The following is a 62761-nucleotide window of genomic DNA, read 5'->3' on the forward strand; positions in this document are numbered from 1 at the left end:
CCTCAGGTTTGCCTTCAAAATCCGCGTTGCACACACACATCCCAGATAGACGTCTGAATGGTGAAAACGGCTGACGCGAAGCAAAGACCTTTCGCGATGAGCAAAGCGCACGAGTCAAAATGGCCGACGGCTCATACTCGAGATGTAATGACACGACGATGATTCCTCGGACTCCAACGCCAAACCTGACATGCAGATTGATCAGTCACAGCGATAACAACTCTTTCGCAGGAATTCCTTTCCCAGGAAACCCGAAAGTTCACTAGCGACTGTCGTTCGACAACATTCGCTCAGGACGAAGAAGCGACTCACTTCTTGTCCGACTTCACTCACTCCGCCCTTTTTTCCTTTCTCTTCTTCTTCGTCTCCCGGTTCCTGATCCCGTTTCCTGTTTCTTTTAACATTAACTTTTTTACCTTTTGAAAACAGTTCATGAACAATAAACCTTTTGAAAACAATAATAGTACATGGAATCAGAAATATTTACAGTGGATGCAAACCACCACAACGGAAGTGATGAATCCGTAACACTTCCCCCCCTCAAGAAAGAAAGTTTGAACATAGTGAAAACTTTCTTTGCAGGCCAAAAACATTTTTTAAAATGAAGGTTAAGGGGTTGTGATCAAAAATCCAAAACAAAGCAAATCTATAGCACTTCTTGAAGGAGGCCGAGCTGAGAGCCAGGTTTCATGGTGTTTGGGTGGTGAGGCCTGGAAGTATTCACTACATGGACGCCTTTAGGAATGTGGAGTTCACGGTTAATCCGTGTAGGAATCTTGGCTCGGCTGCTCCGCAGCATTCAGTGCTTCAAACTCTTCCTAACTTTCATAATAATCACGTTTGGAGCGCTTGTCGCTGTAGTCACGTGAATAGCGGTCTCCTTCTTGGCCACTACCCTGATAATCATCCCTTCGGGAGCTGCCGTAACTCTGGGAGCCTCCATAGTCACCTCGACTGTGGCCACCACCAAAATTACTACTCCCACCCCGGGAGCCATAGCCACCCCTGAAACTACCTCCACGTTTTCCTCTTCTGTAGCCCCCTCGATGCCCATGGCCTGCCTTCTCTACTGTTATGGTCCGACCATCCAAATCCTTGCCATTCAAATTCTTTTCTGCATCTTTGGCGTCCTTTGTGTTTTCAATGGTGACAAAGCCAAACCCTCTTGACTTTTGCATCTTCCTGTCTTTGATCAGCAGCACTTCCAAGAGCGGTCAATATATGCCGAAGACAGAGTCCAGAACATCTTCCCTTGTGTTGAAGTTCAGTCCACCTACAAAGAGCTTGCCAATATTGCCTCCAATCATGACTCGTGTGTGCTGACATTTAGTTTCAGGGTACTTGACAAGACGTGTCTGTGCCAAGCGTGACGTCAGTACCTTCTCCTTCTCTTCAGAGCGCTTCCTACCCATAACACGAGTAGCGGTACAGGATGGAAAGATACGCGGAATCTCCTGCTCCAACTGTGCAGTGTTATTTGTCATACTAGGCTTTTCAACAAACATCGGGTTACCAGAAACTTGACCACCGGCCAAATCATTCCCGATAACAAAAGATACTCCCTCTACATGAAGAGTGGCTTGTAAACCTACGGTGACCGGTCCTGACACCAAATCAGACTCTAAATGGATGACATGGAGTGGAGCTTTAACATAGCCACCAACCCCCTGTAAACGAACACTAACACCATTTGCCATCTTTTCTGACAATGGCAAAATGCCTTCAAGCATCAAATATTGATGTGCTCCTGTGTCCCTCAATACCCTAACAGGTCTCTGGTTAGTCAAGTCTCCATCCAGTGACACCAACCCCTCTGAAATAAAAGGTTTGTAACCCTCTTGAACAAGGTCGTTCTGTGATGCCGTAACTTTGGCATGGGAACCTTCACAAGGCACTGTCCTCCAAGGACGATTTCTCACATTTGCCAATGCATTCGGAGTTGTACTAGTATGACTCCGCTCCTGATTTTTCCTTTCCAGGGCATAACATTGGGACATCAAATGTCCAGGCTTCTTGCAAAAAGCGCAAGTAGGCCCGGAGGAAAAACTCGTGGTCTGCCTCGAGCCCCCCGGAAGATAAGTCTGTCTTGGAACTGTAGACTTCTGATCCCTAAGAGTCGCGGTATCAGATCTGTCCTCATAGTCATCTCTAGGCCGCCCCCCATGAATCTTCGTTCTCCGCACCGGATGTACCATAACTCCCCTGGCGAACTCTAGGCGGGAAGTTAGGTTTGTGGAACCCCATCCTGCGTGTCAAGGCATAGTCATCTGCCACGGTTGCTGCCTCATAGAACTCTGGTACCTTCTTTTCCTCCAGATGTACTTTAATGTCCTCGTGGACCCACTGTTTGAATTCCTCCACCAAGATCAATTGCCGCAACAGGTTGAAGTCTTTCCCAACCCCTTTCGAATCACACCACCGATCAAACATGGTTTCCTTCATTCTGGCAAACTCCACATGGGTCTCACTCTCCCTCTTCCTGGCATTCCGGATTTTTTGCCAGTAAGCTTCAGGGAACAATTCATAGGCTTTGAGAATGGCTTTCTTCACTTCCTCATAATCTGTACATTTGTCAATCGGTAAAGCCGAAAATATATCTTGAGCTTTACCCACCAGAACACTTTGCACTAACATAGTCCAGGACCCCACAGGCCATTTTAGCATTTGAGCCACTTTCTCAAAATGTAAAAAAAACTTGGCTACCTCCTTTTCATTGAAGGGTGGAACCAGCCTCACATGCCTACTAACATCCCAGGTGTTCTGACTAGTTGTCGAACCAGCCAGCATGGATGCTACCTCTCCCCGTTCTCTCATTAATTCCAGCTCCTTGAGTTTAATTTCCCTCTGACACTCCATGTCACGTTCCTTTAACTCCCTTTCGGCTCTCCTTTCCTCTGCTCTTTCCTCCTCAGCTTCTCGTTCCTGTTCTACTCTTTTTTCCTCGAGTTCTCGTTCCTGTTCTACCCTTCTTTCCAAGAGTTCTCTTTCAGCTCTCCTTTCCTCTGCTCTTCTCTCCTCGGCTTTCCATTCCAACTCTTTTAACCTTTTCTGGCTCTGCAGTTGCATCTCCATTTTCCGGAGCTCCACATCTTCTTTTTCCTTGGGTAACCAATCCAAGGCTACCTCTGTCCATGTTCTTTGTCCCACCAGAGATTCTACCACCAATGTCTGCATCTCTGCTTTCTTCATATGAGCTCGGACCTCCAAGTTAAAATGTTTGGCCAATCTCAAGAGTTCCGATCTTTTTAACGCTAGGAACTGTGCCTCATTATGGGACGCCACAAACTGTTCTGCATCAAACACCATGGTGACTATCAGTTAACACATGTTGACCTTCACACAAAAATTTTCCAATTTTTTTGAAAAATTTGGGAATGTTCAGAAAAAATCCCAAATTTGGGAATTTTGGGAATGCTAGGGAATTCTTAGGGAATTTAATTAGGGAATTTATTAGGGAATAACGGAATAACGGATTGAAATATTAGGGAATATTAGGGAATTAGGGAATAACGTATGTTATTAGGGAATTTAATCCCGGACGAGCCCCCAATTTCTGTTATGTGCTCCTCCCCGACCCCCTGGTCACGGTGTACCTCCGAGCCCCGAGAGGAGCCACGGCAGAAAAATGTGTTATTCTGTGTCAAAAATCAAAAGTGAAACCACACCAATTGTTATCAACAAACCAATATTGTATTAAAAATCACACAAGAATAACCGTACAACAATAATAGTAATCAACAGTACAATCAATATATCTTATGATGGTACCATCAGCTAGTACAAGGTAACTCACTGTGCTGCAAGCGAGTGAAAAAAGAACATTCACCAATGTCTCTATATTCCCATCTTCAAGCTCAAAGTTGATCTCCTCCAGCGATCATCAGAGCGATGTCGAATCGAAACCAGAATCCCGTTCAGATAATGGGCACAGTCACGCCGCCAAAACTGCACAAAGGCGCACGCGGCCAAAGCGGCAAAAAGGGTCACGCGGCCAAAAGCTGCGAAAAGGCACACACACTCAAGGCGACTGGGAAATCACACCCTCTGGCATGGATGTTTTACAGCTCCAAATCGGCGAACCTCAGGTTTGCCTTCAAAATCCACGTTGCACACACACATCCCAGATAGACGTCAGAATGGTGAAAATGGCTGACGCAAAGCAAAGACCTTTCGCGATGAGCAAAGCATGCGAGTCAAAATGGCCGACGGCTCGTACTTGAGACGTAATGACACAACGATGATTCCTCGGAATCCAACGCCAAACCTGACACGCAGGTTGATCAGTCACAGCGATAACAACTCTTTCGCAGGAATTCCTTTCCCAGGAAACCCGAAAGTTCACTAGCGACTGTCGTTCGACAAAGTTCGCTCAGGACGAAGAAGCGACTCGCTTCTTGTCCAACTTCACTCACTCCGCCCTTTTTTCCTCTCTCTTCTTCTTCGTCTTCCGGTTCCCGATCCGGTTTCCTGTTTCTTTTAACATTAACTTTTTTTTACCTTTTGAAAACAGCTCATGAACAATAAACCTTTTGAAAACAATAATAGTACATGAAATCAGAAATATTTACAGTAGATGCAAACCACCACAACGGAAGTGACGAATCTGTAACAGTGAGGTGATTGACTTTCTCGATGAAGAATGATGTCGCATCCATTGTGCAGAATTCCAAACGCTGGTGGACTCTATGCCACGACACATACACGCCGCACGTGGTGGTCTAACGCCCTATTAAGTTACTTTATATTAATGTTTTCATTTTTGTCCACTACCTGCACATATACTCATATGTAGTTGTGTTTTTGAGGAGTCTAAAAGAGATCCTCACATAGATATAGAAGTTATTTCATAGTTATACTGTCGAGTTTGACTGTCTAAACTCTGTGTTGCGGATTGTTTAGTTAGAAATCCCAAATATCATTTGTTGTAAAATCATTGTGGAGTCTCACAACTGCTTTCTCGATCCGAGATTAATCTGAATCAATCTCAAACAACATCTAAGGAAGAATACATAACGGCCATCATTCAGATGCACTAACAGGCATCACGAATACATATAATATAGAGTACAATCAAGCAAGCCTCATGCGAATATGATTTCCATACCGTCCTAAGTAGGCACGTAATTGTCACAGGTCTGCCCCTCACATTCAGCGGACGTATACTTATAACGAGTTATAAGAGCACTTCAGTGGGCAAGAGATGTTACCACACCTGGGTTATAACTTGGTCTGAGATCATGGTCCGGGTTCATCAATCAACAATATCCCGTTCCCTTCACAAAGCTGGCCTCGATGGGCATGTGGCAAGAAAGAAGCTATTATTGAAAAAGACGCATCTAAAAGCTCTTATGGAGTTTGTGAAAAAGCATCTTAATGATATTGCAGACATGTGCAGAAATGTTTTGTGGTCAGACGAGACAAAAATTGAGCTTTTTGGCCCAAATTCAAAGCGTTACATCTGGTGCATACCTAACACTGCACATCACCCAGACAATACCATCCCTACTGTCGAAGATGGTAGTGGCAGCATCATTTTATGGGCCTGATTTTCATCAGCAGAGACGAACAAGCTTCTCGGGATGGAAGGGACAATGAACGACGCAAAGTACAGAAGAATCTTTGATGAACACCTGTTTGAGTCAGCCATGAATCTGAAACTGGGTATAAGATTCACATCTCAGAAGGACAATGATCCGAAGCACAAAGTTAAGGCCAGACTGGAATGGCTGAAGAAGAAGAAAATATATATTCGTGAGAGGCCCAGTAAGAGTCCTGACTTGAACACAATTAAACATTTATGGTGAGACTTGAAGATTGATGCCCATCGACGATCCTATATCAAACTTGGCAGAACTGGAGAAATTTTAATGTGAAGAATGGGCAAATATTTCACCATCTCACGGTACAAAGCTGGTAGAGAAGTTGCTGCAAAAAGTGCTTCCACTAAGTACTGACCTAAGGCATTTTGTTTTTTGCAGGTATTCCTGAAGTGAAAAATTGTTGGAGTTTTACTCTGAGGGGATTGATGGTGGAGCGTGTGTGCCCTGCAGATACCTGGGGGGGGGGGGGGGGGACAACAACAGAGCCTCCGTTAGGCGCACGCGGAGCCCGCAACCACTGGGGGGCAACAGAGCCTCCGTTAGGCGCACGCGGAGCCCGCAACCACTGGGGGCCACCCACAAATAGGGGCCCCCCACATCAGCTAAAGCATCTTTCTTCAAAGTCCAGTTGTGCAACATCGACGTTTCCAATAACACTATCTTGCATGCCTACCGGCTCCCAATCGCTTCGGTGATGGGTTTAATCAGACATCATGTTGCACTTCACAACCATATCATATCAATATGGCGTATCTATCTGAAAATCTCAATGAGGATGAAAAATATAGTGAAACACGCGAAAACCGGACCTTTCGTGGCAGGGTTGTTGTTGTTGTTGTTTATGTGCTTTTTTCGTGTCTGTCACGTTTTATTCTAAAATCTCAAATGGTTCCTGCTGTCGCACATTAAACATCTTCTTCATACAATTCAGAAAGATAGACGGACTTTAAAAATCGAAACCTGTATCTTTATGTTTTAAACAGACATTGATTTCTTTCCCACGTATAATCCATCATTTCTTCTTGTTTCCATACTTTTTCCAATAACATCCCTACATCCTGTTTCATTAAAAAAAAGTTTTTATTACTTGTTAAATAACTTTCCAACGACCTCAAAGTAAATGGAATGAAATTTACTATGAATTATTTACTCGATTTTACGAAATTTCCTCCATCTTGCAGAAGTACCTTTAGGACGTGAGTTAGCGTTATATTCTTTCTTAACACTAGGGCATGCCCGTACTATATATATGCCCGTACTATATATATATCTAAAATTATATCCCCCCCCTCTATTTACATGAAATGGTTTGGTTCATTCGCAACGCCAAAGCGAACGGCGAACGGCTTGCGAGTACGGTGACAATCCCCCCCCTCTATTTACATGAAATGGTTTGGTCCATTCGCAACGACCACAGAACCCCCCCCCCCCCCCCCTCTATTTACATGAAATGGTTTGGTCCATTCGCAACTCCAAAGCGAACGGCGAACGGCTAAATCGCCATAGCTCGGTAACTACTTGTCCGATTAATTTCAAACCTTGAAAAGGCACATCCTCGGGTCCCCAGCAATATACCTGGCAAGTTTCAAGTATATCGGACCGGTAGTTGTCGAGAAACAGCGGTCACAGACAAACATACATACATACATACATACATACAAACATACAAACATACAAACATACACACAGAGATTACTGGAATTATAGATAGATACTCGGCATTAGGCTCACATAAGCTATGCTGCTCCACTGAGTTTGGCTGACACTGCAAAAAGGAAAGGATGCTAAATGTTACAGCGAGGCAATGGACCTAGTGAAGGAAGTGAGGACTTTCAGATTTCTCATATGTCTGGTCATCTGGTACGATATACCTGGCCAGATCAACTGAAGTCAGCAAGGTATTGCAGTCAAAGGACATGCAGTTGGATGTTGCATCAGACCTAATCCAGGTATGGCATGCTCACTTTTCTTACGAGTCTGCAGATGAACCAGTTTCAGACCCACAGACAAAGTTCAAAATTGAATTTTTCGACACGGTTATTGATATTTGTCTGAGCACTGGACAGAAGATTTGAGCAGGTGCGCTGCATCCTACAGCCATTCAACTTTCTATTTAACATCACAGCCACGAAAACTTAAAGTGACAATGATCTCAGAAAAAGCTGTAACAACCGACATATCCTGCTAACGGATTCAAATTCAAGCGATTTGGAACCCATCGAGCTACTGGAAGAACTCAAGCTTCTCCACAACTCAGTGCCAGGAAGATGTTCTCCACTTGAAACACAGCTATATAACTAAAAACTCCTACTGGAAGAACTCAAGCTTCTCCACAACTCAGTGCCAGAAAGATGTTCTCCACTTGAAACACTGAGCTATACAACTAAAAACTCCTACAGGAAGAACTCAAGCTTCTCCACAACTCAGTGCCAGAAAGATGTTCTCCACTTGAAACACTGAGCTATACAACTAAAAACTCCTACTGGAAGAACTCAAGCTTCTCCACAACTCAGTGCCAGAAAGATGTTCTCCACTTGAAACACTGAGCTAAACAACTAAAACTTATCATTGACACTTTTGATCTGAGGGTGTGTCAACATTGATAAGTGTCAACATTGACACTTATCCAAATGTACACGTGGATCTGAGGGTTTTAATGACGATGCCGGTAACTGTTGCATCTGCAAAACGCTCTTTCTCAAAGCTGAAGCTCATAAAGAATGACTTGCGCTCTACAATGTCACAGGACGGACTGTCACACCTGGACATCATCTCAATCGAGAAGGACTTAGGAAGAAGACTGAAGTATGACGATTATTTATTGACGATTTTGCATCCAGTAAAAGTGCAAGGGTGAAGTTGTAAAGTATCATTGATTGTTCTGTGTGTGTGTGACATTATATTTTGACTCCATGACTCATACATGTTTGATGCTCTTCTCCGCATCCCCTCAGTGAATATCTGAAGAATTTTAATCCATAATAGACAAATTCTACCACGTAATAACTTCAAAATAACTATCTTTTTGAGCACTTTTCGGAATGATGTGACATTCACTTTTTTCTCGAGTTGTTGCCTTTGACCTTTATTTTCAGGAATTCGTCATTTTTGTCTGTTCAGTCTGTACTATATCTGTGCCCAGTTTGTTGGTGATCGGCAGATCGGTTCATTATTGACAGAGCTATGTGCGTATAGATATATTCAGAAATCATAAGATCTGCATTTAATTTGCTCTTTCCATCGTGAAATTCCAATAAACGACGTCATTTTTCCTGTCCGAATTTCTTCTCTCATCGATTGATTGGGGTTTTTAAAAGGGTTCCACAAACTAATTTTGAAGGATTTCTGCAGCTCAGTTTCTGAGATATAAAGATTTTTTTTTAAATGTTTGTATTTTTGGTCATTGTGATTTTTAAGGTCAAATATTTATTTTCGTATTCCAATGGAACCTGACCGTCAATTCCTAAGTCACATTTGATTTGATGTCCCTTAATTCATAGTTTTGACGTGCTTTAATTAAAAAACCCACTTCTTTCTCGGATGATTAATTTCAGAGTTATTGTTAGAAATGTGATTTTCACCCTTTGATGACCTTGACATTTGACTTGGTTCATTGTTGGCCACATATCACGCTCTGGTTGACCCACACTATTATCCTATCAAGTTTGGTTGCAATTGGTACAGGCATAGCCGAGATATGACAATACATCCTTGTTAAAGTGGACATCTCTCTGACCATTCTCAGAAAGCCTCCTCAGCATCGACGAGTCTGGCATTTCACTCAGGCCAACTGGCACGGTCTTCAAGCAGTTTTCAATCATCTGGACTGGTCTCCCATCTCTACCGCCTTTGACATCAACTCATCCTGGGAATTCTTCCAAAGTAAATTGCTCTCTCTCATGCACAGATTTATCCCAACTCGTCTTCAGTTGTCATACCCTTCCTCCCGTCCATGGTACACAGAATCTTGTGGTGAGGCTATTGCCCAGAAACAACTTGCTTTCGTCTCCTGGAAAGCAAATCCAACGGAAGGAAATCTCATTTCCTTTCACAAGGCCCGAAACAAGTGTGTGTCCACCCTCAGGAGAGCCAGGAAACAATATCTCTCCGTTCTCAGGACCGAACTCTCTTATCTGTCTCCCTCTTCCAAATCCTGGTGGCGTCCGGTCAAATCTGTTTCTGGTGTTTGTTCCCCCTCCATCCCCTCCCTCACCTCAAACGGCCACACGGCTGACTCCGCACGTGAAAAAGCTGAATGCCTCAACTCTGTGTTTGCCTCTAAATCTTGTGTCCCAAACCCATCCCTCTCTGTACCCACCGTACCCAGTCGTACCCAGCTGCTCCTGGAATCTGTGTCCTTTCCTCTTGACAAGGTCGAAAAGTTTCTGTCAACCCTCGACTCTGATTCTGCAACTGGACCTGACGGCATCAGCCCACGGGTCCTAAAATCCTGTTCTTCCGCTCTTTCACTCCCTCTCTCTGTTCTCTTCACCCTCTCTTTTGCTCAAGGTCATCTGCCATCTGCTTGGAAATCTGCCAACATCACCGCTTTGCACAAAAAAGGTGCAAAAACAGATCCCAGCAACAACAGACCAATCAGCCTTCTCCCAATTATCAGCAAAGTCATGGAATCCATCATTGCTTCAGATATGAAATCATTCCTCTTCTCCAATGGCTTGATCTCTGATCATCAATTTGGTTTCAGACCTGGTCACTCTACTCTGGACATGCTGCTTCTGCTTTCTCAACAATGGATGGAGGTCCTCAATGCCAAACAGGAAATTAGAGCTGTCTCCCTTGACATATCACGTGCCTTGGATACGGTCTGGCACCCCGCTCGGCTCACCAAACTCTCCTCTTTTGGTATCCATGGAAATCTCCACGCATGGCTGGCGGACTTCCTCTCTAGTCGTAGTCAACGTGTGGCCCTCAATGGGTTTCTCTCATCTCCTCTTCCTGTTCAGGCTGGAGTTCCCCAAGCAGTGTTCTGGGCCCTGTGCTTTTTCTGGTCTTCATCAATGATCTCTCTGACTCTCTTGAAAATCCTCTCTATCTCTTTGCTGATGACTCTACTCTCTGTCGCTCCATTCTTCATCCCTCAGATTGGCAGTCTGCAGCCTCCTCACTCTCTGCAGACCTGGACAAAATCACAGACTGCGCAAACAAGTGGAACATGTCTTTCAATCCTGACAAATCTCACACTCTTACGATGTCTCTCCGAAAAGACCGACTGGACAACCCTCTCATCCACTTTCTGAATAATCCTCTCCAAGAAGTTCTGTCACTCAAGCTTTTGGGTCTCACTATCTGCCATGATCTTTCCTGGGAAAACCACATTTCAAATCTGGCCTCCAAAGCCAGTCTCCGACTGGGCATACTCTGTCGTGCGAAGTCCTTCCTTGGCACACCTGAGCTCCTCACCACATTCAAGGCTTTCATCCGCAGCTCAATGGAATACTGCTCTCCCCTCTGGGCTGGTGCTCCTGCCTCACACCTAGCCCGTCTTCACGCTGTTGAAACCAAAGCGTTCAGAATCATTGGAATCTCCCGCGATGAAGCTAACTCCAAGGGCCTCTCACTCACTCACCGCAGGCAGGTTGGTGGTCTTTCCGTCTTCTACCGACTCCTCTCTGGCCTTGCCCCCCCAGCTCTCTCTGGGCTCTGTCCCGCAAATATTCCTACAGGTTGCACAAGATCTGCCTGCAACCCTCTTATGGTTAAACTGCCAAAATCAAGACTCTCTGCTCACCTTCACTCCTTCATTCCTCTTTTCTCCCGCCTCTGGAACAAACTCCCTCACTCCCTTCAATCCCACTCCACCCTCCAGGTCTTTAAAACAGCTGTTCACCACCATCTCTTATCTTCCCCCATCCAAACCCTTGATCTTTTCTACCCCCGCTAATTTCACCCCAATTCCACTTTTTTGAAATACCAACTTCTGTCCTGGAAGTCCTTGGTGTCCTTGTGTTTTATACTTCTCCCTCCCCCCCCCCCCCCCACTTCCCACGCCTCCTCCCCCCAAGCCCTCTCCCTTCCACACATCTCCCTGCTCTCAAATGTTGTGTTTGTGTGCTTCCCCTTCTCTCCCCATCTTGTCCTCCGCTCCCTCTTTTTATATATTTTGTTTGTCTGGTTGATTTGTTTGTGAAGTAAATGTTAGCTCTTTCACGAGCCTCGATTCAGTATCCAAAAAAAATAAAAAAAATAAAATACATTACCCATGATGGTGTGGAAAGACAGATACACGCAGAGACAGACAGGTCATTCTAATACTTCGCTAACCCCCTGCGGAACCGAGGTATGAATCGATTCTTCGCCTTAAGATCTGTCACAATATTATTAGCCCCCCAATAGAAAGGGCCCCCACGTGAGGTTTGCAGGGGGCACCCACATACTCAGCGGAGGCTCTGGGGGACAAAGTGTGGAGAAGGCAAAGGGTGCAAGAGCAGCAAGGAGGTGTTAGAAGGCAGAGAGACCACCGACCTGTCGGTGATGATGACGTGATCGGCACATCGACTCAGCTTCATCATTGGAGATTGCAGTTTTATAGTAAAGAAGAGAGTCAGGATGCGTAGTACGGCAGGTGTCTTACTTCACTCAATGGGTGGTGAATACATGCGATTGTCTACCTGCAAGGTTATACTGAGAGTAGACCAGAGTCAGTGGACAGTGTTCCACCTGAGTTAGATTGGTATCTATATTAAGTAGTGGGATCTCCTGCGTTGAAGGTGTTCGTATTCGTTTCGTAGTAAAAATACGAAGACTTTCAATAATTACAGGTGAAGTAATAACACCTGTAGAGATGATCATTACAGGTGAAGGAAGAACACCTGTAGAGAAGATCATTACAGGTGAAGGAAGAACACCTGTCGAGATGATCCTGACAAGCGAAGTAAGAACACCTGTAGAGATGATCCTGACAAGCGAAGGAAGAATACATGTGGAGATGATAATGACAGGTGAAGTAAGAATACCAGTAGAGATGTTCATGACAGGTGAAGTAAGAATACCAGTAGACATGATCATGACAGGTGAAGGAAGAACACCTGAAGAGATGATCATGACAGGTGAAGTAAGAATACCAGTAGATATGATCATTACAGGTGAAGTCAGTACACCAGTTGAGATGATCATGACAGGTGAAGTAACAAGACCTGTAGAGATGATCATGACATGTGAAGTAAGAATACCTGTGGAGATGATCCTGACAGGTAAGAACATCTGTGGAACCATTGAAGGTCTTCGTATTCGTTGTACTATGAAATAAAATAAGGCAATTCTCTGATTTTATGTACGTCTGATAATTAGAGAATCAAAAATGGCCAATCTCCACCAAAATGACCAATCTCCACCTAAATGACCAATCTCCACCAAAATGACCAATCTCCACCAAAATGGCCAATCTCCACCAAAATGACCAATCTCCACCAAAATGGCCAATCTCCACCAAAATGACCAATATCCACCAAAATGACCAATATCCACCAAAATGGCCAATCTCCACCAAAATGACCAATGTTGTACCGTCCACCAAACAGTGATGACTCCATCTACATCTCGCTGTCTGATGATATGGACCAACTTCTATCTACTCATCCCAACTCTCTCTTCCTCATATGTGGTGATTTCAACTGTCATCATGCCAGTTGGCTGGGTGTGGGTACCTCTCTCACCAGCCATGGCTCCTCAGCAAAGGACTTCTGTGACTCACTGGGACTGACACAATCTGTCAATTTCCCGACCCGGATCTCAGTCAACGGAACATCTTCTCTTCTGGACTTGGTTATGACTAACTTCCCTGAAAATGTCTGCTGCTCTTCTTCTGCTCCGATCGGATCATCTGATCATGTCCTTGTTAAAGTGGACATCTCTCTGACCATCCTCAGGGAGCCTGCTCAGCGTCGACGAGTCTGGCATTTCACTCAGGCCAACTGGCACGGTCTTCAAGCAGCCATCAATCATCTGGACTGGTCTCCCATCTCTACCACCTCTGACATCAACTCATCCTGGGAATTCTTCCAAAGTAAATTGCTCTCTCTCATGCACAGATTTATCCCATCTCGTCTTCAGTTGTCATACCCTTCCTCCCGTCCATGGTACACGGAATCTTGTGGTGAGGCTGTTGCCCAGAAACAACTTGCCTTCGTCTCCTGGAAAGCAAATCCAACGGAAGGAAATCTCATTTCCTTTCACAAAGCCCGAAACAAGTGTGTGTCCACCCTCAGGAGAGCCAGGAAACAATATCTCTCCGTTCTCAAGACCGAACTCTCTTATCTGTCTCCCTCTTCCAAATCCTGGTGGCGCCTGGTCAAATCCGTTTCTGGTGTTTGTTCCCCCTCCATCCCCTCCCTTACCTCAAACGGCTACACAGCTGACTCCGCACGTGAAAAAGCTGAATGCCTCAACTCTGTGTTTGCCTCTAAATCTTGTGTCCCAAACCCATCCCTCTCTGTACCCACCATACCCAGTCGTACCCTGCTGCTCCTGGACTCCGTGTCCTTTCCTCCTGACAAGGTGGAAAAGTTTCTGTCAACCCTCGACTCTGATTCTGCAACTGGACCCGACGGCATCAGCCCACGGGTCCTAAAATCCTGCTCTGCTGCTCTATCTCACCCTCTCTCTGTTCTCTTCACCCTCTCTTTTGCTCAAGGTCAACTGCCATCTGCTTGGAAATCAGCCAACATCACCGCTTTGCACAAAAAAGGTGCAAAAACAGATCCTAGCAACTACAGACCAATCAGCCTTCTCCCAATTATCAGCAAAGTCATGGAATCCATCATTGCTTCGGATATGAAATCTTTCCTCTTCTCCAATGGCTTGATCTCTGATCATCAATTTGGTTTCAGACCAGGTCACTCTACTCTGGACATGCTGCTTCTGCTGTCTCAACAATGGATGGAGGTCCTCAATGCCAAACAGGAAATTAGAGCTGTCTCCCTCGACATATCACGTGCCTTCGACACGGTCTGGCACCCCGCTCTGCTCACCAAACTCTCCTCCTTTGGTATCCATGGAAATCTCCACGCATGGCTGGCGGACTTCCTCTCTAGTCGTCGTCAACGTGTGGCCCTGAATGGGTTTCTCTCATCTCCTCTTCCTGTTCAGGCTGGAGTTCCCCAAGGCAGTGTTCTGGGCCCCGTGCTTTTTCTGGTCTTCATCAATGATCTCTCTGACTCTCTCGAAAATCCTCTCTATCTCTTTGCTGATGACTCCACTCTCTGCCGCTCCATTCCTCTTCCCTCAGATCGGCAGTCTGCTGCCTCCTCACTCTCTGAAGACCTGGACAAAATCACAGACTGGTCAAACAAGTGGAACATGTCTTTCAATCCTGACAAATCTCACACTCTTACTATGTCTCTCCGAAAAGATCGACTGGACAACCCTCCCATCTACTTTCTCAACAATCCTCTCCAAGAAGTTCTGTCGCTCAAGATTTTGGGTCTCACTATCTGCCATGATCTTTCTTGGGAAAACCACATTTCCAAGCTGGCCTCCAAAGCCAGTCGCCGACTGGGCATCCTCCGTCGTGCGAAGTCCTTCCTCGGCACACCTGAGCTCCTCACCACATACAAGGCTTTCATCCGCAGCTCAATGGAATACTGTTCTCCCCTATGGGCCGGTGCTCCTGCCTCACACCTAGCTCGGCTTCACGCTGTTGAAACCAAAGCTTTCAGAATTATTGGAATCTCCCGCGATGAAGCTATCTCTGAGGGCCTTTCACTCACTCACCGCAGGCAGGTAGGTGGTCTTTCTGTCTTCTACCGACTCCTCTCCGGCCTTGCACCCCCAGCTCTCTCTGTGCTCTGTCCCCCAAATATTCCTACAGGTCGCACAAGATCTGCCAGCAACCCTCTGATGGTTAAACTGCCGAAATCTCGGCTCTCTGCTCACCTTCACTCTTTCATTCCTCTTTTCTCCCGCCTCTGGAACAAACTCCCTCACTCCCTTCAATCCCACTCCTCCCTCCAGGTCTTTAAAACAGCTGTTCACCACCATCTCTTATCTTCCCCCATCCAAAACCTTGATCTTTTCTACCCCCGCTAATTCACCCCAGATCCAACTTGTTTGAAATTCCAACTTCTTTCCTGGAAGTCCTGGCAGTGTCCATATGTTTTATACCTCTCCCACCGCCCCCTTCCCACGCCCCCCCCCCCCCCCCAAAGCCCTCACCCTCTCTCAGATCTCTCGATGTCTCCATGTCTCTCGGTCCCTGCTCTCAAATGTTGTGTTTGTGTCCTTCCCCCTCTCTCCCCATCTTGTCTACCGCTCCCTATGTTATATGTTTTATGTGTCGGTTTGTCTTTCTGTGTGATTCATGTTCGCTCTTTCACGAGCCTCGACCTTGTATACAAAAAAAAAAAAAAAAAAAAAAAAAAAAAAATCTGCACCAAAATGACCAATCTCCACCAAAATTACCAATATCCACCAAAATGACCAATCTCCACCTAAATGACCAATCTCCACCAAAATGACCAATCTCCACCAAAATGACTAATCTCCACCAAAATGACCAATCTCCACCAAAATGACCAATATCCACCAAAATGGCCAATCTCCACCAAAATGACCAATCTGCACCAAAATGGCCAATCTCCACCAAAATGACCAATATCCACCAAAATGACCAATCTGCACCAAAATGGCCAATCTCCACCAAAATGACCAATCTCCACCAAAATGACCAATGTTCACCAAAATGACCAATGTCCCCCAAAATGGCCAAACTCCACCAAAATGACCAATCTCCACCAAAATGGCTAATCTCCACCAAAATGACCAATCTCCACCAAAATGACCAATCTCCACCAAAATGACAAATCTCCACCAAAATGGCTAATCTCCACCAAAATGACCAATCTCCACCAAAATGACCAATCTGCACCAAAATGGCCAATCTCCACCAAAATGACCAATCTCCACCAAAATGACCAATCTCCACCAAAATAGCCAATCTCCACCAAAATGGCTAATCTCCACCAAAATGGCCAATCTCCACCAAAATGACCAATCTCCATCAAAATGACCAATCTCAACCAAAATGACCAATCTCCACCAAAATGGCTAATCTCCACCAAAATGACCAATCTCCACCAAAATGACAAATCTCCACCAAAATGGCTAATCTCCACCAAAATGACCAATGTCCACCAAAATGACCAATCTGCACCAAAATGGCCAATCTCCACCAAAATGACCAATCTCCACCAAAATGACCAATCTCCACCAAAATAGCCAATCTCCACCAAAATGGCCAATCTCCACCAAAATGGCCAATCTCCACCAAAATGACCAATCTCCAACAAAATGGCCAATCTCCACCAAAATGGCCAATCTCCACCAAAATGGCCAATCTCCACCAAAATGACCAATCTGCACCAAAATGGCCAATCTCCACCAAAATGACCAATCTCCAGCAAAATGGCCAATCTCCACCAAAATGGCCAATCTCCACCAAAATAGCCAATCTTCACCAAAATGGCCAATCTTCACCAAAACGGCCATTCTTCACCAAAATGACAAATCTCCACCAAAATGGCTAATCTCCACCAAAATGACCAATCTCCACCAAAATGGCTAATCTCCACCAAAATGACCAATCTCCACCAAAATGACCAATCTCCACCAAAATGACCAATCTCCACCAAAATGACAAATCTCCACCAAAATGGCTAATCTCCACCAAAATGACCAATCTCCACCAAAATGACCAATCTGCACCAAAATGGCCAATCTCCACCAAAATGACCAATCTCCACCAAAATAGCCAATCTCCACCAAAATGGCTAATCTCCACCAAAATGACCAATCTCCACCAAAATGGCCAATCTCCACCAAAATGACCAATCTTCACCAAAATGGCCAATCTTCACCAAAACGGCCATTCTTCACCAAAATGACCAATGCCCACCAAAATGACCAATCTCCACCAAAATGACAAATCTCCACCAAAATGGCTAATCTCCACCAAAATGACCAATGTCCACCAAAATGACCAATCTCCACCAAAATAGCCAATCTCCACCAAAATGGCCAATCTCCACCAAAATGGCCAATCTCCACCAAAATGGCCAATCTCCACCAAAATGACCAATCTCCACCAAAATGGCCAATCTCCACCAAAATTGCCAATCTCCACCAAAATGGCCAATCTCCACCAAAATGACCAATCTTCACCAAAATGGCCAATCTCCACCAAAATGGCCAATCTCCACCAAAATGACCAATCTTCACCAAAATGACCAATCTGCACCAAAATGGCCAATCTCCACCAAAATGACCAATCTCCACCAAAACGGCCAATCTCCACCAAAATGACCAATCTCCACCAAAATGGCCAATCTCCACCAAAATGGCCAATCTCCACCAAAATGACCAATTCACCAAAATGGCCAATCTCCACCAAAATGACCAATCTTCACCAAAATTGCCAATCTCCACCAAAATGACCAATGTTCACCAAAATGACCAATCTGCACCAAAATGGCCAATCTCCACCAAAATGACCAATCTCCAGCAAAATGGCCAATCTCCACCAAAATGGCCAATCTCCACCAAAATAGCCAATCTCCACCAAAATGGCCAATCTTCACCAAAATGGCCAATCTCCACCAAAATGGCCAATCTCCACCAAAATAGCCAATCTTCACCAAAACGGACCTTCTTCACCAAAATGGCCAATCTCTGCCAAAATGGCCAATCTTCACCAAAATGGCCAATCTTCACCAAAATGGCCAATCTCCACCAAAATGGCCAATATCCACCAAATTTTGCATCAGTACTCGGGGTATACCCAAGCCAGGGTCAGGTCATGGGCACAAAATAATGAGGTTATAGGCACAAAATAATGAGGTCATGGGGAAGTGCTTTACTGACCCCTGTTGGGGAGATAGGGTATTACTAGTCACGGCACGAAACACACCCCTCCCACTGCCCCCCCCCCTCCCCTCTCGGACGCTCCCATTTCTATTGAGTAAAATTCTTCAGCTCCCCTCATCCAGTTTGACGTTGCCATGTCGGTATAGATTGTAGCAGCTATCTGCGACTATTCAGAGTGATATTTTCATATTAAAAGTTTTAAAACTCTACATGTATATTATCGCTTATTGTTTTACGTTACAGGCTTCATCTAAGTAAAACTACATTTCAGAGTGACTTACAAACCGATAAGAAATAAGGAAGTAGTCGCCGTGCTAGCGCAAGTTATTGAAATTATATTACTTTTAAAATTACATTATTCGTGTTTTTATGGGTAATCGCTTGTTAAATTGTTCAGCCATAAGCTTAATAAACTTTGAATGAATAATATATATATTTATTCAGTCCTAATTCATTCGGGGGGCGTGGTTAATTGTGTGGTACATACAGTACAGTGCAGAAGTTCCCTTTCACGTGGGAGTTTTGGCGTCATCGTACGTGGCAAATATTTTTATTCCGTTGTTTTTATATTTGACTTTCATTCAGTAGTTTGATTTCGTCTCAATAATCTACTTTCCCAAACGAACCATTTACCATTCCTTTAATATCGGTGATCTTTATTTTATTTTTCAGTATTGGCGCCGCCGTGTGCTCCCATTCGAGCACTTCCACAGCCCGTGGGACTCGTCATCGGCCGTGAGCAGCACTTGTAATGAGCAATTAAAATACGAATTCTGTTCCGAGAAAGAGCTGATATTTAAATTATGCAGATTTGATGGACAATTATATGGTGGACCGTGGGGTGGGGTTGGGGGCGGGCAAATGGAAGTGACCATTGATCAGAATTACAGTTTTGCCATCAGCTGAACATTTGCCTTCATCTCGACTCTGTGAATCACTTATTGGATACCAATTATATATAAATTATTATATACCAATTATTACATACCAATTATAACATACCAATTATTATATACAAATTAATGTTTACCAATTATATGCCAATTATATACCAATTATTACATACCAATTATTATATACAAATTAATGTATGCCAATTATATACCAAGTATTATATACCAATTATTATATACCAATTATTATATACCAATTATTAGATACAAATTATTATATACCAATTGTATACCAATTATTGTATATCAATTATTTACCAATTATTATATGTCAATAATTATTTACCAATTATTAAATACCAATTATTATTTACCAATTATAAACCAATTATTACACTTATTATATACAAATTATTATATACCAGTTATTATATATCAATTATTATATACCAATTATTACATACTTATTATATACCAATTATATACCAATTATTATATACTTATTATATACAAATTATATACCAATTATTATGGACCAATTTTTATAATTATACCAATTATTATATACTTATTATATACCAATTATTGTATACCAATTTTATACCAATAGCCTGGTGTTGGCTTAGCGGTTAGGGTGCCGGCTTGGGATCCGAGGATCCTGGGTTCGAATGCCGGGCGATCGCTGAATGAACACCAGGGGGGTTGACTCAGCCTGTCATCCTTCCGAGGTCGGAAAATTGAGTACCAGCTCACTGGTAATTCCCTGTGTATTGCAAGAGGTGACTAACAGGGTTGGTGGCAGGAAGGGCATCCGGCCATAAAACATTGCTTCAAAAAGGGGACCAAGGTGCCCGAAAAAGGCCAACCCCGCTCTGCAGGGGAAAATGGCCTCCAAAGGTGGTTTAAAAAAAAAAAAGTATTATATACCAATTATATACCCGGAAGAATTTCCCACGGTCAAAAATCTGTTCTGGAGTTTTGAAAACAGACAGCGCCGATTTCAAACAGAATGATGGAGACTCTGGATTATCTTCCACTTCTTGGTTCATGAATGGATAGGAGAAAAGAAACATCCCCGATGACATATCAATGATTCCCATAATTCATTAATCATCAAGTATCCACCGTCAGAACAAACTGAATGGTACAAATCAGTTCCACGTTGAATGCTGCGGTCAACATCAGCTGCGGTCAGAGGAATATCGGGTGATCCCACATTCCGAGACCACATCTTCGGGTATATACATGCTAACACGCATGAAAACTAGAACAGCACTCGGTAGAGACATACCTCCACCAGGCTAAACGGTTTACGTTTTGTATCCACTGGTAGGTTGGATTGTCACTTAACTTCCTCTTGTCACCCAACTTCCTCTTGTCACCCAACTTATCCACCAAGTTTCGTCTGAATCCGTCCACAACTTTTTGAAATATTTTGTGATGTATCGTTTTTTTGGCCCTTACACTCAAAGGTGAAGAATCACTTGAAATGTTTTTTTAAATTCTCATATCTGGATCCGGATTCGGATCTTCACTCGTATCTTATCTCTCAACGGTGAAGAATCAATGAAAATATGCTCAGATCCATATCTTCACCAAAACCTAATTTTGTCCATGTCACATACCCAACCTCACATCCCACCAAATTTCGTCTGAATCGGTCCACAACTTTTTGAGACACCCTGTTCACAAACACAGGGGTGAAAAGCATAACCTCCATCCACCTTCGGTGGCGCAGGTCAAGACGATCGCTTTTGAAGGGAGGGAAGGGGCTTAGGGCACGCTGGGTGCCCTCAAAGTAGTGCACTGAAATTTGAAATCTATTTGATTTCGTATTGATTTGTGATTGATTTGAATTCGATTGATTGAATTGAAATTAAATTTTGAAAAGGATTGATTTGAATTTGAAAACTTGCTCGTTCAGAAAATTATGATTGTGTTTCAAATACAAAAGGGGACCCTCAAAGAGACCCTGTAAATAAATAAATTAAGGTTGTCAGATGAAGCGGATAACCAGCAACTTAGATACATCAACATGATGTCAATCTTGATATATCTTAGTGTATTGATGCAATTGGTTAATATAGCACACTAATTACATCTACTGATTACCTCCGCCACCAAATGTGGATGGAGGTTATGTTTTCACCCCTGTCTGTTTGTCCGTTTGTTTGTGAATAAAATATCTCAAAAGGTTGTGGACGGATTTGGACGAAATTTGGCAGAGATGTAGCATACAGTCACGTGAAAAAGTAAGTACACCCCATGTAAAGTTTTGACTTTTTCAACATATTTCAACATACAGCTATTTGATCTTCATTTCAACAATATTGATAGATAGAGGTGATATAATATACCAAATATCATGAAACATTTACATTTTGTAGTCCATTGCATAATTTAAAAAAGCATAAATGCAAATTTCGCATGTGGAAAAAGTAAGTACACCCTTGGCTCGAATAGGTGGTATTGCCCCCTTTGGCAGAAACAACCTCAAGTAGGCGTTTCTTATAACTGTCTACCAGTCTCTGACATCGACTGGGAGAAATGTTTGCCCACTCCTCCATGCAGAATTATTTCAGCTGTGCGATGTTTGAGGGGTTTCTTGCATGCACAGCTCGTTTCAAATCCCCCCACAACATCTTGATGGGATTTAGATCCGGGCTTTGATTTGGCCATTCCAGAACCCTCCATTTCTTTCTTTTCAGCCATTCCTTGGTGGATTTACTGGTATGTTTAGGGTCATTGTCATGTTGCAAGGTACCCCTTCGGTTGAGCTTCAACTTTCCGACAGATGGCCTCACATTATCCTCAAGCACCCTCTGGTACAATGAAGAATTCATAGTGGATTCTATGATGGTGAGCTGCCCAGGCCCTGATGCAGCAAAGCTTCCCCAAACCATAATATTTCCACCACCATGCTTTACAGTTGGTATCAGGTTCTTGTGGTCAAATGCTGTCTTTGGTTTTCGCCAAACATGTCTTCTGGTACTGTGGCCAAATAGCTCTACCTTTGACTCATCTGTCCAGAGCACATTGTTCCAGAAGTGCGGGTCTTTGCCTCGGTGATCATTGGCAAACTTTAGTCTTGCCCTGATGTTCTTTCTGGACAGCAAAGGTTTCCTCCTGGCACACCTCCCATGTAGATCAATTTTGTGCAGCCTCTTTCTAATGGTAGACTCATGCACTTTGACATCAACAGTGGCAAGAGCAACCTGTAGGTCCTGTGATGACATTCTGGGGTTCTTTGAGACTTCTTTCAGCATCTTGCGGTCTGCTCTCGGGCTGAACTTGCTGGGGCGGCCTGGCCTGAACAAGTTGGCAGTTGTTTGGAATCTTCTCCACTTGTAGATGATCTTCCGGACAGTCGAATGATTGATTTCAAATTGTTTGGAGATCTTTTAAATCCCTTCCCAGACTCGTAGGCATCTATAACCTTCTTTCTGAAGGCCACAGAGAGCTCTTTTGATCTATCTAGGCATGGTGATGCCGCACACTTCAACAACAAAGAGCAAACCAAACTAAATGTCTGAGGTTTAAATAAGACAGGTTCCTCCAAGATCCTCTCTAACGATGTTCTAATCATTTGCACCTGAGCTGGTGCACCTGATTCTAATTTTAGGTATTTGAAGTATTGATAAATGTAGGAGTGTACTTACTTTTTCCACATGTGAAATTTGCATTTATGTTTATTTAAATTATACAATGGACTACAAAATGTAAATGTTTCATGATATTAGTTATGTTATATCACCTTTATCTATCAATATTGTTGAAATGAAGATTAAATAGCTGTATGTTGAAATATGTTGAAAAAGTCAAAACTTTACATGGGGTGCACTTACTTTTTCACGTGACTGTATGTCACACGGATGAAATGATTCGATTTTGGTGAAGATCTAAATATGGATTCGAATATGACAATTATTTAATTTTAAAAGTGATTCTTCATTATTGAGCAATATGGCCAACCAGGTGGAGGTATGCTCTCTACTGAGTGCCGTTCTAGTTGTTATTGTTTTCGTGTTTCCAGGACACAACAAAAGCTGGCTTCATGTCCAGGTTGGATCTCCAACAAACCCGTTGGATCTCCAACACCACATTCACTAATGTACAATCTCAACAGGACCTCCACCAAACATGCAACCCACACGTCACCATGTCCAATAGTACATTGAATCAAAGAAGTTTGCCAATGCCAGAATTTCACTAATAGGTCCAAAATATCGACAGAAACATTATTTTGAGAGCGGCATTGAAAGTGCCGAGAATAATGAGAATGATATAATTAACTTACGAGAATGGCAATCAGTAGAGAGCATACCACCACCTGGTGAACAGTTTACGTTTTGTATCCTAGAGTAAACCACAAAATCACATTACAGAATCACATCTAATCAAAATCATCCGTCCATACCTTTTTGACATATCCTGCTATGTATCGTTTTTGGCCCGATCTCCGAATGGTGAAGAAACACTTAAAAATTTCTACTAGCCGGATCCGAATCCGGATCTTCATCAAAATCTAATCATTTCATCCTTGTCACATACACTACCTCTCTGCCAAATTTCATCCGAATCTGTCCACAACGTTTTGAGATATCTTGTTCACAAACAAACAAACAGACAGGGGTGAAAACAACCTCCATCCACCTTCGGTGGTGGAGGTAAACATATATTTACTCATGCGCATACATTGATACATACAATACCAGATCACGAGTAAATAAAAAGAGCAGAGCAGACCATCGATGATGTAATTGGCATTTACATGCCAATTGAACTGGTGACTGTAGGACGTATATATGGTGATAAGGATGATGTCATTGGTGAGATGGTATTCCAGCCATAATGATGTAATTGGCATTTACATCATCTCGACCAATCAGATTTTCTGCTCACACACTCCGCCCATGTCCTATTTTCTCCAGACTGCATGGGTGTATAGTGTTCTACGAACTCTCTAATTGTCGATTTATTTGTATTTAATATGTTTAATTTTTGTACTTCTTGTTTATAGACTTCTGAAGATTTTGTTTTTCATCCTGAAAGACAAGAGTCCATCAAATGGCGCAAAAGCACCTGGATGTGATCGCCGCAGTTTTGCCAAACATGGGCATTGGCTGGAATGGGAATCTCCCATGGCATTCAAAATCTCTTGTGTGAGTTGTTTTCTCGGTTGCACTATCCCCATGCCAAGTAATGCTCTAGAAAAGTCCATATAAAGGGGTGCCCTACATATTTAGGTTAAAACCCGTCAGTGCGTAGTGTTTTTTCAACTGTATAAATCAAATTGAGGCCACTTTATATTAACTTTTCTAGAGCATTACTTGGTTCCTCCTCAGAACATAAAGGTCGTACAGCATGTGCACGAGATTTTTAGAATGGCCCTTATTTTCTATCTTGCATTTTCCACAATCTGTGGAATGTCCCTTCTTTTCTATTGTCCGGCATTTTCTACAATCTGTGGAATGTTCCTTCTTTTCTATAGTTTGCTACATGGCACATCCCATATAAAGGGGCCTTTTCTTTGCCCTTGGCATTTTTCGTGTGTGTGTGTGTGTGTGTGTGTGTGTTGTTTTTTGTGTGTGTGCTTGCATGTGTCTTTGTGTGCTTGCTTGTGTGTGCAGCCGCATCTATATATTTTCCATTTTAAAATGTTTTTCTCTGCAACTGCTCGGGTATGCGAAGCTTTAAACATAGGAAGGACTCCCCATGGAGAATATTTTATTAATAACTCTGACATCATCGGATAAGTCATATGGCATGGCAGCCATGTTGGATAAAAGGAAATAATTTGGACATCATTTTCTCCGAAACCACTCAACGGAAAAAATTTAAACTTGGCAGATGTCATCAACTCCAAATGGGGTATATATGGTGATAAGGATGATGTCATTGGTGAGATGGTATTCCAGCCATAATTGGTTGAATTAAAATCCTTGTCTGAAAAATCTAAAACTTCATATACTTGATGTGAGTGAAGAAGTGAACTTATGATGTCATAACTATGCCAAGACACTATGTGACATAATAGGGCACATGGGCCGTAATAGTAGCTTCGGTTAACGGTGGTATATTTGTTGAGAATGAACACGCAAGGTGAGACTATGGCATTCTTGTTAGGTTATCTCGATTCTCGAAGAGGTGAAATGATAAAATTGGTCTGAATGTCTGTCCGCTCGGTCGTCCTTCCGCCTGTCCTGCCATCCGTCCGTTACGTTTTTGCTTTTTTTGCTACTCTTCCTTTATCACACTGCTGATTGTTCTGAAACTTGACACATTAACACAAGACGGTATCCCACATAATCGCTCAGGCTTCGATTTTTCGATTTTGAGTCATGGGGGCTGCCATGAGGGTGTGGTAGGGGGAGGGATTGGGGGGGGGGGGGGGGGGGAGGGAAACAGACCTGAAAGGGTCTTTTACTTTTTATGGGGGGGGGGGTCTTTTACTCTGCACTTATCATAACGTTTGGAGAGGTTTTGCTTTCAACCTGGACCATTTGTATTATTATTAACTGTGCCAGTTTCAAATACCCTCTTCAAAGTCTTGAAACCAGATCCTCCTGAAATGCACAATATTTTCACAATTTATTTGAGTGTCCTTCACCAGCCAAAAATTTTGATATCCAGACTTTTTCATGTTGTATTGCAGTCCTTGCAGTCATTAATGGAATTATTGTAGTCCTGACAGGCATCCCACTCCTGGGCAGACTATAATTGCAATACCCTTGATGCTTTAATATATATTTGGCACTTGCTGAGTTGTTAGATGACAACAGAGTTAGACCCTCCCAGCAAGACTCAGCGCAAACATTGGCCAGAGCCACATTGCATTCTCTGAGCCCGAATGGAAAGTGGAAAGAATATGGAAAGTGGAAGTGGAAAGAATATGCCTCGGTGGTCATGCCCTGTAACATGCGGGTCACATGGCGGTGTGTGAGGAAATGAGGGATGGGAGGAGTCAATATCAGCATCTCCTAAGTGACATTCTTATTCTCTCTCTTGCCTGGAACGCTTCCGATGCCAGGCCGCTCTTCTTTTTGCTGTGATCTCTGGTTGCTACGGACCTACTCTGCACATCTACATGTTGTTCCTTCGAGGTGACCTTGAATTCATTGAGAAGCCTCACCTGGTTTTGTGTGCATGTTCGTATTGTGAGTGTGAAACCCGAGTGAGATGAGTTTACTTATTAGTCCCCTACCGGTGTGCACCGGAGGGGACTATAGGTTTGCACGCCGTCCCTCCGTCCGTCAGTCCGTCAGTCCGTCAGTCCGTCACGCAAAGAGCAGTTTTCCGGACTTTTTTTTCTAAACGCTTAATGCTAATGATTTCAAACTTGGCACATGGTTTCCTCATGATAGGTTACAGGTCAAGTTCGAACTTCACGACGTTTCGATCATTTTTGACAAAGTTATGGCACTTTGAACTTTGGGAATTCTGATAATTCTGATGATCCTTAACTCAGTGCCATTTTAAGTTTTAATTTTCTTTAAAAAAAGATTTTCTCTGCAATAATAGGACCGATTGAGATCAAATTTTAAACGTAGCGGGGACTCGGTCTGTAGAATATTTTAATGGTAATTATGACGTCACAGGTCACGTGGTTCGGCCGCCATATTGTTTTTCATGAAAACACGAAAACCCCTTTTTCTCTGCAACGGCTGAACAGATCGAGGCCAAACTTTGCAGGCAGAATCACATACCCATGACGAACAAAAAAGTCAACGAGCATGACGTCATGCGTCACATGGTTTCAGAGTTATGATGTTTTTAAGCATGAACCTTTAAAACCGAGCTCCTCCCTCATTTTTGATCCAATCAATGGGAAACTTTACAGATCTGTTCAGCATGTCAATCTACTAAAATGTCCTTTTGGAATTTGCAATAGGGCACGTGGTTTGGCAGATATCGTTAATTAAACGAAAAAAGAAAAAAAAAAAGAAAAGGATATCGCTTGTTTATTCCAGAGTTCTCCTCAAGCCGCACCGCGCGCCCTCAGCCTCGTCTCGCGAACATCAACAGCGCGACACAGCGCGCGCTTTCCGGAGGGGCGGAGCCAAGCCGAGCAACATATATATACACATCGATCATTGATCGTGAACCGGAAAATATAATAAATTACTGATATTTAGCGACTCGAAAGGTTCTTTATCAACAACTTATTTTCTCGTGCTTCTGCTGACCTGTCTGCAAGGTGTGTAAATCGAAGTCCCGAGTGCGAATCACAGGTGAGCCCGTCCTGAGGTAATTAGCGATTGGGAACGATTCAGAACCTGTGGGTAAATAACCCTTGGTAATTTCCCCAACAGTTTTCCGGACGACAGACTGCCGGTAGGGGACATGTATTGCAGCGCAATACTCAGAATGCTTGTTTTATAAGCGTTTATTCATTATGATTGTCATTTATCGTCTGTCTGTGTATTTGTGTCCCACCTGATCTGTCTATTGTGTCTCATGCCTGTGTCCTTTACATTTAATAAACCCGTATTTTGTAAGACTGTGTGAGCCTTACCTGCAATCCGCCTCCCACGTGACATTCATTTTGGAGCGTATTTACATCCATGGGGGAATCATTAAATGAATTGTGGGTAAATCAAGAATATCCCTCGTTTGGATAAGTGTGGTGTACAGTACTAGGCATCACGACATTACAGAGATGTGGTCCCCATGCCCGTGGCTGCGGGTTCTCCAAATTTAAAATCCCTGAATTGGCTTCAAGGCAGCCATTTGCAGGAGTAGTACCTCCTGGCCTAGACACGCATCGCTCACATGACGATTATATTACCAGGAGTACAAGTATATTGGCAGACAATTGTCAATCAATTAATTATATATCGGACTTCAACCTGGGATCCCAGTATCATGAGGAAAGTGTTACAACGTGGTGGTGGGAGGGTATGTGGGGTTCAGAGAACTGAGCAGACCAATCCAAATAGGATTTTTTTAAATATTGGAATTCTTTCATTCTTCATTGTCATCTTTGCTCTTTCTTTTTTCAGGAAAGAGATGAAATTCTTCACTCGTCTTACATCAGCAGCAGCAGAGGGTAATGTTGCTTTTTCTCTTTAGCCAAGTTCTTCATCAGCTGAAATCTTCTTTTTTGTATACAAAATCTCGGCTTAACAAACTATTTGCTGCAATAGATTGAAGGCTAACAAAGAAACAGTGGGCAAACAGAAAAACAAAACAACCAAGGGAATGAAGAACAGAATAAAAAGCCCCATGTGGGCTTTTTTGTGGGCTTCCTAACTGGGCTTCATCTTCATCTTCAAGTGGGTTTCATCTCTTGAGGTTGTAGTTCAGACCTGATCCCCTGGGAGGCTTCCTGATCCAAAATCGAAAAATCTAAGACGGAGCAATCCTGTGGACCATCGAGTCGAAGGGCTGTATTGGGTTTCAGCGCAATCAATTACTAAGTAAGGGACAAGTAGGGAACCTCAAGTAGAACAATTTGGCTAAAGATGGTCGAAGAAGAAATGCGGGCAAGGGGGTTAACAAGGGGAGATGCAGAAAATAGGGCAAAATGGAGAAGATTGTCATGGGGACCGCAAGGCTAACCCCCGCTCTTGCAGGGAAAATGGCCTTAAAATGCCTGTTGGTTGTTGTTATTGGACAAGTAGGGAACTTAAGTTTCAGGGGGTAACCCCTCCGAGAGCCCCATGATCCACATTCGAAAAATACGAAAACTAAAAACGCAAAGGGTGACCGACGGACGGACGCCCCATTTTATATGTTCATCTCTTTGAGAATCGAGATGAGATGACTTAAATAGGAGCGAGTGGAGGGAAAGAGACAGTGACTTGTAAGTATGGGGAGTGATTTCTGGGAGGATTAATTGAGAGGGGAATGACTGACTGCGAGTAGAGATGGCAGATGACAGGAGATGGTGGTGTACTGCCGACTTGAATCCCTGGAGGGAAGAGGGGGTTGAACAGACTAAGGAAGCAGTTCCACAAGTGCAGTTCCACAAGTTCCTAAGGAAGCAGTTCCACAAGAAGCAGTTCCACAGTTCCACAAGGGGGTTCAACAGACTAAGGAAGCAGTTCCACAAGTGCAAGAAGAGAGGATTTAAGAAATGGACGTGAGCACTGAGCTGGGATGTTGGAAGTTTCGCAAGGAAGGGTTGATGGAAAAACTCTTGCGACCCGGAGAGACTGAGTAGGGATGCGTGGATGAAAGAGTAGAGGGAGAAAGACCCCGAGGAGATGCAGGAGAAAACAGATGCCACCAACCTTTCTGCAATGAGAGCAACATGTGGTTTCTGCTTGTTATGAGATGCGAAATGGTTTTTGAGAGCTTTGGGTTATATAGATGTGAAGCAGAGGCTTTTCCCCATCAGACAAAACTTTTTATAAAGCCGCATTTACCTATGAACAGATCACATTTCCCACAAAAGGATTTGGCACGATAGATAATACACAGTGTGCTGCTTGCTATGGAAGCCAGCCATGGTTGCCATGTCATGGTTGATCCTGATGCTCAGAATGTCAAGGAATTGAACTTCTTCTTTGGGTTTGTCAAGGAAATTGATCTATGGGTTCATTAATCGTTACTATTAGGGAATAATAGAGAAAGGGTGAGATTGGGAGATTTTTTCTTGGATTGGATTGCATGGCCCATGTTTCAGACCAGCATATAACCCTTTGCAGAATTGCAGAGAGCATAATGTACAATCATCTGCAAAGAGGAAAATAGGGTTTTCAAGGCCATCATAGTCATCATTTATGTAAATGAGGAACAAAACTGAGCCTTGAAGCTGTCCAGCCTTTACTAAGATGAAAATATACTGTTGGGTGTAGTAAATGCCTACTGCATGAGTGGAGGAAGTCAGCAAATCAGGAATGAAGGTGACCATAGATACCACAGACAGAGAGCCTAGCAAGAAGAGCAGAGCGCCAGACATTGTCAAGTAACCGTGATGTGTCCAGAAGAAGCAGCCAATCCACTGATTGACTGAGGTCTGTCCTTTTCATAAGAGGAAAGTCAATGTTGGTTGTGATACATTATATCACTTTACTTATTCCTGAAAATCAGCACACTGGCCTGCAGTTGACTGGATCTGTCGTTGCACCCTGATCTATGGCAGTTAACCGATGTGGCTGACTTCCAGGCAGAGGGAACACGTCCTCAGGCGAAGGCCAAGTTGAAGAGAGTACACGTCCTCAGGCGAAGGCCAAGTTGAAGAGAGTACGCATAGAAGCAGACCATGATTTGATAACACGAGCACTTATGGCAGCCATTTTGGCTCCATCGCCGATGTATATCCGAGGCTGGTCAGACCTTTCTCCACATTCTTGAGTGAAAAAGTGACGGAGTCCAATTTGCAGATTCCTCCACTTGCGCTTTCAGATATTTGTGTTTTTTTAATTTATCGTTGCTTTCCAAGGAAGTGTGGACAATGTAATGTAAATATTCTCTCCATCACATGTATGTCACCTAATGGTCAGGTTCTTGAATTTATCAACGACTGTATGACATCTGAATAAGACTTTCTGAATTATTTTTTTTGAGTTCTTCAGTGAAGTGTAAAGATTGATTTTGCTAACCTGCTTCTTGATTTTGCATAGATGAATTTTACCTTCTGTTGGAAGTGAAAAACTGAATTTTTCTTTAATTTTTTTTCAAGGCAAGCAGAATGCAGTGATAATGGGGAGGAAGACCTGGGAATCCATTCCAGATAAATATAAACCTCTACGGAACAGAATCAATGTTGTACTAAGCCGTACACTAAGGTTGGTATCTAATACATAGAATTCGTTGGATGTCTGTTTGTCTGTCTGTCTGTCTGTTAATGAGCTGACAACCACCAAATTTGGCACACAGACTAAGTCTGACCCGGGGATTGTCCTTGGGGTATTTTCATCCACCACCTCAGCCTTTAAAGAACCCGAAGACCCCTAATACGCCACCTGACATGCTTTTTACATGTTTGAGGGATTAGATTACATCCTTGAGAGAAGACGTTTTACATGCTTGAGAGATTAGACCCCTTATGACCCCAAAGACCCCAAACACCCTTAAGACCCCAAAGACCCTTTAGACCCCAAAGATGCCTAAGATCCTTAAGTCTCCTAAGACCCTTTAAAACGTTCAAAATCCCGAAGACCCCAAAGACACTGTAAGATCTCGAAGACCCTAAAGACCCATAAGACCTCAAAGACACTGAAGACCCCAAACACTTCTAAGACCTTTGAAGATCCTTAAGATCCACCGGCATCACCTCAACTCTCCATTTTATATAAACCCAAACTGAGCCATGAAGAGGCAGATGTTATCATGCCGCAGCAAATGGTTGTCATGGCCACTCAGGGAATCCAATGTTTCGAAGTAATATCAGATGACACTGATGTGTTCATATTACTTGTGTATCATTACTTTATGAAGCAATTAACATGTACTCTGTTGATGAAAGGAACAAGTCTGCATATAACTGTCATAAACATAGGCTTAACATCCAACAAGTATGCAAGGATTGTACCAAACCTGTTGGCTGCACATACTCTGGATACGACACTGTGGCCTACATGTGGAAAATTGGTAAAGCCACGATAGTCAAGGTACTCTTGAAAAGGTCACGTGCTTTTAAAACTTGGTGAGCAAGATACAAAAATAGATGAAATCATCGCAGAGGCCACTGCATTTGTTGCTGCTTTTGCTATGGAAGTCAGATGTTCGATATGAAATTTGGATGGCCAAAACAGCCAACAGAAAAGTTACAACAACTCTAAAATTAAAATCCCTGCCTCCAACAGCAACTTTTGCTGCAAACGTGAAGCATGTCCATCTGCAAACGTGTATTTGGAAAGCACCATTGAGGCCGGACCCTCCTGAGCGAGACCCTGCTGACTATGGATGGAGAAAAGATAAAAAAATCCGAGGCTCTATCTCGTCACTCTACCACGTGATGTACAGCCGGCGTCTCCGGAAATCCTGGAGATGATTCGGTGTGTATGTTCCACAAACAAACCATGGTCATCAAGAAGATGCAAATACTCTACTGCCCAACAAGCACGCACAGTTTTCTGCAGCTGCCATACCGCTGAAAACTGTCACAGTCGGTGGACCAAAGAGGCCGATGAGAACAAGGAGTAAGAAGAAATTGTGCAGTTATTAATTAATGGTAGTGCACTAATCTGAATTCTTCATTTGAAATGGTCGCCATCTTTAAAATGGTCGCCATTTTGAATTTTTAAGTGTCAAATTAAAATTATTTATCCCTTAAGAATCCATATTATTGCTATTGTACTACTTTATACATCAATGTTTTAGCAAATATTCTAAATTCCTAGATTTTCAGTGGACGTTTTGAAGAAAAACGGCGGGGAATTTTGAAAACGATCGTCATTTTGAATTTGGAATCTTTGACTCAGAAAACCTTTCCTCGATAGCAAAATCATCGTCCCAGCTGCCGTTTTTTTTTTTTGTTTTTTTTTTGTATACAAGATCGAGGCTCATGAAAGAGCAAACATTAATCACACAAAAAGACAAACCGACACACAAAACACAAAAAACAAGGGGAGCGGCAGACAAGATGGGGAGAGAGGGGGGAGGACACAAAAGAGAGGGGGAAGAAGGGGAAGGACACAAACACAACATTTGAGAGCAGGGACATCGGGAGGACTTGGGGGGAGGTGGGAGAGGATTAAAACATATGAACACTGCAAGGACTCTGGGGTGAATTACCGGGGGTAGAAAAGATCAAGGTTTTCGATGGGGGAAGATAAGAGATGGTGGTGAACAGCTGTTTTAAAGACCTGGAGGGAGGAGTGGGAGTGGGGGAGTTTGTTCCAGAGGCGGGAGAAAAGGGGAATGAAAGAGTGAAGGTGAGCAGAGAGCCTAGACTTTGGCAGTTTAACCATAAGAGGGTTGCAGGCAGATCTTGTGCGACCTGAAGGAATATTGGGGGGACAGAGCACAGAGAGAGCTGGGGGAGCAAGGCGGGAGAGGAGTCGGTAGAAGACAGAAAGACCACCAACCTGCCTGCGGTGAGTGAGTGAAAGGCCCTCGGCGTTGACTACATCGCAGGAGATTCCAATGATTCTGAAAGCTTTGGCCTCAACAGCGTGAAGCCGAGCAAGGTGTGAGGCAGGAGCACCAGCCCAGAGGGGGGAACAGTATTCCATTGAGCTGCGGATGAAAGCCTTGTATGTGGTGAGGAGCTCAGGTGTGCCAAGGAAGGACTTCGCACGACGGAGGATGCCCAGTCGGCGACTGGCTTTGGAGGCCAGCTTGGAAATGTGGTTTTCCCAAGAAAGATCATGGCAGATAGTGAGACCCAAAAGCTTGAGCGACAGAACTTCTTGGAGAGGATTGTTGAGAAAGTAGATGGGAGGGTTGTCCAGTCGGTCCTTTCGGAGAGACATTGTAAGAGTGTGAGATTTGTCAGGATTGAAAGACATGTTCCACTTGTTTGACCAGTCTGTGATTTTGTCCAGGTCTGCAGAGAGTGAGGAGGCTGCAGACTGCCGATCTGAGGGATGAGGAATGGAGCGACAGAGAGTAGAGTCGTCAGCAAAGAGATAGAGAGGATTTTCAAGAGAGTCAGAGAGATCATTGATGAAGACCAGAAAAAGCACAGGGCCCAGAACACTACCTTGGGGAACTCCAGCCTGAACAGGAAGAGGAGATGAGAGAAACCCATTCAGGGCCACACGTTGACTACGACCAGAGAGGAAGTCCGCCAGCCATGCGTGGAGATTTCCATGGATACCAAAGGAGGAGAGTTTGGAGAGCAGAGCAGGGTGCCAGACCGTATCGAAGGCACGTGAAATGTCAAGGGAGACAGGTCTAATTTCCTGTTTGGTGTTGAGGACCTCCATCTCAGTTTAAGCTGAGATATGCCCATTTATATACGTATTCTCCTTGTAATCCTGACGGCCATCTTGGATATTTCAGTTTCCTCAAGGGTGCCATGTTGGCATCATCCAGATTCTTCAGAAGTAGGCCCCTGAGACATTTAAAAAAAAAACGCATCATCAGGTGGACCCTACTTTTAGGTTTTCAGGTCTGTTCCCCGACTGAGGTAATTTCCATCTGCTTGAAAATCAGCCAACACCACTACATGACATAAAAAGGAGCAAAAACGGATCCCCTTAACAACAGACCAATCAGCTTACTTCCAATCATCAGCAAGTTCATAGAATCCATCATCACAGTTGACATAAAATCATGCAATTTGTCCAACAGCCTCATCTCAGATCGTCAATTCGGATTCAGACCGGGTTACCCTACCTTGGGCACGCTGCTTCTACTCTCCCAACAATGGATGGAGGCCCTCATTGTCAGACATGAGATCAGGGCCATCACTCTGGACATGTCTCAAGCTTTCGATACAGTCTGACATCCAGCCCAGCTCTCCAAACTCTCTGCCTATGGAATCCAAGGCCAACTCCACACATGGCTTATTGACATCGTGTACTCTCAACGGAATCTTTTCTTCTCCTCTCCCTGTCAAGGCTGGAGTACTCCAAGGAAGTGTTCTCGGCCCGATCCTAGTCCTTGTATTAATCCATGATCTCATTGACTCTCTGAAAAATCCTCTTTATCTCTTTGCTGATAACTCCACTCTTTGCCATGACATCCTTCATTCTTCTGACAGACAGGCAGCAGCCTCTTCCCTCTCTTCGGACCTTGACAAGATCACAAACTGGTCAAACACTTGGAACATGTCTTTAAATCCTGAGAAATCCCACACACTCGATCTCTCTCTCTCTCTCTCCGAAAGGACCGTTCCGCAAGCCCTCCCATCTACTTTCTCAACAACCGTCTCGAAGAGGTTCAGTCACTCAAACGCTTGGGTCTCACTCACAGCCATGATCTCTCTTGAGCAAGCCACATTTCAAAGTTGGCCTCCAACGCCAGACACTGACTGGGCATCCCTCATCGTTACCTGCATCCTTTGTTTGTCTGTCTCCGTCTACCTTCTCCCTCCACCCTGCTCTTTGCGTTTCCCCTTTCTACTGCTCTTCCCTTTGTTATAATGTTTCCTGATCTGTTCTGTATCCTAGCTCTTCCACGAGCATAGACCATGTATCAAAATAGAATCTATAAATCATCCTAGCAGGTACAGGAGCTATCCAGCCATTGGTTGACGCCGCATGCACAGCAGATCGTCCTTGCAGGTAGTTATCCTGCAGCCCTTGGCTGACTCCACTTGCGAATTTGAAATCACAGAGTCAAGGAAACACCAAGCACTACATGTGATTCTTGTTATGTATCATAGTTAAAATGTCGATACATTACGAGTTTCTAAATAATAATTGATGTATAAATTCATACCATTATCACTGCTAGCTGTTTATTTTATTTATTGCAAACTTTTCTTTATACGATTCATTAACAATGCTGATACTACCTCATCCTCTCAATCTTTGCTACCTGCTATGATGTACTTCAAATTACTTGAAATGACCATTTGCATTACTTGAAATGACCATTTGCATTACTTGAAATGACCATTTGCATTACTTGAAATGACCATTTGCATTACTTGAAATGACCATTTGCATTACTTGAAATGACCATTTGCATTACTTGAAATGACCATTTGCATTACTTGAAATGACCATTTGCATTACTTGAAATGACAATTTGCATTACTTGAAATGACAATTTGCATTACTTGAAATGACCATTTGCATTACTTGAAATGACCATTTGCATTACTTGAAATGACCATTTGCATTACTTGAAATGACCATTTGCATTGCTTGAAATGACCATTTGCATTACTTGAAATGACCATTTGCATTACTTGAAATGACCATTTGCATTACTTGAAATGACCTGAATATTCATACCATAGCAGTATGAGTATCAAAGCAGTATGTTAGTACCACGTGCAACAGCTTCTACCCTCCTATCAACTGCCTCGTCCTGTCCCCTTTCCATTTGGTCTCCTGCACACACAACACTTCCAACCTCCTCTGCATCATCTCCACCACCTCGACTCCTCTGCCCTCCGTTGATCCCACATTCTAACCACCTATGCGGACCTCGGCTGCAGAACCACTGCCCGCCTGGCAAAGCTAGTACCAACTCGATTAGTTTTGGACATTTAGGTCATCAATCCTCAGTGCGGCCCGGGCTGACACAACGAAAATAAATGTAGCTTTTCTCATTAAATTCCATTAGAGAAGGTATACAAGTAGTGGCAATGGGAGGATCACTACAGGACAGTATCATGGGTCACTAGCCAAACGTCCTCTTTTTTTTTTCTTTTTTTTTGTTGTTGTTGTACTGTATACAAGATCGAGGCTCGTGTAAGACCTAACATCGATCACAAAAAAACAAACGGACACACAAAACATACAATAAAGGGAGTGGGAGACAAGATGGGGAGAGAGAGGGAAGCACACAAGTACAACAGCAGAGAATAGGGACATCGGGAGATCTGTGGGAGGGAGAGGGCTTGGGAGGAGGAGGCGTGGGGGGGGGGGGGGAAGTATAAAACACATGGACACTGCTATAAATTCCAGGAAAGAAGTCGGTATTTCAAAAAAAGTGGATCTGGGGGTGAATTAACGGGGGTAGAAGAGATCAAGGTTTTGGATGGGGGAAGATAAAAGATGGTGGTGAACAGCTGTTTTAAAGACCTGGAGGGATATTATGAACCACCTTTAGAGGTCATTTTTCCCCGCAGGGCAGGGGTTGGCCTTTTTTTGGGCACCCTGGTCCCCTTTTTGAAGCAATGTTTTATGGCCGGATGCCTTTCCTGCCACCAACCCTGTTAGTCGCCCCTTACGACACACATGGGAATTATTACCAGTGAACTGGTACTCAATTTGCCGACCTTGGAAGGATGACAGGCTGAGTCAACTCCCCTCGCGTTAATTCAGCGATCGACCGGGATTCGAACCCTGGATCCTAGGATCCCAAGCCGGCACCCTAACCGCTAAGCCAACACCAGGCTTGGAGGGATATGTATATCTATGTTTAATGATATTTATGTATGTCGTTTATGATATGTATATGTGTATGTTTAAAGATATGTATATGTATGATATGTATATGTTTAAAGATATTTATGTATATCTTTCGACACTTGTGAAGAAATCTCCATCCAACCTATCACAAACTGGTAGCATGTGTTCAACCAGTGAGTGGGGTGCAGCCGGCCCTATCAGATGTTAAATAGCCTCACAGCAGGCCATATTACGTACAAGCAATGTCAATTTATTTGTGCTTATCAAGACCAGAGTTTTAACTGGATGGTATACATGGTACATGATCCTCTTAGCTCCACTCATCCACCTCCATTTCTCCCTCCTGTTGAAATGGGCGTACGCCACTTTGGAGTTTAGGAACATAATTATATTTGCGCTTTCCTTAAGCTTACTGGAGTAAACGAATAATATGTTCCGGTTTTGTTTATTCGTGCTTCCGTCCCGGAGATAGATGTTGAGGAAGAACCGCATTGGATGTAAAGGAATTGTTGGCACACAACCCTGCCATCTTACAATCGCGTGCAGATACACAAGTCTGCATTTTTCTCCTCTTTCATGTCGGCATTGAATATCCACCCATTCATGACCAATTAACTCGAAATTTGAGGGGCATGGTACCCACTGCTTCCCTTTCTTGGAATCACGGAATGCTAGTGAGGTGCCAACGGAGAATGTGAACAACGATGAGTAAGGAGTGTGTGATTGGCAATTAATATGTTGCATATTATTATCGGTCATTAACGTTTATGTGCACCACTTTCCCTCTCCCTCACTTCTTTCTGTATTTTTATTCATTTGTATTTTCTCCAATACTGACTGATCCAGCCACCCTCCACCTGGGGCCCACTACCAGGCCACTGGCCTTTCAAATGCACTCGAACAACTCTCTGAACCTGACATTTGCTGCCGAATCGATCTCGTATGGATTATTGGTGGGAGCTCCATCTACAAGGCATGTTTGAATTAAGTCCTGATATCCTGATCCTGATACCTGATTGTGTTACCTTACCCCTCTCTGAATTCTCAATTTTGCATTTCTTACTCAATGTATGCCTGCTTCGAGATAAATGAAGTATAGTCTTGAAAAAAGCAGGCCTACCTTAAACAATTCCTTCCTAGGTTTTGTTGTCCCCCGTCGCACCGCGGAGCGAAAGGGGGACTATGGTTTTCCCCTCCGTCCGTATGTCCGTGCGTGCGGACGTGTGGGCGTGCATGCGTGCGTGCGTAAGCGAAGGACCGAATTCTAATTTGGTGTGTGGGTGTAAGCCACGTCAAAATCCAAGATGGCCGCCGCCATGTATGTCTGAACCTTGTGAGCGGAATATCTTGAAAAATAAGCGAAGGTACCAACTTCTAATCTGTTGTGTGGGTGTATCTAGGCATAAGGAAGAACGCTATTGAAAATTGGGTCGCCACGTCAAAATCCAAGATGGCCGCTACCATATATATGTCTGAACCTTGTGAGCACAATATACAACAACAACAACAACAACATGCATTTTCAGGCCATTTTGCCTGCTAGAGCGGGGGTTAGCCTTGCGGTCCCCATGACAATCTTCTCCATTTCACCCTATTTTCTGCATCTCTCCTTGTTAACCCCCTTGCCCGCATTTCTTCTTCCACCATCTATAGCTAAGTCTTTCTCGGTCTTCCCCGTCCTCTACTTCCTTCTACATTCATTTCCATCACTCTTCTCAACCAGTCACTTTCATCCTTCCTCAACACATGACCAAACCATCTCAACCTGTTCCTCTTCACAACATCAATCACAGGCTCTATTCCCATCATCTTTCGCAATTCATCATTTGTCTTCCTCTCTCTCAACAATACTCCGCACATCTACCGAACCATTCGCATTTCCACCCTTTCCAGCCCTCGTTGCTGCTCTACGTTCATTACCCATGTCTCGCTCCCATAAATCATAACACTTCTCACACATGCAGCATACACCTTTCCCTTCAGCTTCAACGACACTCCCCTCCTCATCAGCACGCCACTCAGTTCCCGAAACTTCTTCCATACACATTTCACTCTGGCAACCGTTGCCGAGTCTGATCCACCTTCTCCATTCAGCATGTCTCCGAGGTAGCAAAATGTTTTCACACCTTCCAGCTTCACGCCGTCTCCAAGATCCAACTCAACATTTCCTCCATGTGCAGCTCCCTCTGTGCACACCTTACATTTGAATGTAGCTGCCACACTGGTTAATGACCCTCTCAGACCACTGCATTTTTGATGAACCCACTCAGTGCACATTGTACATTGAATGGAGTTCACTCCGACACCCTTCCTGCACACAGCACACGGCCACTTCCCAGTTCTTTCCACCTCACCACATGCTTTACCACTTGCCATCACCTTCGTCTTTCCGATATTCACCTTCAGACCTTTTGTCTCCATACATTCCTTCCAATTGCTCATCTTTTCCTTCAGTCCATCCATACTTTCCGCAATCAACACCAGATCATCTGCATACAACAACTCCCACGGTAAACCCTCCTTTACGTTCTGAGCCAGCACCTCCATCACAGCTACAAATAGTAGTGGACTTAGTACCGACCCCTGATGCACTCCCACCTTCACCTCAAACTCACCACTGTTCCCGCCCTTCGTCCTTACAGCTGTGCGCGCTCTTTTGTACATTGCCATCACTACTCTGATCAACCATTCCTCCACTCCTAACTTCCTCAATGCCCATGTCAATACTTCGCGTGGAATACTTCGAGCACAATATCTTGAAAAATAAACGAACTACTAACTTCTAATCTGGTGTGTGGGTGTATCTATGCATAAGGAAGAACGCTATTGAAAATTGGGTCACCACGTCAAAATCCAAGATGGCCGCCTTGCGTCTTCCACTTTGTCAACTCACTTCACCGACGGGGGACCTAGGCGTAACGCTTGTTGAACATGCTTTTGCGAGGATGCACTTCTACGTAGGTCATAACTGACATTTTATTTTCTTTCCATCAACCAAACTTGGTGTGCTCTTCCCTGTTACTTCTTCTGCTGTGTTATATAGCCAAGGTCCTTTTGAAATGGTAGCAGTGTTAGAATAGCAATTTTATTTTGTTCTGCTATTTGGTTGCTGTAAAAACAACCATGTGACCAGGCCTGGTAAGCCACCTCTTTCATCCCTCCTCACCCCCTCACGCTCTCCCTGCCCTTTCATTTCTTCTCACTGTTACCTTTTGCAGTACAACCTTAGCTGTCATCACTGTAATATTGTGTGAAACAAACAAAAAACATTCCTTAGCCTAAAACCAGACAATTCTCAAATGCAACGTTGACCATCTTTCTAAAGAAGAATGAATGCGTGACCACCTTTTTTCACGACAAGCTCCAAGCTGCTATTAACCAGCACATTACGAGGTGGCATTTTCTCATGTGTAGACGCACAAGGTCATGTAACAGAAAACCAAACCAAGGTTGACTCCCTTTTGAAAAAATATTTCGGGAAAATATATTCATTGCATTGACAAAATCTTGGGAAGCATGCTTCATCCTGGCTTGTGGATAGTTAAGAAGTGACACCGTCATCCACACATGTTTGTAAAGAAGACACGATGAAATGCGAACTTAATTAAAGGTCAAAGGTTTTCACCGAAATATAGCAGACTAAATATCGATACACCTGCGTTATTGTGTTTGCTCACCTCATAGAAATTCACGGCTTCACTCAAATTGTCGTTTTGACCAGATTTGACGCTAATTAAGGAATTATAAACGGGTTGGCCTGTTTGGCTTGTCATTCTAAGCTCATACCTCAGCGTTGATTGTACATTGCTTCCCAATGTACTTTACGTAAAAGTACATGTCTCTGAATGTTGTTATCCCGTGCACGTGAAGTGAAAAGCGGGGTTAAGCAATTGGTTCACTTCTGTATGTCTGTTTGTCTGTCTACAAACGTCAATTTATGATCGAGGAACAACTTATAAACAACAACTATAATTGAATATTATATTTTGAACACAAATCGGACCATTAATCGGAAAGCACTATCTCTCTTCTCTCAAGGCTGAACTCTCATACCTGTCTCCCTCCTCCAAATCCTGGTGGCGTCTGGTCAAATCCGTTTCTGGTGTTTGTTCCCCCTCCATCCCCTCCCTTACCTCAAACGGCCACACAGCTGACTCCTCACGTGAAAAAGCTGAATGCCTCAACTCTGCGTTTGCCTCAAAATCTAGTGTCCCAAACCCATCTCTCTGTGTACCTACCGTACCCAGTCGAACCCAGCTGCTCCTGGACTCTGTGTCCTTCTCTCCTGACAAGGTGGAGGAGTTTCTGTCAAACCTCGACTCTGATTCTGCAACTGGACCAGACGGCATCAGCCCACGGGTCCTAAAATCCAGCTCTGCCGCTCTATCTCACCGTCTCTCTGTTCTCTTTACCCTCTCTTTTGCTCAAGATCATCTGCCAGCATCTTGGAAATCAGCAAACATTACCGCTTCATACAAAAAAGGTGCAAAAACAGATCCTTGCAACTACATACCAATCAGCCTGCTCCCAATAATCAGCAAGGTCATGGAATCAATCATCACTTCTGACATCAAATCCTTCCTCTTCTCCAATGGCTTGATCTCTGATCATCAATTTGGATTCAGACCAGGCCATTCTACTCTGGACATGCTGCTTCTGCTTTCTCAACCATGGATGGAGGTCATTAATGCCAAACAGGAAATCAGGGCTGACTCCCTTGACATATCACGTGCCTTCGATACGGTCTGGCACCCAGCTGTGCTCACCAAACTCTCCTCCTATGGTATCCCTGGAAACCTCCAGGCATGGCTTGCGAACTTCCCCTCTGGTTGCAGTCAACGTGTGGTCCTGAATCGAATTCTCTCATCTCCCCTTCCTGTTCAGGATGGAGTTCCCCAAGGCAATGGATGGAGGTCCATTCTTCTCCAATGGATGGAAAAGAGGAATGCAGTGTTCTGGGCCCTGTGCTTTTTCTGGTCTTCATTAATGATCTCTCCGACTCTGAAAAATCCTCTCTATTTCTTTGCTGATTACTCCACTCTCTGCCGTTCCATATCTCAACCGTCAGATCGGCAGTCTGCATCCTCCTCACTCTCTGCAGACCTGGACAAAATCACAAACTGGTCAAACAAGTGGAACATGTCTTTCAAACCTGACAAATCTCACACTCTCACTTTGTCCCTCCGAAAAACGATCTTGACAACCCTCCCATCTACTTTCTGAACAATCCTCTTGAAGAAGTTCTGTCACTCAAGCTTTTGGGTCTTACTATCTGCCATGATCTTTCCTGGGAAAACCATATTTCCAAGCTGGCCTCCAAAGCCATTTGCCATCTGGGAATCCTCCGGCATGCAAAGTCCTTTCTGGGCACTCCTGAGCTCCTCACCACATACAAAGCTTTCATCCACAGCTCAATGGAGTACTGCTCTCCCCTCTGGGCCGGTGCTCCTGGCTCACACCTAGCTCGACTTCACGCGGTTGAAACCAAAGCATTCAGAATCATTTGTATCTCCCATGACGAAGCTGGTTCTGAGGGCCTTTCTCTCTCCATCCGCAGGCAGGTTGGTGGTCTTTCTATCTTGTACCGACTCCTTTCTGGCCTTGCTCCCCCTGCTCTGTCTGTGCTCTGCCCCCCAAATATTTCTGCGGGATGCACAAGATCTGCCAGCAACCCTCCTCTTGTGAAACTGCCAAAATCTAGACTCTCTGCTCACCTTCACTCTTGCATTCCTCTTTTCTCCCACCTCTGGAACAAACTCCCACACTCTCTTCAATCCCACTCCCCCTTCCAGGTCTTTAAAACAGCTGTTCACCACCATCTCTTATCTTCCCCCATCCAAAACCTTGATCTTTTCTACCCCCGTTAAAACACCCCAAATCCGCCTCTTTCGATCCCCAACTTCTTTCCTGAAATTCCTCGTCGTGTCCACTTGTTTTATACCGTGTACCCCTCCCTCCTCCCCCAGCCCTCTCCCTTCCACAGATCTACCGACGTCCCTCTTCTCTGCTGTTGTTGTGCTTGTGTGCTTCCCTCTCTCTCCCCCTCTTGTCTCCCGCTCCCTTTATTGTATGTTTTATTGTCTGCTCATGTTTTCGTGTTTAATGTGTTCGCTCTTACACGAGCCTTGAATTTGTATACGAAAAACAATAAAAAATACTTGTGGAATGTTTTTTTCTACCACTTTTAAAATCTTTATTTTATTTCAGTTGAATTATATCGTTGTACAATGTAGAACAAAAATCACCTTCTTGTCACTTTCGAAAACCCTGTTTAGCAGTACTCGGACAAAATATGACGGCATTTTACATCATCTCGACCAATCAAAGTTGCCGCTCGCAGACCCCGTCCATGTTCCTTTTTTGCAACCCTGTGCGAGGGTAAGGTGTTCTATGAACTATCCAGTTGATATTTAGGCCTGTTCCCCTTAAACTTACACACTGGAGAGTGCAACTGTTGCATTCCCTAATATCGAGGCTGTGAGATACTGACAGTTATACGTTTAGTTGGCAACGGGCACAAATGTTGGTGGCCTGGAAACCGATTTGCATCCATATCGTTTGGAACTTCTTTAAGACACCATTGTGAGGTCAGTTTTTTTTACGTGTACCATATTTAAAACAATGAATTATAAACAAAGCAAATGGTCATTTAAAATCCCTCAACTGGATATTGAAAGTAATAAAATAATGTTTTTTTCACTCCTAATGACCCACTTCGTTTTCATCACGTCTTTCTTCCCATTTCCACTTTCCACCGACAGCAACACGCAAGAGTTCCTTGGCAGCTGTGCGCTCTAGGAACACAACTTTCCCATTTTTCCCTTTCTTTTCATTCCCTCCAGGCTCACTGCTGCAGTATTTTTGGACTTTCGCTATTGTCTGGGATGAATACATCCCAGACCTGCTGTTGTCTGGAAATTATGTTTCCTTTGCGTCACATTGCAATTAACTACCTATTTAGATAATAATGAAGCGCGATGCTGCGCGCGCTAATGCTTACGCAAAGAGCAAGCGGACAACGCGGTTCATAAAAGAGTCTTTATTGAAAGTACTCAAACTGCAGCACTAAGCTGCTCAGGGCTGCGCGCCCCGTGTATATCGTGAGGCCACGCCTCTCTCCCTGGCATGGCCCATCCCCACTTGGTGTGCGGGGTGATGTCACCACGTCAGTGCTTTCGTGTCCGCCACACGCGCCCCCCCAGAATCCCCGCGCACCTGAAGGGTCAGTTTGCGGGGCAAACGGATGACCCGGCCGAAGCGCCCCCTGGCGACTGGCGGCGTCTGGGATGCAGGGATGCCATCTGGGATGCCTCTGGCTGCAGGACCGGGGGGCGGCGGGGCTGGGCGGTGCCGGGGGTCCGCCCGCAGGGGGGCGGCCCCGACGCGGGGGTCGGGCCACTGGCGGTGGATGGTCCACGTCGAGGTGGGCCGGCTTGAGGCGGTCTACAGAAACGCGGTCAGGAGTACCGCCGATGTCCAGGGTGAAGTGCTTCGCCCCGGTCTCCAGCACGCGGAAAGGCCCGTCGTACGGGGGCCGCAGTGGTGTCCGGTGGGCATCGTGGCGGACGAAGACGTACTCCGCCGTGCGAAGCTCCGGGGCGACGTGCGTCGGTGGGTGCCCGTGGCATGCCGTTGGCACCGGGGCGAACCTCTGGGCGGTCTCTTGCAGAGCGGAGCGCTGCTGTGCCGCGGACCATGGTGCCGTGGAGTCGGGGAGGAACTCGCCCGGCACCCGCAGCGGTTGCCCGAAGACCAACTCCGCCGCGGATGCGCGCAGGTCCTCCTTGGGCGCCGTCCGGAGGCCCAGCAGGACCCAGGGGAGCCTGTCGACCCAGCCGCCGTCGCGGAGGGTGGCCCGGAGCGCGGCCTTCAATGAGCGGTGAAATCGCTCACACAGGCCGTTAGCCTGGGGGTGGTAGGCCGTGGTTCGGTGCAGCCGGACCCCGAGCCCCTGCGCGACCGCCCCCCAGAGCTCCGAGGTGAACTGGGGGCCGTGGTCGGACGAGATGTCTGAGGGGGCGCCGAACCGGGCGACCCAGGTGGCGATGAAAGCCTGCGCGACATCGGCCGCCGTCGTCGACGCCAAGGGCACGGCCTCCGGCCACCGGGTGGTGCGGTCCAGCATGGTGAGGACGTGGGTGAAACCCCGCGAGGGGGGCAGAGGTCCCACCAGGTCCACGTGGACGTGGTCAAACCGGCGTTCCGGCACCGTGAACGGGGCCAACGGGGCCTGGGTGTGCCGGTGCACCTTGGCGCGCTGGCACGCGAGGCACGTCCTGGCCCAGCCACGGACGGCCTTCCGGAGGCCATGCCAGACGAACTTGTCGGCGATCAACCTTTGGGAGGCCCTCGCGCCCGGGTGGGACAGGCCGTGGATGGCGTCAAACACCTGGCGCTGCCAGCCCGCGGGCACGATGGGGCGAGGACGCCCGAGGGAGACGTCGCACAAGAGGGCCGCGCCCGCGCCGTCGAACGGCACCTCGGTGACGCGGAGGCCCGTGACGGCGGTCCGCAAGGCCTGGACGTCGGGGTCAGCGGCCTGGTCCGCTGCCATCCGGGCGTAGTCGATGCCGAGGTGGACTGTGTGGGCGACGGCCCGGGAAAGGCAATCCGCCACCGGGTTGTCCTTCCCCGCGACGTGCCGGATGTCCGTCGTGTACTCGGACACGGCCGAGAGGTGACGCTGCTGCCGGGCCGACCACGGCTCGGTGACCTTGCCCATCGCGAAAATCAGCGGCTTGTGGTCGACGAAGGCCGTGAACGCACGGCCCTCAAGCAGATGGCGGAAGTGCCTGACCGCCAAGTGAAGCCCGAGCAACTCGCGGTCGAAGGTACTGTAACGGCGTTCGGGCGGGCGAAGCTGCCGGCTAAAGAACGCCAGCAGTTGCCAAGCTCCACGCACCCATTGCTCGTGCACCGCGCCCACCGCGTAGTCCGAGGCGTCGGTGGTGAGGGCGATCGGTGCATCGGGCGCCGGGTGCGCGAGCATGGTGGCGTTAGCCAAGGCGAGCTTCGCGCCCGTGAACGCCGTGTCCATCTGCTCGGTCCAGGTAACGTCGCCTTTGCCCGGCTTACCTCGGAGAGCTTCGTGCAGGGGGCGCAGGAGCTGGGCGATACGGGGCAGGAACCGATGGTAAAAGTTCACCATGCCCAGGAACTCCTGCAGCCCTCTGATCGTGCGGGGGCGCGGAAACCCCTTCACCGCCTCCACCTTGGCCGGCAGGGGGACGGCTCCGTGCCTGGTGACACGGTGCCCCAGAAAATCGATTATGGCAGCGCCGAACCGGCACTTTGCGGGGTTCACAATCAGGCCATGCTGGCCCAGGTGTTCGAAGAGCGTGCGGAGGTGGCGTAGGTGCTCTTCGCGGGACGCGCTGGCGACGAGGATATCGTCCAGGTAGACGTAGACAAAATCCAAGTCGTGCAGGACGCTGTCCATCAGTCGCTGGAACGCCTGAGCCGCATTCTTCAGACCGAAGGGCATCCGCAGGAACTCGAAGAGTCCGAATGGCGTGATGACCGCCGTCTTCGGGACGTCCTCCGGCCTGACGGGGACCTGATGGTAGCCGCGTATGAGGTCCACCTTCGAAAAGAAGGACATGCCCGCCAAACGGGCGGAAAAGTCCTGAATGTGGGGGACGGGGTAGCGGTCGGGAGTGGTGGCGTCATTGAGACGGCGATAGTCCCCGCACGGTCACCATCCCCCGCCGGGCTTCGGCACGATGTGCAGCGGCGACGCCCAAGCGCTCTCTGAGCGCCGAACGATGCCGAGTCGCTCCAGGGTAGCGAACGCCGCTATTGCCACCGCCAGCTTCGTCGGCTCGAGGCGGCGTGCCCGGGCGTAGACCGGTGGCCCGACGGTGGGGATGTGATGGGCCACCCCGTGCTTGACGGCCCCCGCCGAGAAGGTGGGCCGCGTGAGGGCCGGGAAGCCGGCGAGGAGGCGGGTGAATGCGTCCGCTGCCGGAAGCGTACAGACCAACGTGGCCGGAACCGAATCGTTCGGCAAGCCGCTTGGCAAGCCGCTCGTTGAGCTGCGCAACGCACATGCGAGCGAGCTGAACGTCTCGGCCTGGACAAGCCGTCTGCGCTTTACGTCGACCAGGAGCCCATTAGCGCACAGGAAGTCCGCGCCAAGCAGTGCCATGGGCACGTCGGCGGTGACGAACGTCCATCGGAAAACCTGCCCTCCGAACCGCAGAGAGAGGCAGCGTTTTCCGTACGTACGGATGGGCGTCCCGTTCGCGGCAAGCAGCGCGGGGCCCCCGCCCGCGGCGTGCTTGTCTGACGTACCGGCGGGAACGATACTCACCTGCGCTCCCGTGTCGCACAGGTAACGGCGCCCGGATAAGGTGTCCGTTATGAACAGCAGGCTGCTCGAACGGCCGGCGCTCATCGCCACTATTGAGCGCCGGCCCGGGCGTTTCCCGACCTGTTGAAGGAGCATGGCAGATGACATTGCCGAGCCTCGTGGCCAAACTTGGCGTGGAACCAGCACCAGGTGGTGGAGCTGGAGGAGTGTGGCTGGCTCCGCCAGGCCGGTGGAGTTGGCGTTTTTTGCCGCGGCGGTGGGCGGGGCGTGGCGGCGGTCACGAGGGGCGTATCAGCATGCTGCGTATGCTATGTAAGCTGATGCTGTGGATCAGCATCATCAGCATCATCAGCCTCAAGGTCCGTGACGGCCGCACCGACTCTCGCCCGCGTATCCGAAGCCGCGAAGTACCTGTCCGCCTCGGCTGCCAATGCTCGGGGTTCTGTTAGCCCGGTCCCGGCCAACGCGAGGCGAACCTGCGCTGGAAGTTGGCGACGGAAAAGCGCCCGGAATAGAGAACCGGGGGCTTCGTCGCCCAACAGTGACAGCATATGGTCCATTCGGACCGACGGGCGCGTGTCGCCGAGCTCGGGGAGATCCAGTAGGCGGTCGGCCCGTGCGTCGTCCGTGAGGCCGAACGTGGCTAGGAGTAGCCGCTTGAGTGCCTCGTACTTGTGGCCGTCTGGTGGGTGGCGAAGGACGGACACAACTCGAGCGGCCGTGCCGGGCCCGAGGGAGGCGACGACGTGGCAGTAGCGCGTGTCGTCGCCGGTGAGGCGCCGACGCTGAAATTGGGCTTCGGCTTGGACGAACCAGACTTCGGCCTGGGCCTCCCAAAATTCGGGAAGTTTAATCGACATTGCCTTGTCGTTTGCCATTGCAATGGCGTCGTGTTCGGAAGGATCGCTACGGCAGATCCAACGTCGAGGTCACCATATGAAGCGCGATGCTGCGCGCGCTAATGCTTACGCAAAGAGCAAGCGGACAACGCGATTCATAAAAGAGTCTTTATTGAAAGTACTCAAACTGCAGCACTAAGCTGCTCAGGGCTGCGCGCCCCGTGTATATCGTGAGGCCACGCCTCTCTCCCTGGCGTGGCCCATCCCCACTTGGTGTGCGGGGTGATGTCACCACGTCAGTGCTTTCGTGTCCGCCACAATAACACTTTTTTTTCTTTTGGTGCTTTTCTTCTTTTTTTGTGCAGTGAATATCAATTTTATAATTCACCTGTGTATTGTTTTGTCAAAGCATGTACAGTACTTATATTGATTCTGAAAATTATCATCAAAGCATGTACATTATGCATAACATGAATATGATTCTGAAATAACCTGGCTGAGACCAGTGGTTAAGGTAGATCATCGTTGGTCATTGACATGACACGTTTGACCAACCCAGTGGCTGTCCTCATTTATTGCTCATACACCCACACACACCAAGGTGGATACGTTGAGACCTGCCAAGTCTCCATTCCATCTCTACAAACCCACCAACGTCTGGAGATAGCGGCCAGAAATAGCAACCTGCACACACACACACACACACACGCACACACACACACACACACACACACACACACACACACACACACACACACACACACACTCATATATATGCACGCACACATGAAGGTAGTTACTTTGAGACCTGGGAGGACTCCGTTCCACCTTCTGAAACCCGCATATGGAGATAACAACCAACGACACACACACACACACACACACACACACACACACACACACACACACACACACACACACACTCTTCAAGTCTATGCACTCTTCAAGTCTTCCTCCTTGACTTGCTCACCATATAAATGGCCCTTTGTTTTTACAACACTCCAATATCCTCATCATTATCATGATCATCATTATCGTCGTGCTTGTTTCATATTGGTTCACGAGTTATCAAGTGACCACTATATTCGTCATGTGTGTGCGACTGTCTGTGTGTGTGTCTGTGTGTGTGTCTCTCTGTCCGCAGCATAACTACCCGATGATATCATTCGATCTTGATGAAACTTGGGTGGGAGGTTGATATCATGATCTAGTTGTGTCCTGCTTAGAGTGGGCGTATTGCGCCCATTGTGGGCGGAGCCACGCCCGAAAAAGATGTCTTTTTAGGGGATAATCGAGTTCAAGCTATATCTTCTCCAAGGGAGTTGGTGGAATCTGACAGGGGTTTCGGTATTTGGTTAGGCCAATGTCATGTGTCTAGCCCCAAGGAGTTCGATTTTTCATTTTCGCCCCAAGGTCAAGGTCACAAGGTCACGAAATTTAGAAAAGTCAATTTTTGATGGTTTTATTACATTGTTCGCTTCCTGATAGGATGAAAATCATACATGATCTTATATTATCACATACATCATGAAATACAAGTTTTCCAACAAATTTCAGAATCCTCGACCTTTGCCTTTGACGGTCACAAAGGTCAAATTTTCAAAGTTGTCGGAATCGAACCGAATTTTCGGTATTGTGTAGCTCACTAACCTCATAACTGATTATACATTTTTTTCTATCTCATTTCAAGGTCAGTAACCTTCGTTTTGACATTTCAAGGTCACAAAGGTCAAATGTTCAAAGTTGTCGGAATCAAATTGAATTTTCGGTATTGTGTAGCTAACTAGTCTCATAACAGATAATACATTCCTATTTATATATTGTTGCAGATATGAGGACTGTATTTTTTTTATTGTGTGCTTTATTATTATTATTGTTTATTCTGCGCCTCCTGCCTCCGGAGTTGTGTAAAGATAAAAAGGGGGTCTCGGTAGTTATTCCATGAAACACCACATTGCAGGACCCGATAAAACCCTTGTTCAGTAGCTTATATCTTATTATGTGTTTTAGAGTAAGGCCTTGTCTTCCATTAAAATGACACTCCATTGCACCGAGTAAAAGAGATAGATTCCCTTCATTCCCATTCCCAAAAACCTCCATTTCCCCTTTCGTAATGGCCAAGCCTCAATTTGTCAATTACATCCCCTCCAAAGCCGCCATTGACCACGAAGCAGGGTTGGGGAAGAAAGGCGGGTCTCCACCTCGTCATAGAGGGGAGGAGTAAGTCGGCCCCACTCATCCAACCCAGAACGAGGGGTTTGGCTTGAGAGGGCGGAGAGAGAATGCTTGGGGGAGGTTCGCAAAGGGTGAAGGGCGGGGCCTATATAACCCGCCGCGGGGGCGCTCCCCAAGGAGACAAGCAGATGAGTCAAAGAGAGTTGCAAAAAGGTCCACGGCTGAGCTGAGCTGCGTGGCGAGGTGCAAAGGAAAGAGCTGGGTCGTCAGAGCAGAGCTGAGTTGTGAGGTCCAAAAGCAGAGGTCATCCAGGGAAGCGCAAAAGCCTGCTATTCGTCACCTTGCTCGCCAGCGGCAGCGTCTACAGCAGCAGCAGCAGCAGCCACAACGCTCGCCAGCCATTTGGGGCCTGGACGGCGGTTTGGAGCAGGGCCGCGGAGGAATGGCAGCTGCCCAACGCGCCGATTCGTGCTGCCGAACAAATTGGACTTTCCTCTCCTTCCAGCCAATTCCTATCATCATTCCCCGCGTGAGTCTGTGTCTTCGTTTGTTCTGTCCTGGGTATTAATTAAGCCTGTTAGGTAAGCTAGTCATTTGCACTGTGTCACCTGCGTCTCATGTCCCCTGTAAATAATCGTGACTGCTCTTTTTGCTTATGTGTGTAAATAACAATAAACCCCGTTACTCTTCTGTACGTCTTCTTCTTCCTCTTTGCATTCGTCGTCTTAGTCTTTTCCCGATTGAATAGCGGTGGCGCGATACGGCCAACGTCTGGGTGAATCGGGTGAGTCGGGGAACCACTGTTCGGTCGCGGAGCCTTCGCTCGGCAAACAACATCCTTAACCGCGTACCGTAACAATATTTTCAATGTCGGTTTTGACCTTTGTAATTGAATACCGCTCGCTCGTGAACCATCGTCGTCTCCTGACTTGTTTCTTTTTGAAATCTGCCACTGTGCCTCTTGCAAATTGCATGTGTTGCTCTAATTTTAAGGTATGTAATTCCTTACTAATTATGCCATCACTTGTGTTTGTGTGACCATGTAACCTTGGATTTCTGTTTTTTCTTTGGCCCACAGGAGGCATTAATGCACCCAGCATGCCATCGCATCTTTATTACTCGCATCTTGCATGACTTTGAAGCTGATACCTTTTTTCCACACATCGATCTGCATCGATTCTCTCTTTGTCAAAGGTCTGTTCCCAAGTTGCTACTCAATTAAACAAAGCCGCTCAATTAATCAAGGTGTTATAGGTGTTACTAGCAATGGTACCCGCCCTATGGGCGGGGCTTCAATTGGGAGGCCCAAATGAAAAGGCTAAATTTCAGAAATTGAAGGCTTTTTTATTTTAAACGATTTATATAAACATCAGTTCAATCATATCACATGCAAATCATCAAAATCTAAACAGTATTTGTAGAATTTCAATAAAAGCCACATCACTGTTCATATCGGTAAATATTATTCCATCATGTTTCAAATTTGGGCAATGGGCTCTTCAATATTCAATGTGTTCACGGTTTGAATTATGTAATGTAACGTTTGTGATGATGTTGTGACAATGTTTGTGTTCACGGTAGTGTTTGATGTGACGGTGTGAACGTAATTTCGCAATGTTTTTCCTTTTTTTATTTTCGTAATCGTTTAATGAATGATTTTCGTAATCGTTTAATGTTTAATGAACGTTTAATGAGCGTAAGAATGAGCGTAATGATCATTAAATGAATGAATGAATGTATTGAATAATTTGATGCGAAGCGAAAGACGCCTCAGAGCTGTCATATTCACAATCGCTATGTCGTATGTACTCCCCATACGTGTTTCCTTCATTGTAAAAACTACCAAGTCAACAGTTAAAAGGATTTTGAGCCGATAGGTCTTACGGCCTTGGCAAGATCGATGGAGACAGCGATCTGTTAACTTATACACTGCCCAAATAGCTATGTGGAATTCTCTTATGTAGAGATTAAACTCACGTCGTTTTAACTTTGGCCGAGGTCATTATTTACTTTTAATGATGTTCATATATGAATCAAAAAGAAGATAATTGGTTTTGGGTTCTCCTTTCCGTATATCTCGTGGAGTTGTGAGTTGGAGAGACGACCGTGATGGCGGGGAGGGGGTTGGCATTCCCTCAAGCAGGGATTCAACCCATGTCCTTATAAAAGGTCTTTGTCCGAGGTCACTGAGTCCGATCGGTGCACCTGTGCAGCGATCGGTGCAGCTGTGTAGCGATCGGTGCAGCCGTTTGTGCGGCACCCGGGAAAATAATGTTATGCGAGAGTCTCAACCTGAAAATGCTGGGGGCCAAAGCTGAAATTGGAAAAACAATATAGCCTATTTTACTCCAGGAGATCCCAGGATTACCCAGCCAAAATATCGTTGCGATCGGTTAAACCGTTTTTGCGGTACCTTTGAATGGACGGACGAACGGACAGACAGACAGACGGACGGACATTTGGTGAATTATAGTAAGATGAAAGCCAAATAGGTGTTATGAACTAGAGGGGTGTAGCATCATGGCATGAATACTGTTTGCCGAACTTGCATTTAAGATTGTTTCATTTACATGACATTGGTCTTGCCATGTTGTTTCAGTGTTGAAACGTAGTTTTTTTTTGGCTCACCTGGAACATAGTTCACGTGAAGTGTTAACATCAAGAAGTGTCCATCAGTCAGTCAGTCAGTCAGTCAGTGAGTCAGTCATTCAGTATGCAAACAATCGGATCTTCTTCTCCGAAACTACACACACGATTGCGATGAAAGTTGACCACAAACTTCCAATACTTTGGATTTGTTCTTCACCTCCAATCCATTGCGCTACAACAACAAAGTTTCACCTTCAATTGGTTCTCCTGACCACTGATATAGGAACATCACTTTACTTGCCACCACTCCTTCCCCTCCGACTGCTCCGACTAAACGCCAGTATTGACATTTCAATAGCGCTGACTGGACTGGTTTACCAAACTCGCATCTACATCGCATGATTATTGTGTGACCATTGGTAACTCAAGGGTAGACCGTTATTATGTTTGTTTCTTCCCCTCCACTGCCAAACTCTGGAACTCTTTACCTTCTTATGTATTTCCAAACACTTACGACCTTCCCCTTTTAAAAAAGCTTTTCTTTTTTTCTTTTTTTTTACCAAAAACCTCTTCGACCATTCTCTCTTTCTTCACTTTTCTGTCAATGTCGCTCTTTTATTTAAGGCCTGGCCTCAAAGAGGACTATATAGTCCATGACTGGCATATTCAACATATAAACATTTCTTGAATAATGAATTATAAATAGTATTATGTCCCGGTATTCCTCTATCACAATTGATTCTAGTTCTTGGTACCTTTCCAATTGCATTTTAAACCTGTCTACAGTCCATGTTGCTACCATTTTCCCAAGAACTCCATTCCATACATTAACTAGAGCGCATACCTCCGCCAGGCTGAACAGTTTACGTTTTGTATCAGCTGATAGGCCGGATGCTTGTCTTTTGCATAAAAAGAGGATGCTATCAATCATAGTTGTTTGCCTTTTGGCAATTATATTATTAACAATGTTTTCTTGCTTGGATTGTTGCAGCTACCCTGGTGTTCCTGAAGAGATTCAGGAAGAAAATGAAGTCCAGTACAAGTATGAAGTGTATGAAAGGGTGGCAGAGTGAAGCTACAAGCTATTAAATCGCAGCAAGACCTTGACATAGGCACACATTATGAAACATACAGAAGCCTATTTGCTTTCCCTAACTTCTTATGGATTCAGAAACTTGAAGGTAATGATTAAACAAATCCACTCTCCAATAGCATTACAAAGCTGAATAATTATCTGTTGCCCTCTCACATATACATGACTAGTATGTGAATTGAGAGTAACATTCATCATCGGTCATTCTGGTTTTGTGTTTTCCGATGAACATGAAATAAAGGAAATATTCAGATACAGGTATTTTAGTGTTTCTTGTTCATTTATTAACCAAACTAGCGAATACAACTCGTCGCTTCGCTGACAGGAATATTAGAGAGGGGGATGGGGTGGGGAGGAAAGAGAGAGAACAGAGGGGGGGGGGAGGGAGAGAGGAGGAGTGGCGGGGAGAGAGAGGAGGGAAGGGGTATGGGGGAACAAAGAGAGGGAGGACGGGGAGAGGAGAGAGGGGGTGAGTGGGGATCAAGGGGGTGGGGTGAGCAGGAGCATAGGGAAAGGGGAGCAGGAGGAGGGGTGAGTTTGGATCAAGAGAGGGAGAGGGGTGAGTGTGGAGCAGGAGGAGGGGTGAGCAGGAGGAAAGTGAGAGGGGAGCAGGAGAAGGGGGGAGCAGGGGGGGAGGGGAGCAGGAGGAGAGTGAGTGGAGGGCAGGAGGAGCGGGAGTGGGAGCAAGAGAAGGAGAGGTGGCAGAGCAGGAGGAGGGAGCAGGTGTGTTCCATTACCAATAATCTTGAAGAGCACTCGCCAAGTGGTTTAAGCACTCAAGGTAGCACTCCAACTAAATGCTTGATAAGGATTGCTGGCTTGGTAAGCAATATCAAGCTGATTGGTAATGGAACATACCCCAGGAGGATAGGGTGGGGGAGTTATCTTTCCAATGTTAACTTTCCCAAGATGAAGGCCCTTGCTTTGATTGTTGCAGGAAGTGTTATAGATGGTAACTGTGCTCCTCAGACGACAACATGCGTGAACACCATGGGGCTGCACCGCAGGTCTCTCTCAAAATACCACCCATCGCTAGCAAATTCCACCCATCGCTTCACTGAATATAGAGGAGGGATCTTCTTTGTCTTCTTTTTAAATTGTATGGCTTTTTCAGTATATATGCCAAAACAGACATAACAGTGGTGAAAGAAGGAGCCTTTATGTAATCCATAATACTATATGGATTTCCCGCTCTCTTTTTTAAAATCTCAGAACCACCTTGCAAAGTCGGGAATGCTTCTGGTTCAAATGAGTGATAATGTTTGGCAGATCCCACACGCCAATCCCCACTTCTTTAATAGTTTGAAATAGATGCAATCTGGGTCTGTCATATGGAGGGAATTTTAAAAACAGATGGTTCAATTCTTCAGGTTTCCTACAAGTATTGCAGGTCCCAGTAGAGTGACACCCTATCCTATGGAGGTATGAATTAAGTTGACAGAGTAGGAGGAGCGATGACAGCCTTTCATAAATAAATAAATAAATAAATAAATAAATATGCTTAGTTATAAGAATCGCTGATTTCTTAAATTTTCTGATTTCACTCCAGATTTGAGCACTTTTCTCCTGCTCCCTTTATTATATGTTCTTAGCTCTTATACGAGACTCGACTAAGTATACAAAAAAAAATGAACACAAATCACCTTCGAAGAGCACAAGGAACATTTAAGCATTGTATCATGTAAAGTCATTTGATGCGGCGGTACGGGTAAATAATTCAAAAATGAACGGATTTTCACACAATTTTTTTTCACCGAGTCTGTATCTATCTTATTGACTATCAGAAATGAAAACATAAATCAAATCTGAATTAAAATTATGGTGCGAGGCCGTTCGATGCAAAAAACACATTTTCCCCAAAGGAAATCCTTAACACGAGGTTCAATTTGATGTTTTTTTATAAGTATATTTTTTTATCGGCATATTCATATAACTATATTCGTGCAGTAATACCCCGGCCTACGTCATTAATTGGTTCCATAAGCCGTGACGTAACTCGGTTTTTGACGTAAACCGGGCATAATGTCGTAAAAATGCCTTACCACACCACTCAATCCACACTATTCACTCCACACACCATTTATTCCCACACACCAAGTATTCTCTCCATTTATCCACTTGCACCCCATGCAAGTCAATCACTCAACACCATTACACATGTCCTCAATACACCACTCATACACTTTCTCCGGTCAGCCCAGACCATTGCCTCATTTCACCAAGTTCAACGATAACCAGATTCTCACACACACAACCATTCTCGACCAATGCCTCATTTCACCAAGCCCAAGAGGCACCCACAATTACACACACACAGCATCATCTAACTAACTACTTCCCTCTAATACTTGTGCTTTCCCTGTCTTCCCTTATACTAAGCACTTCCCTCGTCATTAACATCCTTCTAATCTGACTACGTCCCCTCTACCTGTATCAATGTCTCTACTTAAATCTCGGTCTCCTATTGTCATCCTAAATCCCTAACAATATCTTAGCCCGCCCTTGGCTAGTTCACACTGCCAAACCCCATAAATCTACTGCTCCTTTGCCCCAACGTGAGGGATGGTAGAGCTACCATCCCTCTACATCGGACACTATCTCCCACTATCACCTCCCAGTCCTCTCGCACTATGAGCCCCTATCATTGGAGGTAATGGGTCCTGCCGATATATATATACAAACGTATACTGTACGTCCGAGCCGGCATCGTCATGTTTCACCGTTGCCACATTACGTTGGTTGTTTTACACAGTAAAGGAACCTTTACACAGTTAAGGAATAATCACAAAAATACCAGCGAAAGGCAAAGCAAGCACGCGACCGCAGCACAGGACAAAATGCATATGGCGTCGCCTTTGTTTTGAATGAGAACCAGCAGCTACGCGTACGTATACTGTACGTACATTTTTTTAAAAATTTAATGTGCTTTTTATTGTATTTTAAATTGTTTTGATCGTTAAAACATCAACGTTAAAACAACGATCAACGATCGTTAAAACGTTAAAAACATCCAATTGTTTAAATTGTTTCATTATTTTCACGTCCGTAGGAGTGACGTAAAGTCGCACATAATGACGTTCGCTGAACTGAAATTTACTCTAGAAGAGTGGCGTAAAGTCAGGATTTGACGTAGGTCAAAATTGCGTAAAACGGGGTATGACTATAATGAAAGTATATCGCACAAAATGTGAAACAATCCAATTTCGTGTAATAAAAAACTGCATACATAAAAAAATGAGTGCTGTCTACTCTATTACCATTGCTTGCAAAAGCAGCCTGTAGAGCACACTCCCATTGTTTCTCTTCAACAAATGGGTGTTTACATTTACCCAAACATCCAGTTTTTATTCATGCACTCCCTTTGAGTTCTCTTAGTATGCATGCAAAGTTTGGGGCCGCTAGGTTTCATGGTTTTGAAGTTATGGAAGAGACGAACACACACACTAACATACACACACAGACACACACGCAGACACACACACATATATACACACACACACACACACACACACACACACTACCTACCAACAACGTACAAACTTTTAACAGGAATCATCACAGAAACAATGTACCACTACCGAATACAACAAGGGATGCAAGAGAGGATGTTAGGGAGCAATAGACCACCTATTACTAAACAAGGCCATACTCGAAAATTGCAATACGAGAGAATCAAATTGTCCACAACATGGATAGACTATAAAAAAGCTTTTGGCAGTGTCCCACATTCATGGATGATAAAGCGCCTGCAAATGTACAGGATAAATCCACTAATAATCAAGCTGATTGAGAAGGCTATGTATCTTTGGAATACCACACTAATACTGCAGCACTCAGGAGGAAAGATTGAAATACCAGGAGTAACGATACGACGTGGGATCTTCCAAGGAGACAGATTTACCCCTCTCCTGTTTTGCCTGGCCTTGGACCCACTAAGTAACCTCAGTAATGAGCAAGGACATGAATACACCCTAACCTCCAACAAAAGAATGCCCAAAGAAACAAGAAACGTGACGTATCTACAGTACTTGGATGACTTAAAGCACTTTGCTCCGAACGACTAAAAATTGGCAGAACAACTAAAATTCGTGAAACTGTTCTCCGACGACATCCAAATAGAATTTGTCCAAGATAAGCGTGCCAAGTGCACATTCGTGCAACGTAGATCAACAAAAATGGACACCATAAAATCGACCTAAATACAACGATACAGGAGCTGGACAACAAATTATTTTACAAATACCTTGCAGTGGAAGAGGACCACCATATTTGTCATAAAAATGCGCAAAATAATTACCAAAGAATACCTGCGTAGAACGAGACTGATTCGGAAAACACCTGTCCAGGAGAAACAAAATCAAAGCCATAGACCATCTAGCAGTACCAGTGTTCCAGTACAGCTGTGGAATAGTAAACTGGCCACAAGCGGATATCAAAAAACGAGATACCAAAACAAGGAAACTCCTCACTATCCACAAAATGTTCTACAAAAATCAGTGCATCCCAAGAATGTACCTGTCGAGGAAAGAAGGTGGCGGCCTGATGGAACTCAATGAAGTGCATCAAGCGACGACTGTAGGATTAGCAGAGTACGTGAAAATCTCAACAGACTACCGAATACAATTTGTCAATCAGACAAGTGTAGATTCTGAAAGGTAGAAACAGAAAGCACGAGTCATCTCCTATCGGGATGTAAAAAACTCATGTCAGAGCAGCTGTACACCCAAAAGCACAACAAGGTATCTATATTATAAAACAGGAGTGTCTGTCTGCCTGCCCATCCCCAAAGTACTCCCTCAGTTTTGGGGCTAGCCCTGCCAAACCTGTGGAACGTTTTGGGGTCCCAGCAGATGTCGTAAGAGAGGTACAAGGTTTCATAAGTTCCTCAACAAAATTATGATTTTGAAATTGGCTCAATATGGACCTGCCCCGAATCTGGAAGTGAACACATGACGATAACTACATGGTATTCATAGAATGCTTACCCTGCGCAGTCAACTTGTTGCGAGCCAACTCTTCTGTTTTTGAACATTTTTTTCCTTTGATCCAATATGGCTGTCAGCCCACGTGAGCGATGACATCATAAATTTTTATTCTCTAATATAGTTGTTGCATAGATCATGCTCAATACATTTCAAACTGATCAGACTAAGCGTTGTCCCTGTCGAATTATGATGTCATAATTATGGCACCAATGACGTCATCGTTAACAACACCTATTCCCCATATGGAGTTCTTTACAATGAGCTATGTTTCAATTTTTTCTATGCAGCGGTTTTGGAGATGTAGAGGTGCAACATTTTTCGGTTTTTCCAAGATGGCGCCTGTAACACATGACCTATGACGTCATGATTATCATTAAAATATTCCAAAGGAGGGGGCGCTCCTATGGTGAAAATTTCGTGTCCATCAGACCAACAGTTGCTGATTTTTTTTGAAATAATGATCGGATGGATGCCTTATTTGTCGAATTATGACGTCATAACGAAGGCACTGATGACATCATCATTAGCGTATCTTATTCCCCATGGGGAGTAGTTGGCAATGAGCCAGGTCTCAATTTTTTCCATGTCATGGTTTCATAGATAGAGGTGCGAAGTTTTTCCAAGATGGCGCCTGCACCACGAGACTTATGATGTCATAATATTCATTAAAATATTCTACAGGAGGAGGCCCTCCTATGGTGAAAATTTCATTGTCAATCAAACCAACGGTTCCCGAGAAAAAGAATTTTTAAAATGCAGACATAGCACACGTACGGCACATGAATGCTTAACCCCGCTTTTTACTTCGCGAGCGCAGGGAAATGAGCTGGTTTGATAATATCTCAATACAATCGTCATTTAACACTGTTTTCTTATAGTATCAATTTATTATTGGAATGATGCTCTTTGGAATGAAAATAGCGATATTGAGTTTAAATATGAATGAGGAAATGACGTGAGAGTTTCTACTTTCTAACCGTGGCATTCGCAGATTCGCCATATGCAGATTCGTCATTGATTGGGGATAGAACCATTCAGACGGGTACGTTTTGTGCAAGTCATTCACGAACCTGCTGTCCATGTCTGACGTTCGACTGAAGGTGGCACAGGAATGTGGAATTTATTGGTTCATCATTTCCCATTCGCTGTTTCCACATTGTTTGCTATCGGTCTCCCACCCGTGCGTAGTACGGGTACCTCGCTAGTGTAGAATAAATCCACTGGCACATCTGCAGAAATTTCAATATCCCAGTTCAACAAAACTCATGGAAACATGTACCAAAAGCAATCATTGAAAACAAGGACATAATGCTCACGTATGACCTGATGATCCCATCCAGCGTAAACGTCGAAAACAAAGCATTGCGACCGGACATAGTACTCAGGATCAAAAAGGAAAAGACAGCATTGGTGATTGAGATATCGGTACCCAGCGATTTTGGCCTAAATCATGGAGAAATCAAGAAAATGACCAAATACCAAGACCTCAAGAATGAAGTGAAAAGATCCTGGAAGTTGAAGAGCACCACAATTGTACCAGTGATAATTGGGACAGTGGGAATGATGAAGAAGAACCTCACTGAGATTTTTACAACCATCCCTGGGAACACAACCACACACAAACTACAGTTGGAGGCTGTATGGGGCTCATTGACGATCCTGAAAAGAGCTCTTGGAACAAAACTGAGAGCAACAAAACTTCACAATTTATCCCATGAATCGCAATCCTTCACCAAAGTGGGGTGGATACTTCAAGTCCTGGGAGGATTCTGTTCCACCTTCCAAACCCCAAGTTATGGAGATAACAGTGTGTGTGTGTGTGTGTGTGTGTGTGTGTGTGTGTGTGTGTGTGTGTGTGTGTGTGTGTGTGTGTGTTTGTATGTGTGTGTGTTCCTTCTGAGCGCGGTGTGCCAGCGGGCACGTCGAGAGCCAGCACTGGCCCCCACCAACTCCCCCCCTTTCTTTATTTTATAATTTTTTAAGGAACTTTCTTTTAACCTTTAGATGCAGGTGCCAAAAATCCTACATAAACGCAGCCATTGGGCCTCGGAGGCCCAACGGATGTATTCGTGTAATGTTTATTTTTTTTTTTTTTATCCTTTTTCAATCCAAGTCGATGCTCATGGATGTATATTTGCTCAGAAAATGTGAATCATTGTTCCTATTAGTTGGAAGAATCCCATACAAGTAATGAATCCTTTTTTTTTTTGCAAAAAAAATATTTCTTCTTGGTTTTTCAACTTTTTTTCTCTCAAAAGCTGTGGATCATGGAGGAGTAGTTGCTCAAAAAATATGATTCACTGATCCTTTTATTTAGAATGTATATGTCCACAACTGTCAAAAATCCTACACCAATGCAGCCATTGGGCCTCGGAGGCCCCACGAATGTATTCGTTTGTCTTTTTAATTTTCATATTTTTGTCACTGAATTATTTGTAACCAAGTTATAGGAGCATATAATGAGGCTCATATCAAGAAAATAAAGATATAACAGAGTAGTACAACAACATTTATGCGGGGCCTCGAAGACCCGGAGGCCTGCATTCGTGTCGGATTTTCGGGTTATAAGTGAAGAATGAAGATTTTCCCACGAGCCTGAATGAATTTTTTTTTAATGTCACTGAGTTTTGTGTAACAACATGAAAGTCGGTGAAAATGAGGCTCATTCCCAAAAAAAAAATGCACAGCATAGTTTTTGCAACAACAAATAACCTTGTTGGCCTCCGAGGCCCAATCACTGCATCCAAGGGTTAATTAAATTAAAAAAACTTTTCAAAAACAAATGGTCAATTCGCACCCTCGACTGTTGAACACTATTTCTCCATAAGATTGGCAAAAAAATACGTGAGAAGATGGTTAATATAATTTTTTGGACAGAGAGGATACAAACCCATTTGTTTGTAACATTTCTGGTTAAAAACCATTTTCTGTAAAGTTTGAAACTACCATTAAGAGCGGTAAATGTTGTTTTGTTTCCGGTAAGAAAGCCAAATCAGCTTTTGGGTTTAATGTAACGACGAGGAAGGGAGGATGAGCCGATGAGGGGTTTCAATGTTTAAAAAAAATTACAGGAGAAGCTCGGACCCCTCAACTAACCCCGGGCCCCAAGGCAACGACCCCTTCTGACCCCGCCCTGCCCCCTCCCCCTGAGTGTGTGCACGTATATATTGTGTGTGTAATTGTGTGTGCGTGTAAGGTGTCGTTGCCTATACTATCGTGGGTGTGTTTTCGTTGATGGAACAGAAAATTACACATCAACATGAGCACAATTTGTGGGAGCATTGTCATGGGAACGGAATCGCCCCCAAGCACCACGTGCGCTGAGTCGCTCAGACGTGGATTCGAACCACACTTGGTTCCACGCAACCTCCTCGGATGCACTTATCAACTGATTCATATCGGTTTATTCTTGAGTAAAATGCCAGTGGCATAGAAAACGCCCCTTTATATGGTATGTGCCATGTGGCAAAGT

At 45.0% G+C, this 62761-nt stretch overlaps 1 protein-coding gene across 2 annotated transcripts; it reads left to right on the forward strand.

The window, feature by feature from the left end:
- Positions 1-18748: 18748 nt before the first annotated feature.
- On the forward strand, positions 18749-54565 carry LOC137436409 (dihydrofolate reductase). Of its 2 annotated transcripts, XM_068130162.2 has the most exons (8): positions 18749-19009; positions 19149-19211; positions 24390-24531; positions 28372-28418; positions 30999-31104; positions 38143-38269; positions 51701-51816; positions 54203-54565. In XM_068130162.2, the coding sequence occupies exons 3-8, from the start codon at positions 24437-24439 to the stop codon at positions 54282-54284; spliced, it is 573 nt and encodes a 190-aa protein (XP_067986263.1). In that variant the 5' UTR covers positions 18749-19009; positions 19149-19211; positions 24390-24436; the 3' UTR covers positions 54285-54565. The 2 variants fall into 2 exon arrangements, with proteins under 2 accessions (XP_067986263.1, XP_067986265.1); XM_068130164.2 differs by lacking the exon at positions 19149-19211 and having other exon boundaries at positions 18938-19009.
- Positions 54566-62761: the final 8196 nt, after the last annotated feature.

The sequence above is a fragment of the Myxine glutinosa genome, chromosome 11, assembly GCF_964187855.1.
Source record: "Myxine glutinosa chromosome 11, kmMyxGlut1.1, whole genome shotgun sequence".
In the NCBI taxonomy this organism is placed as follows: Eukaryota; Metazoa; Chordata; class Myxini; order Myxiniformes; family Myxinidae; genus Myxine; species Myxine glutinosa.

Coding starts and splice junctions, on each gene's coding strand:
- LOC137436409 (XM_068130162.2), top strand. CDS start 24,437: ATGGCGCAAAAGCACCTGGATGTGATCGCCGCAGTTTTGCCAAACATG. Junction 31,105..38,142: donor GTACTAAGCCGTACACTAAG/GTTGGTATCTAA, acceptor TGACTGATCCAG/CCACCCTCCACCTGGGGCCC. Junction 51,817..54,202: donor CGATTCTCTCTTTGTCAAAG/GTCTGTTCCCAA, acceptor GGATTGTTGCAG/CTACCCTGGTGTTCCTGAAG.